This window comes from Cebus imitator, unplaced genomic scaffold (assembly GCF_001604975.1).
Source record: "Cebus imitator isolate Cc_AM_T3 unplaced genomic scaffold, Cebus_imitator-1.0 Scaffold253, whole genome shotgun sequence".
Classification (NCBI taxonomy): domain Eukaryota; kingdom Metazoa; phylum Chordata; class Mammalia; order Primates; family Cebidae; genus Cebus; species Cebus imitator.
This window is the reverse complement of record NW_016107568.1, coordinates 515,277-587,365: the sequence shown is the minus strand read 5'-3', so window position 1 is coordinate 587,365 and position 72,089 is coordinate 515,277. Positions and strand designations below refer to the sequence as shown.

The following is a 72,089-nucleotide window of genomic DNA, read 5'->3' as shown; positions in this document are numbered from 1 at the left end:
CTCTACAGAATGTGGATTTTTTTTTTCCACTAGAGACAGTTTTACAGGACCATGTCAAAATATGTAAAACCTGTTAAAGAAATATGTTTTGGGATAAGATACTTCAGTTTATTTCAGGGATTGCTGGCTTTTGTAAACCAAAGGTATCTGAGACAGGTCTCAATCAATTTAGAAGTTTATTTTGCCAAGATAAAGGATATGCCTCTAAGATTTCTACTTTATCTACTGTTACTATAAATCCTGCCTTTAAGCAGATTCACACAGTCCCAGGGGTTCCTGAGAACGGGGGTCCAAGGTGGTTGGCTACAGCTTGGTTTTATACATTTTAGGGAGACATAAGACATCAATCAATATATGTAAGATGTACATTGGTTTGGTCTAGAAAGGCGAGACAACTTGAAGCAGGGATGGGGATGAAAAAGAGAGAAGGAGGGGTGTTGGTGGGGAGTCTTCCAGGTCATAGGTGGATTCAATGATTTTCTGATTTTCAATTGCTTGAAAGAGTTTATCTAAAGACTTGGAATCAGCAGAAGGCAATGTCTGAGTTAAGATAAAGTGTTGTAGAGACCAAGGTTTTTATTATGTAGATGAGGCCTCCAGGTAGCAGGCTTCACAAAGAATAGATGTAAATGTTTTTTTCTTTTCTTTTTTTATTAGACTTTGAAAGGTGTCAGAATGTTCCTTGATTCTCTCTTACATAAGGAAAAAGAGCTGGAAAAAGAAAGAGATTCTCTACAGAATGTAGATTTTTCCCCACAAGAGACAGATCTGCAGGGCCATTTCAAGATGTATCAAGGAAATATATTTTGGGGTAAAATACTTTGATTTCTTTCAGGGCCTGCTATCTGTCATGTTGGTATCTTATTGCTACAAAGAGTTTGCTTTGCCAGTCTTAAGGTCACTGTTTTAATGTGAATATTGGTCAGTTGTGCCTGAATTCCAAAAGGAGGAGGGTATAATAAGGTGTATCCAACCAACCATTCCAATCATGGCCCAGATTTGTGTTTTAGGTTAACTTTGAAATGTCCTTGGCCAAGAGGAGTGGTTTATTCAGTTAGTTGGGGTGTGAGAGGGAAGCTGAGAATTTTATTTTTGGTTTATACTGACATGTGATTCTATACTAGAGAGAGTTGGAATTTAGTGTCTTATTCCTACAAAGAGTCTGTTTTGTCTGTCTTAAAGTCTCTGTATTAATGTATGAGCACCATTGTAGACAGATGGGAGGGAGACAAATTGAACTCAAAATAATACTGTTCTGTTGTGCTTGAATTCCAAAGGGAGGAGATTATAATGAGGCATGTCCTACCTTCCTTCCCATCATGGCCTGAACTAGATTTTCAGGTTTATTTTGGAATGTCCTTGGCCAAGAAGGGAGGTCCGTAAGTCAGTTGGGGAGCTTAGGATTTTATTTTTGGTTGACAGTCTGGATATTCTAGTTTGGATCTCCAACAGCTATAGGGCCTTTACTCGTTTGTAGTACAGGCCTTAATGGGGTGGGGCGTTTTTGTGTTAACAAGAAAGAAAAATGAGATAAGGCTCAGGATGGGGCTTCAACTCCACCTACAAAAATTTATTTATTTGTATTATGTAACATTGAAGCAAAAAAAAAAAAAAGGAAAAAGTTAAGTTTGTTGACTCTGTGCGGTAGGTAAAGAATATATCTGTTTTAGTATTGTCTGTATTTACAGCATCACTAAACAAAATTAAAGAGAAAACAATGGCAGAGAACAATTGCTATGTTGTCAAGAAAAGAAGTTTCTGCTTCACCCCATATCCTCACCCTTCCGGCTTGCCTCTGCTCCCAGCCCAAGAGTTTTGCATCTTCCCAGGCCAGACTCAAGCCCAGAGTCATGGCCAAATTCAACCAGAATGTCTAAAACTGAAAATGACAAGTGCCTACCTCGATGTCTATCCATAGCCCCTCAGGCTTTCTGTAGTGAACTGACCTTGTTTGCAGCCCTGTGTGTACATATCGTATGCAGAATCACCCTCATTCGAGAAAGGGTTGTCACTCTAGACCTCTTCATTTCTAACGTCAGGGTGGTCATAAGTGCAGTAGAGATACGTTAAAGCATCTGATATTATCAGCACTTAATGAAATACCTACAGTGCTCAGAAATACACATATCTTTTTTTTTTTTTTTTTTTGAGACGGAGTTTCGCTCTTGTTTGCCCAGGCTGGAGTGCAATGGCGTGATCTCGGCTCACCGCAACCTCCGCCTCCTGGGTTCAGGCAATTCTCCTGCCTCAGCCTCCTGAGTAGCTGGGATTACAGGCACGCACCACCATGCCCAGCTGATTTTTTGTATTTTTAGTAGAGACGGGGTTTCACTATGTTGACCAGGATGGTCTCGATCTCTTGACCTCGTGATCCACCCGTCTCGGCCTCCCAAAGTGCTGGGATTACAGGCATGAGCCACCGCGCCCAGCCAGAAATACACATATCTTAACAGATATCTGTATTCTTAGATAATGTCTGTAATCTAAGATGTCTGTATCTGTACAGATACCAGATACCAGTGCTTCTCTGATGATACTTATTTCACAGTATTTCTGTTTTCACTTCATTTTTTAATTTGAGCTGGAATTACTTAGAATTATAATTTTACGTAAGTTAATTCTAGTTATGTTCTTAAAGTATCACTATCAAAAAAGATAACTTCAAACCCTGGTCTCTTTACTAGATCAAACCGTCTTCTTTTTTTTTTTTTTTTTTTTTTTTTTCCCCAGAGGGTACACTTCTGCAGGGTGAAAATACTGTTTCTGTTCATGTATCTCCAACCAAATCTTAGGAGGAAAGCTGTATATGTAATGTTCTAAGTAATGAATGGTGCTCTGCTTCATCTTCCAGGCCTTACATGACCACTGATATACTTCTTATCTGTATTTTATACTTTTAAAAAATAGAGGTTGAGAATTGGTCCCAGATCACACAAACAGTAGTTAGTCAAACGAAGTCTGTCAAAATATAAATCAAAATATAATATCAATTTTTGTAATCACTAAGATCAATGCTGAAAACTGAAGTACTCAGTTCAAAAGCTCCTTTGGGAAGCTCTTTGGCCTGGAAACACATGATGAATCTCAATCTATGTTTAAAGTGCAAACATCACATGGGCCCACAACCAAGAAACTTCTGCATTCTGATATATGTATACAAAATAACCCAGCACACCTTTATAGAACTGGTGTCACCTATTTATTGAGCACTGATGTATTTTATGGGTTTTCCCAGATTCCTAGAATTGTCATTAAAGTAGCTGAAATCTAAGAATGCAGTTTTGAAAGATAGTTCCAGATAACAAGTAGATAGATGATAGATGCACTTAATAACCTGTTTAAAATGTTTAAGGACAAGATGGGCACAGTGGCATGTGCCTAGAGTCCTAGCTACTGGGTAGGCGAGGTGGGAGGATCTCTTGAGCCCAAGAGTTTGAGCCCAGAAGTTTAAGACCAGGCTGAGCAACACAGCAAGATCTCATCTCAAAAATAAAAAATAAAAGTGTTTAAAGGAAGAAAACAAGGAATTAAAACATAAGCATCAAGAATATGAGAGCAAAGTGATATGTAGTTTTGAAAAAAAGGAACAACATAGAACTCTTAGAAAAAAAATTGGAAGAAGATTACATAAATGAAAAATTAAAAGCCTGGCTTGAACATAAAAATATTTCTAGACATGAAGAATTATTTAAACCCAACACTAAGCTGAAGAAATAACTCATGGTGCAATGAAAGAAATGATAAATTTGAAAAAGAGAGGTATACAGCTAAAATTTTAGAACATCTAACACACACTGGAGTACTAGAAAGAGAATAGAAAGAACAGAGTGAATTTAAATACATATATATTTCACAAGATATGTGTTTAGATTCAAGAAACAAAATGAATATTAAACATGATTTGAGAGAATATAGGACAAGATATAGATGAAAAGAGAAAGAAGGAGAGAGAGAAAGAGAGAGTGGGAATTCACACCTGGACACATTAAAAGACAATAAAATTTTTTAAAGACAGCTGGAATATATACAGATGGCCAATAAGCACATGAGCTGTTGCTTAATTTCATTACGCATGAAGGAAAGTAAACTAAAACCCACAGTAAATGCCTTTTATACTCACTACAGTGGCTAAAAAACAAAACCCACTAGAAATAGCAAGAATTAGTGAGGATATTGAGCAGGTGAAGCTTTCTTGCATATCTGGTAGACATGCAAAATGATACAGAATGATTGGAAAACAGTCTGGCAATTGATTGCACAGTTAAATGTATTTACCTTGTGATATAATCTGATTCTATGTATCTACTCAAGAAATGAAAATAGATATCCACAAAGAGGTAGACATTAATATTTATAGTGACATTACTCATAATAGTCTAAAACAGCCCAAATGTCTATCATCAGATGAAGGGATAAACAGACTACGACATATTCATACTATGAAATATTCCTTAATAATAAAAAAGGAACAAATTACTGATAGATGCAGCAACCTAGAAAAACATAAAAATTATTTACTGAATATCAGAAATAAGAAACAAGAATAATTAGATCATAATAGGATCGATTTTGTTAAAGTCATTGATCTTTCTAAATGTTTATTTATTACTTGCTTATTTTTGTTTATTTTTTTTGAGACAGGGTCTCAGTCTGTTGCCCAGGCTGGAGTGCAGTGGCGCAATCTCTGCTCACTGCATCTTGACCTCCCAAGCTCAATCAATCCTCCCACCTTAGCTTCCTAAGTCGCTGGGACTACAGGCATGCACCACCACACTTGACTAATTTTTATATTTTTTGTAGAGACGGTGTCACCATGTTGTCCAGGCTTCTCTCAAACTCCTGGGCTCAAGTGATCCACCCACCTAGGCCTCCTAAAGTGCTGGAATTACAGGCATGAACCACTACACCTGGCCCATTCATTGATGGATATATGCCTGTGTTGCTGGGGTTGATTTCAGCAGGCATAAAATTTTTCCAAGCCTGCATGGCACTGATCTTTTCAAGTCACAAACATACAGATTAAGAGCATTGCTTTGTAACCATGGGTGTGTGGAGATTCTGAGTGGGTTGTACCAGCTTGTGAGCACCATTTATTGATAGCAGTGAGATTGGTGATTTGTATGTGGTCTCAATGACAGACATAGAATGGTCTGCAGTTAGGGCTGATTATGTAACAGGAAATGTGCCCACACAAGTCAAGTATGAGAAAGCTCAATTAGCATGATGTTTTGGAACTCCCAGGTTCTGAGGTGTTCCATTGGGGGTTACCTATAAAAACAGGACTTGCATCACAGAAAGGAAGAGGGGCCAATAGAAACTCAAGCCTGGCTTTTCTGGATTCCTTGCTGTGCCATCTTTAACTGGGATGCATATTTTAATTTTAATGTCGTTGCTATTTTGAATCCTATTCATGCAATAAACTGTAGATTTGTAAACATTGTCTTACTGAGTTCTGTCCACTGTTAGAGCACTTAGGGTCAGACGTGGCATTGCACTGAACAGCCAGACTCATCGTTAACTAAAAATGTTGCTAGGGATTTACTTGTACAAAGATGGCTTTGATAAAGAGAATAGAAACAAACTGTCATTACCAGGGTGGTAACAAGGCCACTTTGGCTCCAAGTAGCAAAGGCTTTGGACTCAGTTACTGATAATAAAACATTCCAGCGTAATATGGAAACAATAAAAAAAACTCAGGATCTAACAAAATGGATGAGTAAGGAAGTGCAAAAACAAATAAATAAATAAAGTGGCAGATCAGTTAAACATTTACTTTTAGCATTCCTGCTTAGTGAAAACAAAAGCGAACTTTGTCCTTTCTGGACAGCAGGTGACACTCCAATCAAAGGTACCTGGACAACTAGATGAATAGGCTATACAGGTACTTATTATAATGTTACAAATGATTTCTAAGGATTTATCAGAATGGTTAAAGGAGAAGTTAAACGCACACATCTAGAAAAGGGCAAATACCCTGCTGTTCCCCCTTTGTGATATAGATGGCCAAATCCCACTGAAGCCACATAAATGCTGCAGATGCTGGCAGTATCAAACTGCCTATATGAAGACAGACACAAAATTCCAAATGGAATGTCCCTCACTTAGGTTATGACTGACACTGTAATAGAAGAGGCACCAGCAGAATGAGCATCTTACACGACTCTACGGTTGTGACCTCAGGAGAATGTAAAATGCCAACTATGAGTCATATATTTTGTATAGCTTTCTTTTTTCTAATGTCTTTTTCTTTGATATGAAAATATTAGCCTCTAGAGCATTTCCTCCTCCTCTCCTTTGTGAACAACTTTGTAAATAATTAGAATTGTTTTAATTAAATATTTAATAAAATTCACCAGTGTAACTATCTAGGCCTGAGCTTTACTTGTTGGGAAGGTTTTTGAATACTCTTTTAAATTTTTTACTTGTTATAGAACTACTTTTATTTTCTAATTCTTCTTGGGTCATTTTTGGTGCATATCTTTCTATCTTTTAAGAAAATTCGTCTAATTGTGTGAATTATTGGCAAAAGTTTGTCCATTGTATTTCTCTATAACAATTTTAATTTCTTGGCTGGGCATGGTGGCTCACGCCTGTAATCCCAGCACTTTGGGAGGCTGAGGCAGGCAGATCACCTGAGGTTGGGAGTTTGAGACCAGTGTGACCAACATGGAGAAATCCTGTCTCTACTAAAAAAAAAAGATACGAAAACTATTTACCTGGATGTGGTGGTGCATGCTTATAATCCCAGCAACTTGGGAAATTGAGGCAGGAGAATTGCTTGAACCCGGGAGGCAGAGGTTGCGGTAAGCTGAGATCATGCCATTGCACTCCAGCCCGGGCAACAAGAGTGAAACTCCATCTCAAATAATAATAACAACAATAATAATAATGATTGTAATTTCTGTAAAGTTGATAGTGATGCCTCCTCTTCCATTCTGACAATGTGTGTCTTCTCTCTTGCATTTGCTTGGTCAATCCAAAGAAAGTTTATCAATTTTGTTGATCTTTTCGAACAACCAACTTTTGGTTTTATTTATTTTTCTACATTATTTTCCTGTTATTCATGTCTTTGGTTTCCACTAGAATCCTAATTACTTTTATATTTCTGCTTACTTTGGATTCAGTTTGCTCTTCCTTTTTTACTTTTTGAGGGAGGTGGCTTAGGCTATTAATTTGAGGCCATTTTTATTTCCAATATAGCCAACTTACAGCTTTAAAGTAATACATTTCCACTTAGGTCCTACATTAGCTGTATCCCATAAATTTAGGTATTTTTAAACAATTTAATTCAAAATATTTTCTAATTTTCCTTGTGATTTCCTTACCCATAGTTAATGGAAATATGAGTGATTTAAATTCCCCTTATTTGGGAAATTTTCAAATTCATTTTGGCTATTGATTTCTATTTTAATTCTGTTTTGTTCAGAGAATATATTTTATATCATTTAAATATTTTTAAATTGAGTCTGTCTTGTTTTAATAGCTGGTAAATTATCTGTATTAGTTTTTTTTATGCTATATGATAAATAAATTGCCACCAAGGCCGCAGCTTGATTTAATACAAATTTATGATTTCACAGTTTCCTGGGGTCTGGAGGTGAACATGTTGTGAATAGGTTCTCTGCTCATGATCTCACATGACTGAAATCATGTGATTTCATTGGCGATAGATGTAATATCATCTCGGGCGTAGGGCCCTCATTCAAGCTCATTCGAGGTGTTTGCAGCAGTCAGTCCTTTGCACTCTGGGATAATGCAGTTTCAATGTTTTGTCCATCAACTGGATGCCTCTTAAGGTCACCCACTAGTCCCTGTCACATAGCCCTTCCCACAATATGGTAATTGCCCTTTTGTGGCCAGCAAGAGAATATTTCTACTGCTTCTCTGACTTCCTCTGCCTCTGACCTCTAGGCCCAGCTATAAAGGGCTCATGAGCTTAGGTCAGGCTGCCCAGATACTCTCCCTTTGATTAACCCTAAGTCAATGTATTAGTAACCATAACTGTATCTTCAAAAGTCTCTTTGCCATATAGAATAACATAATATTGGAAGTGATATTTCTTGATATTCAGAGGTTTCATTCAAATTTTTGGAGGAAATGATTCAAGGGGAGGGTGAGGGTCATTAACATTTATCTTAAAATTCTGCCTATAGCATGGTCTGTGCTGAGTAATGTTCCATGGGCACATTTGGGTGATCTGCAGTTGGTGGGTAGAGTGATACGCAGCAGATATTTCAGTTAAGTTGATAGAGTTATACAAATCATTTATTTCCTTCTTGGATCTCTGTCTAGTTTTTCTATGAATAAATAAGAATAGAGTATTAAAATTCAACTATTATTGATGTTTTAAAAATTCTTTCAATTCTATAATTTTTGCTTCATATATTTTGGGACTCTGCTGTTAGGTTGCATTAATTTACAGTTGTATCCTTCTGCTACATCGACTATTTTTAAATGTCCCTCTTTGGCCTGTAAGCACTTTGGGAGCCTGAGGCAGGCAGATCACCCGAGGCTAGGAATTCATGACCAGCCTGGCAGTACGATGAAACCCTATTTCTACTAAAAATACAAAAATTAGCAAGGCGTGTCGGTGCCTGCCTGTAACCCCAGCTACCTTGGAGGCTGAGGCACCAGAATCACTGGGACCTGGAGGCAGAGGTTGCAATGAGCTGAGATCATGCTCCAACCTGGACAACAGAGTGAGAATCTGTCTCAAAAAATTAATAAAATAAAAATAAAAATTTAAAAAGTAAAATAAAAAAAAATTTAAAAAACTTGTTGTTCTTTTTCTTGCTAGTAATATTTCTTATCTTAAAGTATGTTTTCTTTGATGTAAATGTAGTTATACCAGCTCTCTTATGGTTTGTGTGGTAAATATTCCTTGCATATGTCTGTAATCGTCAGGTTCCAAACTGAGCTTGGGCCTGAGGGAAGCTGGTGGGATAGGTGGCGGGTACCTGAAAGAACACTTGAGGGGCAGTAAGCAGTTGGGACATGCCTTTATTCTCCCTTCTCTAACTTCTTAATAATCTCGGTTATCTCTGTATGCCCACCTGGCAAGTGGTATTGACAGGTGGAATGGAATGTTGGAGTTATGGCAGGACCTGGGGCCGGTGATACATATGTCCACGCAGTACCAGCTTAACCACACATACTCATTGTCTGAATTCTCCAGCTGTGGTTTGTAAAGCCAAACCATGTACAATATCCACCCCTAGAATGTATTCATGTATGGGAGGGACATCCACAGTGCATAAACATGGAGCCATCAGCTGATGCCAAGGTGAAAAGATTCAGGTTTCACTTTCACTGACTGGCCCCTTAGCTGTCTATATATGCAGCCTTGCCCAGAAACTTATCTGGGTTCCCATAGACGAGTCTACAATCTGCACTGGTGTCTACCAGTGCCAGCACCAGCTGTATGTTGGTGGGGGACCAGTGGATTACCAATTCCACATGTGGCCTCCTGGTCACCTGGTGTCCCCCTAAGTCAGGCACCTCAGCCAGTTCCCTAATTACACACAAAAGGTGTTATATCTTCACCCATCTGCAAACAGTCCTTGAGCCGGAGTGTCTGGGTGGGACTGGGTCAAGCAGCATCATCCTTCTCCCTCTTTGGCATGTTCCAGAATTGCTGCTCTGGGGACAATTGCCTCCACAAAGTTAATAGCACTTCACTGGGTTGCCTATCAATTTTCTTTTGGGCAACCCCAGCCAAAATCAAATCAATCTACATCTGTGTGCAGGTCATTCACTGGGGCCGCATTTTGTTCCAAGAGATGGTCCCCTGTAGAAGGGAAACCTTCCCCTTTTTAATGGCACAGACTCCCTGGTCCCGCCTACAGCCCTCTGCTTCCCTGAGAGCCACCATGGAAGTAGTCACCTCACATACAGAATGAGGACGGTGGCCAGGGAGCCAAAGGCACTCAGGAGCATAGAGCTCAACACAAGGTCCCTTATGTGGGAGGTAAAGCTTCATCATCTGGCCCTCAGATTGAACATAGCCTGCTGCATACACATCTCCCAGATTACTTGCACCAAATCTGGATACAACTGCCATTACTCACGGTTTCTGGTATTTCTCTGGCATTGTTTCATACCATTCAAATGGTCACCATCAGCCATTCAATTATGGTGTAGTCGCCTTGCCCTGTGCTAATAACCATCTGCTCACTGGCAATTACTGATGAGGAGGGATGAGTCGTAATGGAGGCCAACTTTTCCATTTCAGAGACAGAGTGGGTGATACTGTTGGCTTCCTCATCCCAAAGGCAAGGCATCCAGGCAGGTAGAGGTTTCACCGAGTGCTGCTAACACTGTTTAATTCCCACAGCTCGGTTGGAGTATAGGCACTGTATGACATGTGCTCTGTCATGGTAGGGGCTCCCTGAGCCCAGCCCTGTGGCCTCAATGGCTGTTCCTGCTCTATTTTCTGATGGACTGCTGGGCAAACCACAACAGATGTTCTTCCTCCTCAGTATCAGACTAAGCAGGGGCCTCTGAGATAGTGGGCCCAAGCCCACACTAATGGCAGCCTCTAATTCTCATTACAAGCTGTGTATCTGGGCCTCCAGGTGCTCTGCTTGTGCCTGGAGGTCCTCTACCTGTGCTGCATCCCACAGGGACTGAATGTGCACCTCCTGTAGTACCGTGAAAAATGCCCATCCAACTCTGCTGACACAGGCACACTCTTTCTCAGTGCTCTGTGCATCCAAGTGCTTCAGTGCCTCCTCCATGCTCACAGGGGACCTGTCCACCACCACCCATGTTTCCACTGGGGCCCATCCTAGCAGCACGACTGCCACCAGATACCACAACCCATGCTGGGGCCGCATGGCTGACCTGGGATCACTCAGGGAAGGGCTTGCTCACCTTGGGATCCTACTGACTATGCCAGTTGTTAGGTTCCAACCTGAGCTGGGTTCTGAGGGGAGCTGGTGGACAGGTGGTGGGTGGCTGAAAGAATACTGGAGGGATTGTAGGCAGTTGGGACATGGCTTTATTCTCTCTTCTGTCCTACAGAGTCAGCAGCGCAGTTATATTACTCACAGACATACTGGCTCAAAGCCAGGTATGAGCTCACACAAACAGGTTACATGAAATGGCTACATAATGCCTGGGATTGTGCACCTGCACTCCAAACCTGCTGTGTCATACCATACCAGATGTCTGCCTCGACCTACTCCTGACTGAAGCATAGCCATTTTCCTAACAATAATAATTTTTGAAAAATGCATAGTTTTCTCTCACTGATGACATGTGGAGACACTGTAAAGGACAAAGGTGGCAAGTGCAATTTCCTATGGTCAAGTTAGCTACCTCCAGGGAATTCTCCTGGAGGCACAATTAGCGCCTTGGTTTGCCTTTTTCTATTTTCTTGAGTGGAAAGTTGTTCCTCATAATCACCACAGGGGGTCAGTAGAGCCAATTGGGCAGAAATTAGAAAAGGCCAATTATTCTAAAATCTTTCTCCTGCAAAGGGAAGAGAAAACACGTTTCCTGCACAGTCTGAGACACCCTATTTAAAGCATTCTACAGACTTTCTTTCTCTCCCTCTTTTTTCTTCTCTTCCCTCTCTCCCTTCCTTTTTTTTTCTTTTTCTTTCTTTCTTCTTTTTCGTTCTTTCTTTCCTTTTTCTTTCTTTTTTCTCTTTCTTTCTTCTTTCTTTTTCTTTCTTCTTTCTCTCTGTTTCTTTCTTTCTCTTTCTTTCTTTTCTCTTTCTTTCTTCTTTCTCTTTCTTTCTTTCTTTTTCTTTCTTTCTCTTTCCTTCCTTCCTTCTTTCTCTTTCTTTTCTCTTTCTTTCTCTTTCTTTCTTTCCTTTCTTTCTCTCTTCCTTCCTTTCTTTTTTCAGGGTCTCACTCTGTCCACCAGGCTAGAGTACAGTGGCAGGATCATGACTCACTAAGCCTCAACCTCCCAGTCTCAGGTGATTTTCCCACCTCAGCCTCCTGAGTAGCTGGGACTACAGGCATGTGTTACCACATCTGGTTAATTAAAAAAAATTTTTTTTGGTAGTGATAGGGTTTTGTCATGTTCCCCAGGCTCATCCCAAATCCTGGACTCAAGCTATCTGCCCACCTCAGGCTCCCAAAGTGCTGGGGTTACAGGCGTGAGCCACTGTGCCTGACCCAGACTTTCTTGAAGAAATGAAAGATTTGATGAGTATAATCAGATTCCAAATCTCAGTGATGTATTGGGGTTGACATTAATTTTAGACATAAAGTATGGAAGTGAAAGGGGAAGGAAAGTTGGACTATGGAAGTGAAACCAAACGGAAGTAAACAGACAGTAAAACTCAAGTTCACTGAGCATCGTTCATGTGCCAGATATAATGGTAACTGCTTTGTAAATGTTGTCTCAATACAACTTCTATCTTAAGGCAGGCATCGTTCTCATTTGACTTGGGCTGGAGAGGCATTGCTACTTGAAAGAAGAGATATCACAATGACTGACGTGGCATTGAGGTTGAGCCTAGGATAAAAAGTGGCTTTGAGTGCTGCCTAAAGGTCTGGATGCCTTCTCTGATAAACAAGTCAAAGCTGAAGAGATACCCGTGGGAATTTCGAAGACAAAAGTGTGACTGGATAATCAGTAAAACTTCTGGTATCCAGAGTGCTGTGGTGGTGGTGAAGGTATGGTGGCAGGGGTGAGGAACAAAGCTGGAGTGTGAGTACAGTAGATGAATACACCAGTTGTGGGTCCTGGGTCACAATCCTCCCCTGTGGCAGAAGGTGGCACCGTGTGATTGTTAGAGGGGAGGTGGATTTTCAAAGAAAGGACTCTCTCTCTCTCTCTCTCTCTCTCTGTCTCACTCTCACTTGCTGTCTCTCCCCACCCGACACATGCACACAAACACATGTGTTTACCCCCTACATTCTTTTAGTCAGAAGGAGGTATGCTTTACTCTGTGTTCAAATAGTTATTGCCCCGTATACATCCCTAATTTCATTGTCATCTCTGTTTCCCTAATTTGACATAGTGTCTGGTATCCAATAAGTATCAATAAAAGTTGAATGCCCACAATAGGTAAATAAACAAAAGAAATGGTGTGTGGCAGTGTGGGGTAGGGGGGCGGGTGCAAAGGACAGGGAGAGGCCATAATGAAACAGATTTTGAAGATAAAGCTAAAATCAAAGAATCTGACAGTCCAGTTTTAGACTGGAAAAAAACAGCGGAGAAACGGTCTGGTTATCAAAATATCTGATACAGTGAGTATAGTGGTTCAGAGCAGAGAAACATGACCATATCTTTCAAAGAAATGGAGCTCATGTAAAATCGAAATACTTTCCTTTGTGTGTGTGTGTGTGTGTGTGTGCACGTGCACTTGTGTGCGTACACTAAGACTTAACATTTATACACAAACAATTGGTCTTTTCTGAAATAAGAAAATAAGAATGAACTGGTTGTTGCTTCATAACAGATAAATATTCCTGGTTAGCTTTTGTCCACTCATTAGTTTTGTTTGACTATTTGATGGGGAGAAAATGGAGTTCAAATTTGGGTTTATGTCTGTCATAATTGACTTATTCTGTATTTAAAGAAAAAAACAAAAAAATAAGAATTAAAATGAAATATGCACTCAAAGGTTTTATTTTGAAGCTAGCTACTTCCATACACCATGAGGCTTCATCACATGGGTCTTGCCTTTATACACTGACGAGTAAAATACATGCGATAAAACACTAGCACCCATGACAAAGGAGTCTAAACACCACAACGAATCAGTTAACTCCTGTTGACAATTCAGGGGTAAAAAAAAAGTTGCATCCTTTGCTTCACTGTGTTTTTGGAATCATCATCCTGCTTAGTTTTCTGGGAAATGTCTATGACTATTTGACTAGTCTAGTAAACGGTAATTTGCAGGCCTGTGCCTTTGCTGGGTCAATGTCAGGCAAATCAAGAGATCTCCAGTGAACACATACCTTAAATGATAGTGAAATAATGTTGTTGTTGTTTTTTTTTTTAATGTTCATTACTTTAAAAGCTTACATTTAGGAAACTTAAGTTTGCTTTTTGATAATGGTTAGGTTTTCTGTGTTATCATAAAAATCAACTTTCCGATGAATATTTATCCTTTTTTCCTAAGAATTCAATAGTTCTTCATATCCAGGGTCATGAGTCATCTTTGAGGATATGCCAGAATTATTGATGTAACTGTGAGGTAGGAAACGCACACTCTGGAAGAGACAAAGTATGTTAGGTCTTCAGACTTCATTCAGGTTCAAGATAGATGTACATATACCATTTTCTCCAACTGTATACATAGAATTCTTAGTTAATCCAAGGTAAGTAGAGCAGATCACTAGGTTCTTCAAATACTGCAATTTGTCACCCTGGTATTCATTCTATTCCTCTAATAAAATTTTGGAGAAACCAAGGCTTTTTAATTCAGTTAAATAAAGCCATGAGTCCATAGGGGTGGTATCCTATGAAATTTGATTCAACAATACATGTTTAATATATCTTTTAAGAGGAAAAAGAATTTTAAGATCACCAGGAGGAAAAGCAGAGCATAAGACATTCACTGGATCTAGTCACATGTGTAAATGCCCTTTACCGAGTCAATACTAATCAAGAGACTAGCGGTTGTGGCAGAAATTATTTCTGCTTAGGAGGGAGGCAAGCTGGGTTCTAGTGTCCTCAGCACAGGCACGAACTCATAGCATAATGCCAGGCAAGTCATTTGACCTCCCAGAGTCTCATTCCCTCCATTGACAAAATGGGAAGATGGAACCAGTTGATTTCTCATGTTTAACTTTTTTTATATCCAGTGAACTCTCAGCTTGTCAGCTACTCAACTGCCATCTGCTTTCCTTCTCTGCCTTCCATTACCAGGAAAATGACCTTCCATGTGTATTTCATGGATGGCTGATATTCCTTCTACTACTCTTTTTTTTCATACACATATATATATATATATATATATATATATATATATTATTGCATTTTAGATTCTGGGGTACATGTAAAGAACATGCAGGACTGTTGCATAGGTACATACATGGCGATGTGGTTTGCTGCTTCCATCTCCATCACCTATATCTGGCATTTCTCCTTATGCTATCCCTCCCCAACTCCCTATCCCCCACTGTCCCTTCCCTAGTTCACTCCTCACAGATCTCAGTGTGTGATGCTCCCCTCCCTGTGTCCATGTGTTCTCATTCTTCAACACCTGCTTATGAGTGAGAACATGTGTTGTTTGATTTTCTGTTCTTGTGACAGTTTGCTGAGGATGATGGTTTCCAGGTTCATCCATGTCCCTACAAAGGACATAAGCTCATCATTTTTTGTGGCTGCATAGTATTCCATGGTGTATATGTGCCATATTTTCCCTGTCCAGTCTATCATCGATGGGCATTTGGGTTGGTTCCAAGTCTTTGCTATTGTAAAAAGTGCTGCAATGAACATACATTTGCATATGTCCTTATAATGGAACGATTTATAATCCTTTGGATATATACCCAGTAATGGGGTTGCTGGGTCAAATGGATTTTCTATTTCTAGGTCCTTGAGGAATCACCACACTGTCTTCCACAACGGTTGAACCAATTTACACTCCCACCAACAGTGTAAAAGTGTTCCTATTTCTCCACATCCTCTCTAGCATCTGTTGTCTCCAGATTTTTTAATGATCACCATTCTAGCTGGCATGAGATGGTGTCTCAACGTAGTTTTGATTTGCATTTCTCTAATGACCAGTGATGATGAGCTTTTTTTCATATGTTTGTTGGCCTTTTCTATGTCTTCTTTTGAGAAGTGTCTGTTCATATTCTTTGCCCACTTTTGAATGGGTTTGTTTGTTTTTTTCTCGTAAATCTTTTTTAGTTCTTTGTAGATTTTGGATATAAGCCCTTTGTCAAACAATCCTTCCACTACTCTTGGTGACATAGCTAGCTCAACACAGTGTAGAGATAAGATACACTTAGACAAGATTACGTGAGTACAGCCAGCACACTCACCCCAGAGAAGTCAAAGTGAGCCTGTTTCCACCGCAGCACAGAAGTGAGCACAGCTAGGCAGAATTCTAGCACAGTGCAAATCAGCATCAGAGACAGAGTTCCCTGAAAGTCAAGAAATAAAAAAATTGGTGGCATCTGGGTCAGCCGAAGCCTTCATGCCTAGTTGAGAGGTGACCATAGAGATGAAGACCACCTCAACCATTAGAGAATGAAGTAAGGACACCATCAGGAAAACAAAACTGCTCCTCCCACACCTCACAATTGTCTAAATTCAACTCCTTCACTCATTCACTTCCCTGAGAGGAGAAAGGGAGATAAGTAGTAACTAAATCAACTAATCCACTTCATACACTTCTTTCTTACTTCTTTGAGACATCGATAGTTCTGATGACATTGTCCACTCAGTAAGAAAGCCACGTGGTGCCATAACTCCCAGGACTGAGAATCAGCAGCTCCAATTCTAGCCTCACCTTTACTGCTTAGTAGCTGTGTAAGCCTGGACGAGTCTCTCTCTTTCTCTAGCTCCTGTTTCCTTATGTACGAAATACGTAAACTAACATTTCTTTCTCAGAGATTTGTGAGGATCAAGGAGGTTTTGACTGTGCAAGTCCTTCATAAAATTCAGTATTGACATCCCCATCTATGTGTCTATGTGTCTAGGTATCTGAACCCCTTTGGATTTGTTCTTGGTTTTTGTTGTTTTTTTTTTTTTTTTTTTTTTTTTTTTTTTTGTGGTGGCTGGAAGCCTTAGAAAAAACAATGAAGGTAGTAAACTTTCAGAGTTGCTAATCACCAACACCAACTCAAAAGGATAGGTTATATCATTTCCATCCTGAGACATTCTTTGTGCAGAACTGGCCATCTGATAATAAAAGGAAATAATTTGACCACATGAACTTTTGTTTTGTGGCATTTTCACATAGTTAAAGAGAAGATACAACTTGTTTCCATTCCTTAGAAATAGTTCCAGCAAGCAAGATCAACAGAATCTCTCTTATTTCCAATGTAAAATTGTCTCATTGTGAATTTATACTTTGTCACTCCCAAATTTCTCCGAAATTTGTCTTCAGAATTTTTCCCAAGGAGAAATTGGCTGTACCAGGTGTTAATTTGTACTAATTACTGTCAGCCTCATTTACTTGTACTTTTTCTCATTATACCATTACCTTGAGAGCAAGGTCCACTTTATAATGAGTGCTGTACCAGCATGACTGTGACCAGACCTTTCTATCCATCCATCTTCTTGCTGAGTTCTTGTCTTATCTCATTTGTATGATTACAGGACAATAAATATTCTGCAACTGCTTTACTCTTATGTTGCCTGTTTTCCTCACAATGTGTTGCTGACCATGCACATGCTCCTTAATTTTTCAACTTCTGACATACTATTTCTATTAGCCAAATTTCCTTATTTTTCTTCTTCCAAAGAGATCGAATTCTCCTGCAATCATTCAGTTACACTCTCTGTCTCCCTCTATTTCTTATCTCCTTATTTAATATATCATACTTCTTTCAGCTATAACGAAAAGCAACAATAATGTCGCATTCTCATCTGATCAGTATTATTTGTTATTGTGATCATTAGGAGAAGCCCTTACCGTCTAACCCCATATTTCCTATTCTCTTTTTCTTAGTATTGAATCTGGTGTCTTCTCAAACCAAATAAACTCCTTACCACACACACATACTAGGTTTCCTTGTTGGCATATTCTGATCATCTAGGTCTTTCTGCTCTGTTTCCATTCTTAATACGCCATTCCGTGTACCAAGATTCTCAATTTGACAAACTCATATTTAACTTTCCAAAATTGGATTAGTTTGATAATTAAGAAACTCTACAAACAATAAGTTAAAAGTTTTTCATCATCAACCTTATTTAACATTTTCAATTCTACTCTATTAGTATGTAATCCTCTTAATCTCATCCATGTAGTCCCCTTAGATTAATATAACCTTGGCCTTCCCCCCATATGCCCAAACCAGAACAAACAGAGAGATTTTCAAAAGAAGGAATAACAAGAAATCAAGGCTTTTGACTACCTCATGAAATTAGAACGTCCCATCTAAAAATACTTACAGTCAGACTGGCTTTAGCTGTATAGCAGTAGGAGGTATCAAGTGGATCATAATGGTAATAATAACTGCTGGTTGGCATATTATTTTTGTCCAACTCACACTGCAATAAGGCAGGATTTAAGGCAGCCAGGTTGACAGACAGGAGAATGAAACCCATGAGAGCAGACAGAGCGCTCAGAATGCTTCCAGCCTGGCTGCCGTGTACCTGAAAGAGAAATGCTAATGAGCCAGAATCTCTCTTATACATCTTTGCCATTAAGTTGTAAGTTATTCCCTTATGTGTCTCCTCAGGAGGTCTGGGGTTGATCATTTGTTGCTATATGCCTCTCCAGTGCCCAGCAAAAATCTCGGATTCTCCGAGGTAAATCTTGGCTGAATGAATGAATATATGAACTGGTTCCCCTTAAGTGGGACCTAGGTGATGCAGTAGAGAATGTTACTCTTTTAAATTCTTTCTCTGGGACAGATAGTAGGGTCTGCATGAGGCTTTGCTTGCAACATTACCACGAGAGCATGACCCAAAGCAAAGGTGGCAATGTACCAGGTGCAGTTTCTCTCTTGCTCAACTCAGAAACCCTTGGTGGAAGCATCAGCCACACAGAAAAAGTAGATAATTTATTATCATGGTGCAAAAGTAATTGTGGTTTTGCCGTATGTGAAAAATCACAATTATGTTTGCATCAACCTAATAGTTCATGCTTGCATGCCCATTTCCTCTCTCAAAAGCACACCTCTCAAAGATGAGTGAGAGGGTGGTTCTAAGTCTCAGGCAGGCCCTGGAACCCGGGTGGGCATATGATTGGCCAAATAGAGGGCAGCATGGGATGGCTGTAGACAGAGGACTAGGTGCAGGCCCAAGGATGGTATAACGTGTGGAAGGCAGCAGAAGTAGAAAAAAAAGGTCTGGACTGCAGGTCAGAATATTGAGGTCACAGTACTAGACCTGTCTCAGCTTATTCCCTTGGATACTCAGTTCCTTGGTTTTATTTCTCACTCTGGTTCTCACTTCTACATTGATGAAGTGAAGGGAATAAATAAACATCTCAGAAGTGACTTCCTTTCTACTAAAACTCACACAGAAAAGAGAATTGAGCTAAGGGCATTCTGAAAGCTACAGTTATAGGTAGGCAGCCTCCAGGGCACACCCCACAGCTGTACAGTAGAGTGCTAGTTAATCCCACAAGGGCACTTCTTCTTTTAGGAACTCACCAGTTGATGCTTTGGGACCCTGATTTCCCAACATAATGACTAAAGCGTATACTCCTGGGGCTCCTAGTAGCCAGTGGTAGTCCTGATGCCCAGAGTATATATTTCTTAGAATAAGAATAGAATAAGCTAGATTTGCCTTGAGACGGCACTCTTCTGCAATCTCAGAAAGGGCTGGTACAATGTGTGACAAGAGGAGAACTCACTAAAGCCTGGATGTCTCTGGTGAGTCTGAGCCCATCCTGAGACCACATCCTGCATCCTTGAGCTTCCTGCCCATTTACTGTGGGATTGTTCTCAGGGGTAAGAGGCCCAGATAGTTCCTCCTAGAAGTTTGGAAACACTACCCTTGTGCCAGGCTATACTCAATATTGTTGCCAATAGTCACACTGACTATTTATATTTAAAGTAAAATTAAGTGAAATTTTTATTCAGTTGCACTATCTAGATTTCACACCATTGATAGCCACATGTGATGGCAATATTGTACTTACAACTGTGGTGCATTTTCATCATTATAGAAAGTTACATTTCATTTCCATCATCATAGAAACTTACATTGAACAGCACAGATCTAGTTAGTCGTGTGGAGTCTAACTGAGGGTTCCAAATAATGATATCTAAATACTGATGAGAAAAAGAAAGAATTGGCATTTTTTTTTTCTGAGCACTCTCTCTCACTTCCTTGCTTCCTTTGGGAGATTATTATAGTCAGAGACTTCAAATTGAGTTTCTGTGCAATTGCATTATATGACATTCTCTCACATAATCTCCAATATCAACCCCTTGAGGGATAACATTGATTGAAGACTTAATGAAACTTTAAAGACAAGAAATGCTCCCCATAATCCAGCCTTTCTCTCTCTGCCACTTCCAACTCTAGTTTTTGCTGGAATAAGGGATTAAAAACAGGTAAAGCTTTTTTTTTTTTTCTTAGCCAATACGAATGACTAAGGACAACTTTTTAGGGTGCTAGAATTTATACACAAACAAAATAACACTTCTGGTGAGATACATGAAAGAATACACTCAGCCAGCACTACCCAAAATTATTGAAGTCCTCAAGGAAAAGGAAAATCTGAGAAAGTCTAGAGGAGCCTGACGAGACCTCAGGACTAAATGTAATGTAGCGTAATGTAGCAGCCTCTGTGTACACCTCTGTATATAATGTAGTAGCCTACTTTGGATACTTCACAGGAACAACACTTCAACTCATTTTTTTTAAAGGTTGTAACACCTGGGCTTAAACAGTGAAACTCAACAAATAGACCTCTTTATAACATTGTCAGCTTCCTTGCCATTGAAAACCTGAATTTGAAGGCCAATTATCACAAAAGGACATCATAAACAAGCACAATTTTTCTGTGACACATCTTCGGCATGGGCAGACGGAATATTGTAATTCTCTGAATACAGACTTTGATGTACAATAATTGGAGAAATATGCTCTCAATAAGGATACAGAGGATCCAGGCCCAGCTCCTAATTCCAACAACAAACTGCTCTGCAACTGAGTTTTCAGCTTTTGAAAGTAGAAAGACTGGCCTTAATGAGTCCTGTCTAAGTTATATTTTGATCCGTTCGATTGTGAGTTATAGTTCTCAAACTCACCAAAGACATGGTTAACCGTTTCTCTGTGGTGATTGATAGAGAGCCAGCGATGATAAACTAAGATAAAAGAGAAAATAATCAGGTCAGTTTTTACGTGCAGAGTAACTGTGTTGTCACTATCACAATGTTCATAGAAAACTGTCGTGAGAAAGACTATCATGAATCAATAAGGTAAGAACCATTTAAAGACATAGATTTGTCTCTTTTTCCCATATAACATTCAGATAGTATCAGAAAAAAAAGATAGCAGAAATATACCCAATAAACAAAACGAAGACCTTAAAAGCCAGGAAATAATTTTGTTTTCTTAATAAAAATGAGGCAATTTTGGTGTAAGATGTTCTCTAGAAAAGAACATGAAAGCAATAGTATTAAAAGAGAAAAGAATTGGGGGAATCATGTGGGTATTGTCCTTCATTATATTGATGTGATATATCACATTTATTGATTTATATAGGTGTTGAGAAACATTAAGTTTACCCTGCCCCCATAGCTCCCTTGTGGAGAATACCTTTTAGTTTGCAATTAGTGGGAGGAGGGTAACAGCTGCCTACTTGGTATATTTTTGAGTTATGAGTAAATTCAGAACACCTGTTTATTAATAAGAATCACCTGTTCAAGAGAGAATAAATACATGGATGAGGATCTGCTCAGGGCCTTCAGCCTGGAATGCTGAGGCTTTCAGCTTGAGAGGCTGCTGGCCCCCCCGGTAGATCCACTGTGTTGTTCTATGTGGGTGTCTGCCTCTCATTACCTTCAATGCCACCTAGGTGGGGTCTCCCAACTAAGCTGGCACTTGGCATGTAGGTTGAACCATTCTTGCACCCCTGGAATAAATCTCACTTTATCATGGTGAATGATCCTTCTAATATGCGGTTGAATTCAGTTTGCTGGTATTTTGTTGAATATTTTTGCATCAATGTTCATTAGGGATATTGACCTATAGTTTTCTTGTAATGTTCTTGTCTGGCTTTGGTATTAGGGTAATGCTGGCCTTTATAAAGTGAGTTTGAAAGTATTCCTTCCTCCTCAATTTTTTGGAAGAGATAGAGAAGTGTTGCCATTAGGTTCTTTAAAAAGAAAGTAAAAGATGGGAGAAGTTAACAGATATGGGAGGTCAGAGACATGAATCTTACATTGCTGGCACCCTAGCTTAAGGTAAAATGGTCAATGAGAAGAGACGGAAAGACAAGAATGAATGGCAGAAATCCTTCAAGGCTGTGTTTAAAAAATCAGACATTGTTTTCATCCTTTAAAGTATTCGTGACCTAATGAATTTAGAGCCATTAAGAAACAGACAATTCTTTGACAGTTAAAAAAAAAAAGGAGGGGCAAAATGGCAAAATCCAAAGAAAAGTTATGATTTCTGTGACCCAGGCAGTTAGTTATGTGTCTTTATAAACAAATGGCATGTCTTTAAAAAAAAATGGACTAGATGCCTCTCCAGTGGTGGACTGTGCTTAGTGACTTGTTTTGAAAGAGTATAGAAAGAGGAGAAAAAACAGTAGTAATTTTACAGAGGAGAAACCTGGAAATGCTACCCTAACCACATGATTAAGGTTAATTGTGGCAGTGACATTATATTGGTAGCATGACCCTTGCTACGACTTGATGAAATGGTGATTTACCTAGTTCAAACATCAAAAAAATCAAACAAACCCAAATGTATAGGAACATTCTATACAAATCTCAGCCAGCACTACCCAAAACTATCAAAGTCCTCAAGGAAAAGGAAAATCTGAGAAAGCCTAGAGGAGCCCGAGAAATCATCATGATGAAATGTAACATAGTGTAATGTAGTAGCCTTGCATGGATGTTGGAACCGAAAAAGGTCATTTGGGGAAAGCTGGTGAAATCCAAATCCAAATGTAAGTTTAGTTAATAAGAGAAGAAAAATAGACAAGACACACAAAAAGGTGGACTTCTTGGTGCATCAAATAAGCAAATGTAAGAAAAACAAATAGCTACTGAACTATTTGTTTTTCTTACATTTGAAGGAAAAAACATCTATGAAAGAGAAGCTTAATTATGAGAAAGCATCAATCTAAGAGGAAGCAGTTCTCTGAGAAAAGGACTATGAAGTCCTTTTGAAACCCCAGACCTGCAGCTATTTCAGAGGAATTTCCAGGCCATCACTGAGGTGTAGATATCTACTCAGCCTTCCCTGGGAATCAGTCAGTGCAGTAAAAGTATTTTCAAAATGCTCAGCAATGTAAGTTCTCCTTCCTCCATGATCCCCATAAGCATGGGGGGATCACAGTGTGGTTTCTCTGTGAGTGTATGATGTCTTCCATTGACACTCTTTTTTTTTTTTTTTTAATAAAACGTTCTTTCCCAACTTAATCCTAATTCATGGATTTTTTCCCCCTAAATCTGGAGAGAAGTCACTAGCTTCATCATAGCTCAAGATGATAAGATGAAAAATAAGATGATTCTCAAGAGAAATGCTTATTTGAGTCTGACAAGAAATTGATCTGAAATCAGACAACTCCTGTCATTCTACCCTACTCAATCCTCCCAGAACTACACACACAGGAGAACAAGTTTCACCATTGACTCCTTGGTTCTGGCAGATCAAACCCAGCAATATGGCAGGTGGAAAGTCTAAGCTATTAGCATCTTCCTCCCATCTTTGCTCCATCCTGCCCTCCTCAGAAACTCTACTCACACACAAGGGTCCTATGAATGGGTAAGCAGACTTCAGCAGCGTAGAAATCACTTGATTAAAATTTGGAGAGAAAGACGCAGATGCCAAAATAATCCCCAAGCTCAACACCTTTATGCCACACAAGATCTGGATAGTCTGTGGGAAGAGAAAGGGAAATTGAGGATTAAAGCCAGCATTTGTAAAGACTGAGCCTTTTTGCCTCTCCCACAGTGCTAATATATTATCATTTTCTGCAAGATCCCAAGGATACAAACCCTGTGGAAACTCTGGAGTGAGAAATATAAAAAGACATCCTGGAGGGTGTGCTGCTCTGCCACAGAAGCCACATTCTCGGGTGTCTGGCAGGTGCTCAGCAAGGTTTCTGGCATTTCTGCCTCTCAGGCCCTGGTCTGCTCATGACCCCTGCTTCTAGCTCACAGCAGCTGCTGGGATCTTCTTTCCCAGCTCTCAGGACCTCTGAGTCCATGACTAGTGGATTGCCTTTCTACCTTTCTGGAAACAGGGGTGCCTGAAAACCCCACATTCTCTGCAGTATTGGCAGTGCAGAAGTCCCTCCCCTCATCCCCCAGACTTCACTGGACATGGAGCTTGGCCCTCTCTGGTCACCTTCTTGGAAACTGCAGTCCACAACCCTGTAACTGAAGTTCTGGAAGCTCTTTTTTTTTTTTTTTTTTAAACTTTTAAGTTCAAGGGTACAAGTGCAGATCTTTATATAGGTAAACTTGCCTCATGAGGGTTTGTTGTACAGATTATTTAATCACCCAGGTATTAAGCCTAGTACCCATTAGTTGCTTTTCCTGATCCTCTCCCTCCTCCTACCCTCCACCCTCCGAAAGGCCCCAGTGTGCATTGTTCCCTTCTATGTGTCCATGTGTTCTCATCATTTAGAGGCCATCACCCTTAGCAAACTAACACAGGAACAGAAACCAAATACTGCATGTTCTCATGTATAACTGAAGCTCTGTCTTAGGAGGCAGTTTCCTTCCTGGCATTCACCTCAGAGATTACAGCTCTATTATCATTTACCAAGAAGTTTTCTAGACCTTATGTAACATGAGCCTCATAGAAACCCACAATTGTACATGAGGCAAAGAAACCAGTCCCACCAGGTCCTGAAACCCAGTCAGACAGAGGGCCCCACCTCAGATCATATAAATGCAGAGGCAATTCTAGAAACTAAAACTCTGTATTTCCCTCCCAGTCCAATACAGATCCCTTCTTTCTCTCCTTCCTTCATGCAATACAGCTTCTTTCATAAATTCTGGATGAGAGGAAAGACAGACAAACCAAAGGTGAATATCATTTCCGTTCTCAAAAAGGTAAGGAGAAAAGAGGAAAATGAGGTGTATTTTTTCTGTAATTTGCAGTGAGGGGAAAATTCTTTGCAAAAATCAGTGTTAATTATTAAGCACACAATTGTGAAATACACATATATATATTATATAATTACATATTATAGATATGTATATATTTATGTGTATATATACACACACATTTATATAAAATACGTAATTATTTACCACCATTACTTTTGTAAAAGAAAATTAGAGAAGTACTGTGTTGTAAAAACACAAAAACAACAACAGAAAATCAATTCCCATATTCAGAATAAGGGAAAAAAACATTTTAAGACAACCTCTTATGGAAAAGTTCTGCAATGGTTTTCTCCAAGTGGTTTCTACCCTGGACTCGCTCTGGCAAAAATGAAGGGTCTAAGAGTCTCTACACTCACAACAGCTACCCAGTCCCACGATACACATCATCCCTTGGAACTTCCCCCAACCCACCTCCAACACGTCCTGAATTAAATTTACCCCAATAACTTTGACTTCTGCCTGTAGATATTTTTTCAGGCTATCCTGCCCCTGGTTGGTGGCTGCAGGTTTCTCTGCTTGGGAGAAGTTGATGACATTTGATGGGAGCACTATGATGGTCTTATTGGGAACAGGTTGTGATGTCATGATGGTGCTGCCAACTATGGAAGAAAAAATAGATTTAGCTCTTAAAAAGTACAGAGCTCCCTGGTTCTGGCTCCAAAAACTGTAAGTCAGTCTACCATTTAGTCCAGGCTTAGCCTGTCCATTAGAGAAAGAAACTGATAGTATAGAACAGTGAAAACCACACAACCTTGGTTTCATGAGGATTTTTCCATCATGTTTGACACAGTCCATTACAGATAATAAATACATCACAGGGTGGCAGCAACATCAATTTTGAGAGGCCCAATGTCCAGAATCAAATGGTCACACAAAATTTGCAAAATGCAACAATCTCCCTTTCCCCAGTCCTACTGACAATGACTGTATTGCCATATATTTGATGAATTTTGAGACTAATAAATGAACTCTGCTTATTTATTTTTTGTCTAATCATACTATTTATTAGCATTCATCTTAGATATGTTTATCATATTTTACTAGACATGTTTTTAGTTTATCCTGGAGTTCTTTTAATCCTTACAACAGCTTTGCATCTAAGTTAGTAAAAACATGTAATAAATAAGAAAATTCAAATAAAGTTTAAGCTATGAACACAAATAGTATACATGTTGTATAAATGCATGGCCTAAAATTAATGATGAAGAAATATTTGCAGTTACCCTTATTGTTCAACCCTGTTCACACAGCTGGGAAGCTCTAAAGCCAGTCTTGGATCCCAGCTTTCCTTGAGTGTGAAGCCTCTGCGTAAATCTCTACATCATTCTACCTCTTCCTGCTTTTCCACCTGGCAATGCCAGCCTGTTTACTCAGGCTGAAAAAGCAGCTGCATGCAGTGGTATGAAAACAAGTCTTGGAGTCATCTCACATAGGTTCGTGTCCTTGATCCTCCCCACTTTTTAGTATAAAGACCAATAGGCTGTGATATTTGTTGCTGAGCTCACTTGGATCCCTTTTCACGGCACCATTCTCAGCCCACAGATTGCCTGGTTTACAAATGGTCCAAAAACATTTGAAGAGACCAGAGCTCTTCTCCTGTTAATTACACAACCTTAGGTAAGTGACTCACTGAGTTCATGCAATAAGAATACAGCAGAAACAGAGTTAAAAACAGATGCTCCTTCCATTTGCCCACTCTATTTTCAAAATGCTCTAGTGTCTCTTAACTGCTGTCAAGGAGTTTCAAGTCAAGTTACTCCTCTAATGAGGTCACAGCAAGGAAATGGTGAGATGAGAAAAGTCTTTCAGCATTACTTACCTGTGCCGCTTGGTTCCAGCTGAGTCTTCAGAAGCTCCCAAGAGGTTTTAACTCTGGGTTCTCAGACCATCCCACCAATGGTTTCTACATACCTTCGTCTTCCGAAAGTCATCCACCCTTCCTTATTCCAGTGTTTGCAGCTATACAGGATGTGATACTTACAGATTGTAGATTTGTGAAATGTGCCTGCACTTCCTTTCTGTAAACTTCTAGCAACTTCACAAAAATCATTAAAAGAAACAACTTATGACTGGGAGAATTCATGAATCACGGAGATTTATGTGTGAACTGCCACTTAGAGATGTACAAGTTACCTGTTATTAGGCCAGTCTGGTCTTAGAGCCTCATTTTTCTAATCTGTTAAATAGAGGAGCAATACCAACGCTGGAGAATTGTCACAAAGATGAGCAAAAATATTTATAAAAAGCCTATGCTGCTTTGAGGCATTCAATAATATGTAACTAATAATAGCAATATTGCTAGTAATCATAATAAACACAAACAACAATATTCCATTGTATACAACTAACCATAATAATAATAACAGCAATAATGATTATATTTTTAAGGAACATTCAATAATATATAACTAATAATGATAATATAGAACATAAAAAATCTTTAAAAAATTTATATATATGCATATCTGTGTAGTTTGTTTGTTTTTTTCTAATTCCTCAAGCTCTTGGCAAGCTGAAAGCAGCCTTTCAACCCTCCTTCCCAACTGCTGCCCACCCTAAAGTCACCCTCCTCCTCTGGCTACTCTTTCTCTAACAACAGATCTTTGCCCCCCGGAAAGGCTGGGCCCTTCTAGGGATGTTTTGAAACAGAGAAGAACAAATGGGAATGACTCAGCAGTACCTAAATGAATTCAGCAAACTCATATGTGGGCTGGTTTTGTGAGGACAGAGCCACTGTGCCCCTTCAAACCGTTGGGTGGCGTTCTTTGGAAGCTGACTTTAATGTATCAGGCAAGGAAACCAGAGCCAGACAGGACAATGGCAAAGCCCCACCCTGCAAGATTCCCTTCCCCTTTTTTTTGGCGGGGGGGTAGAGCTGGCAGAATGAACCCAGAAACACAACCTGAACCCCATCACTGTCACTTCAGAGGGCCATGGGTTCTGAACTTAATTCCACACATAACTCTTCTGTTGAAGAAAGGAGTTACCAAGTACCATTTAGAAGGCTGGATTAGTTCCCAGGGTCTGAATGACCCAGACATTACAAAATATAATTGGCTTGTCTTAATTTCTAACAATAAATCTGAGAGGGGGAATGAATTTACCCAGAAAGCCTGGGGAGATGGGCAGAATCACTTCCAACCTCGCTCATCCGAGCTCCTGGTGCCCCTTCCTCCTTCGCAGAGTGCCAGCTATGTTTCCCATGGGTGCTCTGCATCTCTGTCACTGTCACAGCACTTATGAAATAGTGGAGTGCAGCTCTCCTCCTGAGCTTTGATTAAGAAGGAGCCCAGCCTCTTCAGGAGCGATCACACCCCATTTCCCTTCAGAGGAATGTGTTAATAAACCAGTTACAGTTATCTATCCAAGCAAAGACTCCCTCTCCACTCTGTTTTCCTCTCTGTGTTATTTAATTTAAAATGATTTCTGAGTTTTAAGGATTATGTGAGACAACACATGTAAGGTGCTTAGCTCAGAACCCTACAGAATTATGGCCTAAAAGTGGTCTGTTGACTGTCTTCCTCTCCCAGCCTCCTCCTTTTTTTCTGTTTTGGCTTCAGTGAGCTCCTAACAAAACTCCTCTCTTGTCTTTCAGCTTACATTCATTCCGCCTTTTACATTCTCAGTTTTTGCAGAGTCTGAACTCTGCCAACCTAACTAGAAGGGAAAACACTGATATATCGATAACACATTCTGATTAATAATCTAGGACATGTTACTCAAATAAGCTGCAATGCCTTTTCGGACTGGGTAATTGTTTGTGGTAGGCGGTTATCCTGGGCACTGTAGGATGCTCAGCCGACTCCCTGGCCTATGCCAGCACAACCCCACCCTGTGTGTAACAACCAGAAACATCATCAGATATTGTCAAATGTCTCTTGATGTTGGGAGAACAAAACCCCCTCACATCCATGTTGAGAACCACTGACCTAGGAGCAAAAGGTTTTTTGTGTGTTCTGTGTAAAGGCAGGTGTGTGAGAAACAAAACAATATTTTCTTTAAATCAATTTCTAAACTTTTGTTAAAATTTTAAATTGTGATATAAAACACATATAATTCATTATCTTAGCCACTTTTTAGCGTACAGATCACTAGTATTCATTATGTTCACATTGTGAACAACTACGCCCTGAACAACTACCCCTCTGCTTCCTGCTCCTAGTCCCTGGGAACCACCGTCCTACTTTCGGTTCCCTATTCGCTCTGTGTCTACTTTGGACTCCTCATATGAGAGGAATCATAGAGTATTTGTCTTTTTGTGATGGCTTATTTTACTAGCATGAAATCTCCAAGTTTCATCCGTGTTGTAGTACATGATAGGATTTCCTTCTTTTGTAAGGCTGATGAATGTTTCATTGTAGATCTATACTACGTTTTCTTTATTTAACCATTGATGGACATTTGGGTTGCTTCCACCTCTGGCTATTATGAATAATGCCACAATAAATATGAGTGTACAAATATCTTTACAAGATCATGCAACTCATAGATATTTCTTTCTTTCTTTTCCTTCCTGCCTTCTTTCTTTTCTTTTTTTTTTTTTTTTTCAGACGGAGTCTTGCTCTGTCGCCCAGGCTGGAGTGCAGTGGCACAATCTAAGTTCACTGCAACCTCTGCCTCCTGGATTCAAGCAATTCTGCCTCAGCCTCCCAAGTAGTTGGGATTACAATTACAGGCGCCTGCCACCACACCCAGCTAATTTTTGTATTTTTAGTAGAGATGGGGTTTCACTATGTTGGCCAGGCTTGTCCTGAACTCCTGACCTGATGATCTGCTTGCCTCCGTCCCCTAAAGTGCTGGGATTACAGGTGTGAGCCACAGCGCCTAGCCAATATTTTAATACTTTAAAGTTAGTTTCTGGAGATTTATTGTGTTCCTTTTGTTGGGCCATGTTTTCTTGCTTCTCTGCATGTCTTGTGCTCTTTCACTGTGAATTGGGTATTTGAAAAAAAATCACCGACCTTCTCCAGTCATTACAAACTGACTTCATGTAGTAGAAGACCTTTACTGATTAGCATAGCTAGAGATTCTAGAGGGCCCTTCAAACTTTTTCTGGGTGTGTGTGTGTAATTTTCTAGTAAAAGAATTTTGCCTGCTTCTTCCTCTTTCTTCCCCTGGTGTCTGCCTGCAATACTGCAATCTCCCTAGTGCTGAAACAGGGTGCTTGCCTTTGTTCTCAGAGGCTCACAACATGGCATTCAAATCTGCACTCGGCAAGACAGAAACCAGTGTCTTGGACAACCCCCCTGCCTCACCTCCTACAACCCAAAACACCCCCAGAATCCTGAACTCACGGTCTACTCCTCTTGCTTCTCTAAAGGAGAATCTGGGACTTTAATGTTTTCTGTAGATCAAGTCGCCTTGTGCCAGGGTGAGACAGTGGCTGGGATGAGTAAACTGCAACAACATTTTCTGCTCATTTTGACGCATCTTTTCCCGGCTTTGCACTCACCTGAGGTGCTGCAACTTCCTAACTAGTTTCTGGAGTTCTCACAAAGGCAATGTAGTTCATTCATTGTTGTCAAGTCAGTCTCTCTATGGGGAAATGAAGGCCTGAGGCTCCTATTCCACTACTTGCTGATGACACTCAAGTTAATTTCCTATTACTAGGTCCTATCGTGCTGAAAGGTCATCTAGTTATCCCAAGTTCCCATGGCAGAGCTCAAAAACAGATGTTCATGTTTGACAACAAGGGCATTGTAGAGAAATTCTGGTGTTCTTCTAAGTATACATACAACTCTCTGTGCACATTCTCCACAAAATACCTCTTGTTCCTGCAGGTCTGTGGGCAAGTCTGTCTCTCTGGCCTTTCTAGTTCCAAGGATCTCTCCTTACAGAATAAGAAGGCCTTAACTCTTTGGACCCAAAACAATTATTTGGGCTTTTGTTTCCTAGCTAGCTCCATTTCCTAGGTCCCATCTGCATCTCAGTTTTCATTTCCCACTCTCCAACTCTCTCCTTCAGGACCAGGGGCATCTTCTATTACCTAAGGACATCTGTGCTTCTCTTAATTATCATGTTATCTCCCCCATTCCATGACACCTCTCATACCCCACACACTAGGAACTCTTCTCTTTTGATACATCTTTCTGAAGCACTTACCATAAAATCTGTAGTGAGATGTTATTCTTTGGATTGCTAGAAAACAAAAACTAGAAGTTAGTAAATAACATCTCCTTTTCCCTTCTCCCTTAGTATATTCCTCTATCTCCTTCACTTATCTCTCCCTTTTCATATATTATCTTAAGAAAAGAACTAAGAAAGTCCTAAATGGTTGGGATTGAGAAGAAAAAATTATGTGCTTGTAAGAATTTTAATTTTCCTTGTAATCTCCAGTGAATAAATTAGTATTGGGCAACAGGAGTCTTCAGCTGAAAACACAGCTTGGCAACTATTTCACCATTTAAGGGATTTGGAGAAGGAAGGACTAATATCAGCATAAGCTACTTCATGAAAGTGACTGTAACTTATACATACATACATGAGAAGTTTCTTCCTATAATGGAGGAAAAGAAGGATGTATGAAAGAAAGAAAGGAGGGAATGCTGTCCTCAGACTGACAATTAAGTAGAAGTGAAGTGTGCAGGTTCTTTGTGAGGAGGAGAAAACAACAGCTAAAAAGAGTCCTCTGGCTCTGATTGATCTCTGCAGGCATGTCCGTGTTTCTAACAAGATAAAACCTTATTTGTTATATGAAGAATAGACTCAGATCCATTCCTTTCTATTTGTGTCTCATACATTATTTGGTATATTTAATAGTTTATATCTGAAAGTGTCTTGAAACATCTCTGTCCAAATTGTTATTTTGGGTCAACTAATAAAGAGATTGCAGGTTTGTGGTTTTGACAAGGTTTATGGTGCTCTGAATAGGTTAATACCTACATTAGCACCTCAGCTACATGGGGAAACACTGAGTTACCTAGGCTATATAGATGGCTCAAATTATGCCATGAACTGACATAAGATCAAGGCTAACTTCCTCATGAATAATGAACAATGACACATAATTAGGATCAATTTATCTAAGAGTTTGCTACAATTATGTGTTCCCAGGAAATGCAGAATATTTATAGCTTGATATCCGAGTTTCTGTCCTTCAGTTGTAACTTGAGTAATAAAATAGACTAAGACATTTAGGCTGAGAAGAGAGGATGAAATGACAAATTTAATGCATGTGAAAACCGTCAAGTGAAAACACATTTGGAAACATAATATTCACATGGTCTTAAAAGTATCAGCCTACTGATTACTTCTTAGTTATGAAGTTAAACATATACCTTTAAAATGAAGATAGCATGTGAATATCACCTATCTTCGTTCAGACTGTTATAACAAAAATACCATCAACTAGGTAGCTGAAACAACAAATATTTATTTCTCACTATTCTGCAGGCAGAGGCATCTGACATCTAAATACTGGCATATCCTCATGTCTGATGAGGGCCAACTTTCTGATTCAAGGATGGCTGTATGCTCGCTGTGTCTTCACATGGTAGAAAGGAATGAGAGAGCTCTCTGGGTTTTTTTTTGGTTTCGTTTTGATTGTTTGTTTTTTGAGACAGAGTTTCACTCTTGTTGTCCAGGCTGGAGAGCGATGGTGTGATCTCAGCTCAACGCAACCTCTGCCTCCAGGTTCAAGCAATTATCCTGCCTCAGGCTACTGAGTAGCTGAGATTCCAGTCACTCACTACAGCACCTGGCTAATTTTTTGTATTTTTAGTAGAAACAGGGTTCATGTTGACTAGGCTGGTCTCGAACTCCTGACCTCAGGTGATCCACCCACCTCAGCCTCCCAAAGTGCTGGGATTACAGATGTGAGCCACTGCACCTAGCGTGGGGGTCTCTTTAAGAAGAGCACCAATTTCACTCATCAGGACTCCACCTTTGTTACCTAATCACCTCCCAAAGGCCCCACTTTTTAATATCATCACCCTAGGGGTTAGAATTTTAACATATGAATTTGGGGAAAACATAAACATTCAGTAGGTAGCATCACCTTAATTAACTGATCAAAGAAATCATTGCCAAAATTGGAATAAACTGTTATCATGTGCCTCCTTGTGTGATGCAAGGGAAAGTTGGTAAGTAAGCCACATCTTGTACGTTGTGTTCTTATTAAAATAGTTAACGTGAGCTCATGGAAAAACAAGATAAAATGCCCAATATATGGAATATCTTTTTTTCTGTTTGATGTAGTCATCTGTCAAAGTTCTAACATATTTTTTATTTAATTCATTGAATTCTTTAGCTTCATGATTTCTGTTTAATTATTTTCAATGATTCAATGATCTCTATTTTTCAATCTCATTCATATAATTTTTTTTCTGATTTTGTTAAATTGTCTAAATGTATTCTCACATCTTACTGAGCTTGCTTCAGATTATTATTTTGAATTTGTTTTCAGGCAATGTGTATATTTCCATTTCTTTGAGGCCAGTTGCTTGAGAATTATTGTGTTCCTTTAGTGGGTTTATATTTTCTTGCTTTTGTACATTTCTTGGATGTCTGTGGTAATGTTGATACATCGGATGGAGCAGTCACCTCTTTCAAACTTTACAGAGTGAATTTCTATAGGAGAACCTCACTGCAAATGGGTCCAAGGGTGCCAGTTGGGCAGGGTGTGGTGGCTCTGGTTCCAGTTGTGCACAGGGATGCAGCTTCTTCATCTGTGATTCACATCAGTGATGACTGAAGGTGTCAAAGTGGCTTTGGCTTCAAAAGTTTGTGGTGGCTGTGGTGACACCATTGGTTATTTGCATCCTCAATGACAGGGCTTTTTGTTTCCACTTTTAATCATTTTCCCCACACTAGAGAGTCTTATCTGAGGGATCCCTTTTTGATATTTGGTCTAACAGCCCACAGGCAGCCACAACAGTATTGAAATAGAAGATACAGTCTCTTAGGGAAGCTGTGGAGCCAGGATTCTGGACCCACAGTCTATGAAACAACTTCCATCTAAGACTTGGTGCACAGTTTTACTCAGTGCACTGTTTCACTCTCCAGGTCATGGTGAATGTAGATTACAAAGCTAGGGTCTATGATTCCAAGGTACCCCAGCAGCTCAGGCCCAAGAGGAAGGGATAGAGCTGTGACTCTGACTAGGTAGAGTGAAGTATCATCATATTTCTGGAGAAAAAATAGGTAGTTTAGATGCTCAGGCCCTGGGAAACTGGGTGCTTCTGCAATTCAGGTCCTGGAGTCAACAAGGCACAGTGGCAACTCAGACCTCAAGGGATAAGGCACATTTAATTATGACTCTGTTCCTTGGATTGATGGAACATGGCAGCAGTCCAGGCTCTGAAAAGGGAAGTGCAGTGGCAACAAAGATACAAGAATGGTGAGATGCAACTGTGACTTGGGCCCTGGGAGGCAGGGGGTAGTGCAGCAATGATTCCACTCTCTAGGAGACAGCATACCTCAGCAGCCCAGATTCCAGGTGGCTAGTCTCATTCCAAGGAGGCAGAGAGCTCTAGACATTTAGTCCTTAGTGTGGGGTGGCAAAGCTCATTAAAGACTTTGGTTCCCCAGGAGGTGAGGCACCATGTCTGCTCAGGCCCTTGCAAGCATGGCTGCTTGACTTGACCAATATTCTATTTCTTCAGAAGGCAGGGCACTGCATTAGCTCAGGTGTGAGGAGGCATGACTGTTTGGTTGGGCCAAGACTCTAATAGCAGTGAAATGGGACATTGCATTAGCTCAGGCTCTGGAATATAGGACTGCTTGAATCAACTAAGATTTTATCTCCCAGGAAGGTTGTGCACTGTGTCAGCTCAAGCACTGGGTTCACTAGAAAACAAAGCCTAAGACAGGGATTTAATGACAATGTTTTAGTTGGAAGAGCACATAAAGTATGTAAATCAGAAATGTGCAGCTCAATGAATTATCAAAAAGTGAAGACATGTGTGTTCCTACCTCCCAATTAAAAATTAGAAAATAGCTAGTACTAAGAAGGTATAGAGCCCTTTTGCTCCCTTCCTGCCACTATACCCCAAGAGTAACCAACATCTCAACCTCTAATACCTGTGATTAGTTTTGTTGCTTTTGGTCTTTTACTTAATAAAATCATATGGCATGTATTTTTTGGAAGTTTGACTTATCTTCAGTTTTATTATTTTGCTGGGTAACAACCAAAAACTCTGGGATTAAATTAAATCTGTATTTTTTCTCCCAAGTTTGTATGTCAGTAAGGTTTCAGTATGATGAAAAGAGGCTAATTATAAGAAAAAAATAAAGTTTAGAAATTATGCCAGGTTTTCATTTTCACTTTTAACTAAGAACATGCACTGAATGTGCTAAAACTGCTTCCTGAAGGACAACTGTAGAGTGAAACCAGACTGTCAGCTCCATAAGTTCATAGATGGCTGAGTTAGTTCACTTATATTCCCAGTAGTGCCTGGAATGTAGTAGATGCTCAATAAATATTTGTTGAATAAAGATATTTTGAGATAGAGTTAATTTACAGACTTATTTAAGAGCTCTGTCTTCATTCCTGAAGATGCCTGAATGTATTGATTTTGACTCCTTATCAAGCTAAGAACATTGGCATTTATAAAGTGAAGTTTAGAATGATTTAAACTCTCTTGGCAAGCCCCAAGGTCGGTTTCTTTGCTAATGACTTGCAACTAGCCTAACGGGTGTGACAAGCCTGTCTTGACTACTATTCAATGAGCTACAGAGTGTTTCTTGCATAGATCTGGGCAGTTCAAGTCAGAAACTGGCCTGGTTCATGTGTCTGGTTAGGCCTGTGGGGAGTTTATACTGCGGAATGTCTCCAGTGCTTACCTACTCTCTCTCTTGCTGCATTGCACTGTCTGCCTTTAGGTAAAAGCCTTCTGTGAATACATTCTGTGGTGGTTGTTGAGTCCTTTCAAATATCCGCCTGGGGAAAATAATAGACTCTGACTTGGGCAATATAATTGGAAATAGAGAATATATCATATCTACAAAGACTTTGAACAGATTTTCTTCTTGAATCAAATATCTTTTAGATATAAAAATAAAAAGTGACTGAAATATGAAACTGCCTCTTTCTAGGTCAGCTAAAACAAATATATGCATATGATACATTTATAAGGAAGATTTTTGCAGTATTTGCAGGCTCATTTCTAGTTCCAGAATAAATTAAATTAAAATTTTGAAACAATACAACCAAGTGCTAAATAACCAAATTTTCTAATCATGATTCTGGAAAAGGTGATCTTTCCCCACAAGGAAATAAGGAATCTTATCTTACATGAGATGTTGCCAATTTTTTATAACTTAAGAAAAAACAGTGTATGCATATATGTATATGGAAAATAGATAAATTTATTAAGTAATATACAAGTTTTATATATATATATACTTAGATATATTTTCAAATAACATACATTTATATGTAATATACAAATTATTTATATATTTAAATGTATTTTCAAATAACATAATTTTGTGTGTCATATACAAATTATTTGTGTATTTAAATATATTTTCAAATAACTTACAAATTTGTATATATTCCATATATAGGTATGTGAATGTGTATATATGTAATTTAGGCCATTTGGTGACCCTGTTAGGGGCACAGCATCTGTGGCTTCAGTGTGGGAGGTAAAATGGAAATGTTTTCATTTTGTTCCAAATATGAGAGAATAATAAGTAGAAAAAAATTTAAGATAATAAATTACTGGAAGTAATCAGCAAGGGTTGAGGCACTTTGCTGCTGGTGTAAGGGGAAAAGAACCACCTTAGATGATAGCTAATACAGCAGTATGAGGTTTTTGAGCCCCATTCAGACTGTGGGTTTCCTCCTCTTGATGTCCAGCCCCTCCTGGCCAAACTGAAACCACCCTTTTAAGAGATGGGAGAAAGTTGCCTACTGTATCTGGTGAAGCTGTACCTAGAGTCTGAGAAGGATTAAAACAAGTTTCTTGATCTTTTACTGTAGTAGATGCTCAATAAATATTTGTTGAGCATCTACTACATTCCAGGCACTACTGGGAATATAGAGTGAACTAACTGAGCCTCTATGACCTCATGGGGCTGACATTCTGGTTTCACTCTATAGTTATCCTTCAGGAGGCAGAAATATCACCCTTTGCTAAAATTGATGATGAAAAGATCCAGAGGGGGAACCACAAGGAACTTTATGAACTGCTTCTTCTGCTAGAAAGAGTGTACTTATTGAAGACGATTCTTTTTCTTAATCTAGTATTATTAGCCTCACACAGTTATTCACAAGAAGTTAAGTTCCTGGGAATCACATGTGTGCTAGCAATCCCAACAAACCTTAGTCAGTAAAAAAATAAACTGCTGACTTTGAAGAGATTCAAACAGGAAGGCAAAAGCCTCATCAGCTTTGTTCAAACTGTATCTCAAATGTAGTTGTTTTTTTCCTTTGTCCATCCACCAGGCAATCAAAAGGATGTTGCTTTATACATCTTTTCTCTGTTTTTCATACAGTAAACTCAGCATTTAAACAAAGGGACATATTTTCATTAATTAAAATATTTAAATATTTTCCCCGGAATTTGTGTAATTTTGTCTTATTATATTTCTTGTATTTTTTGTTGTGTGAAGACAAAGACCTTTGAGCATGTATTAAAACTGGATATTACTGCATAAAACATTGGAAAATATCACAAATTAATTTAAACATAAAATAACTGGAATGTGCTAGTGTCTTTTAATAGTTTCTTCATGAAACCTAAATAAGGTGACTAAAAATAACAGCATATAAAAATGACAATACTTCAATATTCTGTTTGGATATTTCAAATTAGAAGTATGAATTTAATTAAGTTACATATGTTTGACATGTGTAAGTAAATTTTAAATATAAAGAAATAAAAATGCTAACGTTTATATTCATGAGCATCTTTTTAAAGCTGAAGCTCAGATCTTCCAATTATGATAGACTCAGACTTAATCTTCCACTCTGTACAGTTAAAATACTGGGTTGGACACAGTGGTTCATGCTTCTAATCTCAGCACCTTGGGAGGCTGAAGTGGGAGGATCCCTTGAGCCCAGGATTTCAAGGCTGCAGTGACCTATGATTGCACCACTGCACTCAATCCTGGATGACGGAGTTAGTCCTTGTCTCAATGAAATTTTTAAAATCATATTAAGAAAACTGGAAAAAAAAATAAGCGCAACTGTTTCCAGACATTGATCAAAGTTAGTGCAGGACTTTTGACAGATGGTTTCCTGGTGGTTTATTGCAATACTTTTTTTTCTCTTCTTCTAAGGCCACTAAAAAAAAAATGAAAAAGAAAGTGAATATAATAATTGCTCTGGTTTTCTGCATGAAGAAACTTTCCAGACCATGGTCAGGGAGAGAGAATTATTCTGATATTGCTGAATTCAGAAGACAAAAAACAGAGTTTGAGGGCACCGAGACAGATAGAATTAGTGAGAAGAGAATCATAAAAGGGGTAGCTCTATAGAGACAAGAGTTCCAGAAATTTACAAGGAAGTGTCCTAAATTTGTTGTCCAATACTAAGCTATATGTTTATAGGTTAAAATTTTTAAAGTAAAGTCAAAGACTAGCCAGGTAATTGTAAGCTGTCTGATTACCAGGGCTCACACAACGCTGAGAGATATTCAAGTTCTAATCAGCTAGAATGCAGGGACTTCCATGAATACTTGGGGGATAGAATAGAGACCTCCAGAAAGGTTATACATTAAAAATAAGTCAATTATTATTAATCATTTAATAATTAATCTGTTAATAAAAAGCCAATTAGTAGTAAAGAATACTTCCAATTAATAACAACTATAATTCTTCTGATAACATTTGGCTCTGTGCCCCACTCAAATCTCATGTTGAATTGTAATCCCTAATGTTGGGGGAAGGACCTGGTAGGAGGTAATTGGATCGTGAGAGTGAACTCTCCCTTTGCTGTTCACGTAATAGTGAGATCTCATGAGATCTGGTTGTTTGAAAGTGTGTAGCACTTCCCCTTTATTCTCTCTTCCTAGGCTACATAAGACATGCTGGCTTCCTCCCCTTCACCTTCTGCCATGATGGTAAGTTTCCTGAGGCTTCCCCAACTGTGCTTTGAGTAGAGCCTGTGAAACTGAGTCAATTAAATCTCTTTTCTTCATAAACTACTCAGTGTCAGGTAGTTCTTTATAGCAATGTAAAAATGGAAAAATACACCCTCCCTATCATGTCTTTTACAAAGCCTCAAAAGAATTGGTCTTCAAGTTTAATTTCCTGCAAGAAATAAAGTGTAATACTTGTGAAAAAATAAAAATTTGAGCACTCAATCAAATAAAAATCATAATATCCAGCATTTAATCCAAAATTCTTATATATGCCAATAAGCAAAAAATAAATAAATAAATAAATAAATAAATAAATAAATAAATAAAATAAATCACAGTAACAAATAGCCAGGAGAAAAAATTAATCAACAAAAACAGACCTTCAAATGACAGAGATTACAACAAAAGAGAAATGATTTAGAATATGCATTATAAATGTGCATAAGAATTTCAAGAAATACATGGACATAAAGAGTATAAAAATAAAAAGAACCAAATAAAACTTCTAGAGATAAAAGCTACAACATATGAAATGAATAAGTCACTGCCTATGAGTAACAACACATCACGTTTTCCGGAAGAAAATGTTAGTGAACTGGAAGATGGAAATAGAATCTCTATAATCTGAAGCAAAGAGAAGGAAAAAAGTATGGGAAGATTAATAAAGCATTGATGGGACAGCATGAAGCAATCTAACATGTAAGCTGAGTCCCAGAAAAGGAAGGGAGCATGAATTAAAAACTTATTTGTATAAATTATTGGAATTTCCAAATTTGATAAAAGTATAAACCCACAGATCTAAACAGCCTAGCTAACCACAAGCTGGATAAAGAAAAATCAAACTACACCAAAGCATAACTTAATTCAATTGCTAAAACTGAGTAAGAAAGAGAACATTTTAATAGCAGGGGGGAAAAGATACATTATCACAAAGATAAGAATAGTTTCAGACTTCTCATAAGACATTATGTAAGCCAGAAGATAGTCATAAGACATCATTAGAGTACTTGAAGGCAAAAACTGTAAACATGGGATCCATATCCTTAGAAAATATTAATCAAAACTTAAGTTAAAATAGAGATATATTCAGACAACAGACAAAAAGATCTGAGGTTTAGAACCATAAAAAAATCAATACGATGAATGTTAAAGGAAGCTCTACAGGTTAACAGAAAATCACAAAATCTTGCTGAGACATATTAATGAAGACAGAAGGTATGTTCTGTTAATGGATTAGAATACTCAGTATTGTTAAAGTGGCATTTTTTCCCTTGTAGATGTACAGATTCAATACCCTCCTAACCAAAATTCAAGAAAGTCCTTTTTGATTTGATATGTTGACAAGCCAATTCTAAAATTTACATGAAATAAAGACTTAGAAGGGCCAAATCAATTTTAGTAATGAAGGAAAATAATATGAGACAAATGCTACCATAAAGCTATTATATATTTTAAAAATGAATACAATTAATAGCAAGATACAAACTGAAGAAACAGGAAATTTCTAGTCAAGTATTAAGATAAAATGCATCAATTATTTTAGTAGCCATAGCAGTGGCCTTCAACTCTTTATTTCCTTCTTCCTGGTTTAATTTATTTATTTATTTTTCAATTTTTAAAATCAGAAGAAAATGTTAGTTTTTTAAAAAATCTTTTTTAAATTTTTTATTGCATTTTAGGTTTTGGGGTACGTGTGAAGAACATGCAAGATTGTTGCATAGGTACACACATGGCAGTATGATGTGCTGCCTTTCTCCCCATCACCTATATCTGGCATTTCTCCCCATGCTGTCTCTCTCCAACTCCCCACCCCACGCTGTCCCTCCCCTATTTCCCCCCTACAGACCCTAGTGCCCACGATAATTTATTTTTTATTAGAGATAAAAGTATATCTCCCTTGAAATCCTTTCCACAGAGTATTGCAAGTTTACAGGATCAAGACTCAGAATCAGAAAACACGAGCTGTGGAAAATGGCAAATTTTAAAAACAGTTAATTTAAACTAAGATAAACTGTAGATTTTTAATGGTCACTGTGAACACCTGAGGTCATTCTTCGTAGTCTGTTTCATGCTCTATGATCCAATTTACTGCATAATGTAAGGGTTACACATCACTGTTAGAACTCTTGATGCCCTGACTTTGCGTATCATATTCAGTATTATCATTTTACAACCTAAAATATAGAAATGCCTATTATAACTGTTATAACAGTGATCAAAGCCCTTTGAAGCCCTTTGAAGCCCTTTGAGGCCTCTCTTACATTTATAAGTGGGTTTAATTTGATTTTATAAATATAAATTACTTATAATAGTTGAATGCATGTTTTCTCAATAGGTAACATTTTTTGCAGCAATGCTGATTATAGTACACTTACAAATTGCTTATTATTGATTACCCATTTCTTTATCATTGAAAGAATCACATGTCTGAATATTCTTTAATCTTTAATTATTACTTTTCTTGTCTTTGATATATAGGATGAGTGAAGAGAAATTAGATTTTAGAGGAGGAAGGGGACAGAAATATACAACACAAATTTAACTTAGCGTGAAGCCTTCATGTTGCTTCAGAGAGTCTAAAGAAAAAAATACTGGATCAATACTTTTTAAAAAAATAAATCATTTTTAGTCCCAAATATCTTGCACCTACCTGAAGAGCTTGGACTACTTACAGTTAGAAGTTATCAATAATATCACCATATATACTCAAGACCTTATAATTTGTTTTTATTCTTGCTATTCACAGGGCAAATTGATGGTTAACCACTGTTGTTAATTGCCAGAGCCCTAGAACTCAGACATGTACATAGCAGCCACCACAAAGGCAGTTCTTGGCCTACTTCAACCCAACAAAGCAGCCACTTACAATCATTAAGCAAAGTGAATCAAATTGCCTCTATGTCTCATTAATACAAGTTGAGATGATCTAAAGGAAAGGAATTGGTGTAGATAAGGACCTAAACTGAAGATTTGAAGGACAATATTTATGGTGTGTACTGTTGGTAAATTGTTGCTATATTTTTAAAACAAAGCTATCCTTTGGTGCTATGAATGCGTTTACAATGAAGATTAATGACAGAGTGGCATATTTTTAAATAACTTTTTGATGTTTTGTATATAGAATGCATGGGAGCTTGCCATTCAATCTGGTCAGTGGCATTCTAAAATTATCTGATTGCATGCACTTGTGTTACACTACATTGGCTTAGATTATAGTATTTTTCTTGTTCCCTACTACGTTTCTTCTGTCCTAAAAATCTTCTCAGATAGCCATCGGAGAGCTATCACCAAAACTGAAAACAGTCCTGGTTTCCAAATATACATCAAAGCCACTAAGTGACCCTCACTGAGTTTTTCCTAAACACAAAATTGATTTATATCACATGGGTGCACTGCTGATTACTTGCAGGATGATTATCCTTCCAACCGGACTCCAGATGCCCTGTTCTGCCCCATGTCATTCTCAACATGACAGCTGTAGAAGTTAAATACTCCTCTCTTAGAGAAAAAGATTCACTACTTTACCCCAACTGCATATCACTATTGACAGTGGAAAACTGTGTCCTATAGTTGGAACCTCATTTTGCATAACTCACAATGACTCCATGGAAAATAGGCTTGTGGGAAGATGACTCCATTTTTAGAGCATCTTAGATTATTCTGATATTAAATTTGAAACTGTAATATTGTAAATTGCCACTTCTAAAACTTCACTAAAGTTAATAAACATTGCCGATTTTCAGGATAGTACAGTTTCTTTGTGTCCCATGTGGACATTATTCTTATACTTAGTACACTTATTTAAAATTCAGAATTCTGTGGACACCCCATCTGTTTCTTTTCCTGCATATTTAAAAGAATGACTGCTTATGTGCTCATATTAAGACTTATCTTAATCTTTAGCGTCTTTAATTACTTTTACTTTGTTATTTGTTTCCATTTTACTTGTTTAATAATTGTTTATATATCACCTATTCATAAGAACCTACAAGGTGGGTACTATTGTAATTTTCATAGATGAAGAAACTGAGGCAACACAATGATAAGCTGCCCACAGCTAGTAAGTTGTGGGGAATTCAATCATGTATACGAAGAATAATTATTTTGGCCAGGTGCATTGGCTCACGCCTATAATCCCAGTATTTTGGGAGTCCAAGGTGAGTGGATTGCCTGAGCTCAGGAGTTCGAGACCAACCTGAGCAACGTAATGAAACCTCGTCTCTACAAAAATTACAAAAAGGGTAAGCCAGGTGGTGAACACCCGTAGGCCCAGCTACTTGGGAGACTGAGGTGGGAGGATGAATTAAGTCAAGGAGGTAGAGGTTGCATTGAGCCAGAATCACACCCTTGCACTACAGCCTGGGTGACAGAGCCATGCCCTATCTCAAAAATAAATAAATAAATAAATAAAAAGAATAACTATTTTTATCGTAAATGTAGCAAAAGAAGGCAAAGTGCTCATGGACATTTTCCTACTGCTTTACCTCCTAATCACATATAGATAGAACCTAGAATAACCAAATGGAGAAAACATTTTAAATCGCATGATATGAAACAAATGATATAGTCTCTACAAGTTGAAATCATAGTATCTTGCATGAATAGCCTAAGATATTTGCATTAACTTTTTACAACTAAAAATGCACTAATGTTAGGTTGCTTATGTAAGTGTTAACCTTAAAAAGTTTATATATGTTCTAATTTAAACCAAGAGAAGGCATTATCATGCCATTTAAAATAATCTCAAAGCAATGTATCAGTATATAAGTTAGGATATTTTACAAAATCCAAGAGAGAACAAGAATCAGGCGATGTAAGGGCTTGTAGGATTTAGTATGAGTTCTGGCTTTTATTCTGAATTAGAGACTAAGTCACTGAAGGATTTTCCCCAGTTATTGCAGTTAGTTCTCTTTTCTTGCCTTTATATATTTAAAACACCAGGGATTGACCCAACTTGAGGTAAACTTTGACTTGGACATGCAAAGGATATGATAGCAGCAAACTTACCTCCTCACAGCTTCAAGTCCAACAGGAAAGAGGAAGGAGGGGAAGATCATTTCCTGGACAGTGAAGTGAACGTGATGAGATTAGTTTTGATTGGAAATGTGTCAGTCATTCACACGATTGGCTTTTCCTACATCACAAGGCTACCACAGAACTTCACTCTAGCTGAGTTGATGTAATTTTTGCCATTTCCCAGATGTAGGACACAGGTCAACTCCTGGAGCTGGGAGTTGAGTGAGCTCCACCCTTGTACATAAATTAAGAATTAGATAATGGTGATTTTTTGGAGGAAATTAGGCCATAATTGTCAGAACAAATTGGAATAAATGCTGGGTATCAAAATCTGTGAAATATTAATAAAATATTGAAGAAATAAAACAAGTGAAATATCAGCACATAGACAATAATTAAAAGATTGTAATTAGATATAGGAATAGACCAATATTTCTTTATGATATGGTAAAATATTAACAGCTAAGGTCAGTTAGGTGATGATAGGCTCTGTATTAAGTACTAATGGCATACTTGTCAACAATACAAAAAACATATTCAATTTATAATAATAAACAATACTAACAAAAATAAATGCCAGAGACAAAATAATTAAGCAAGGAAGAAAATGCAAAATAATATATTTTAGGTCCATCATGGTAGACAGGAGGCAGGCCTGATTGCAGCTCTGACTCAGACAGACAAAGCAGTGTGTGGAGGCCTGCATCGTAAATTTTAGATCCAGAATGACTACAGAAATAAATCAGGAAACCAGAGAGAACCCACAGATCCTTTGAAGGAAGAGGATGTCTCCTGCAAGACAGGGAGACATCCCAAATACCATGCTGATATCCATGCCTGAGAGACCCATAGATGGTTCACATTACAGGACTCTTTACAGGCAACCCCCAATGCCAGTCCAAAGACTGGTAGACTTGTGGAGTGGCTAGATCAAGAAAAGGGACAACAATCACTGTAGCTTGACTCTCAGGAAGTCACATCTCTAGGAAAAGGGGGAGAGTACTACATCAAGGGAATACCCCATGGCACAAAAGAATCTGAACAAGAGCCTTCAGCCTCAGACTTTCTCTCTGTCAGAGCCTACGCAAATGAGAAGGGACCAGAAAACCAACTCCTGTAATATGGCAAAACAAGGTTTTTTAACATCCCCCCAAAATCACAGTAACTCACCAAACAATGGATCCAAACCAATAAGAAGTTCCTGATTTACCTGGAAAATAATTTATGAGGTTAATTATTAAGCTAATCAGGGAGGCGCCAGAGAAAGGCAAAGCCTTTCTGTAACATTTCCAAAAAATGTTACAAGAAGTGAAGGGAGAAATATTTAATGAAATAGATAGCATAAATAAAAACCAATAAAAACTTCAGTAAACACTAAATGCACTTAAAGAAATGCAAAATGTTCTGGAAAATCTCAGCAATAAAATTGAACAAGTAGAAGAAAGAAATTCAGAGCTTGAAGACAAGGTCTTCGAATTAACCCAATCAAACAAAGACCATAAAAAGAGAAAGACTAAGAAAATATTAACAAGCTTCCAAGAAGTCTGGGATTCTGTTAAATTACCAAACTAAGAATAATTAGCATTCCTGAGAAAGAAGAGAAATATAAAAGTTTGAAACATATATTTGGGGAAATAATTGAGGAAAACATCCCTGGCCTTGCTAGAGACCTATCTTCCAGATACAAGAAGCACAAAAAACACCTGGGAAATTCATCACTGGGAAATTAGGTACCTTGTCATCAGATTATCTAAAGTTAAGATGAAGGGAAAAATCTTAAGAGCTGTGAGAGAGAACCACCAGGTAACCTATAAAGGAAAACCTATCAGATTAACAGCAGATTTCTCAGCAGAAACCTAAAGCTAGCATGGATTGGGGCTCGATTTTCAGCCTCCTCAAACAAAACAATTATGAGCCAAGATTTTTGTATCCAGTGAAACTAACCAGCATATCAGAAAGAGACATGTAGTCTTTTTCAGACAAACAAACCAACCAATGCTGAGAAAATTCACCATTACCAAACCCCAGCTACAAGAACTTCTAAAAGGAGCTCTAAATCTTAAAACACATCCTGGAAACATGTCAAAACAGAACCTCTTTAAAGCATAAATCTCACAGGACCTATAAAATAAAAATACAATTTAAAAAACAAAAAACCAAGGTACACAGGCAACAAATACTGTTGCCTGTACCTCACATCACAATACTAACATTGAATGCAACTGGCCTTATAGGATGTTCCACTTAAAAAATACAGAACTGTAGAATGGATAAGAATTCACCAACTAACTATCCACTGCCTTGACGAGACTTACCTAATACATAAGGACTCATATAAACTTAAGTAAAGATATGGAAAAGGGCATTTCATGTATATGGACACCAAAAGTGAGCAGAAGTAATTATCCTTATATCAGATGTAACCAACTTTAAAGCAACAGCAGTTAAAAAAGACAAAGAGGGACATTATATGTTTGTAAAAGGCCCTGTCCAACAGGAAACTATCACAATCTTAAACATGTGCACCTAAAACTGGAACTCCCAAATATATAAAACAATTACTAATAGACTTAAGAAATGAGATAGACAGCAACACAATAATAGTTGGGAACTTCAATACTCCACTAACAGCACTAAACAGGTCATCAAGACAGAAAACCAACAAAGAAACAATGGATTTTAAACCATACCTTGGAACAAATGAACTTAACAGATACATACAGAACATTTCATCCAGCAACTGCAAAATATACACTGTATTCAACAGTGCATGAAACTTTCTCCAAGATCGACTGTTTGGTCCCCAAATATGACAGAAAAAAAATCAAATAAGTGGGAGAAATATTATACAGGGGAGCAGAAGTATGTGTTTTGCATGGAGGCCTCATTTTAGCAATACCTTTTTGCCCTTCTGCTTCCAAATCTTATTTGCCAATTTAATGCCTTTATATAAAGTCCTGATGATGAATGAAAACTGTCAAATACTGTTGCCTCATTAAATGCATTATTTATTTATTTTAGTTCTAGTACTCTCAATAAATAGTCAGTGAAATGAGTTGTTGAATACCAGGAGAAAAAATGAGAACATAATTTTGAATTGATATACATATATGCATACACACAGAGTTCATAATTGGATTACATATAATAATGATATCAATATATCTATCAGTATCGGAGTTGGATTCTGGTACTTTCTCCTGTGGGGTTCTTGAGTTACAGTCAGCACAGATTTCTGCAGCATTCTTCTGTTGGTCTTTTGGTGGCATCAAACTGTCTTAAGTAGCTCGGGAGATGCTGTTTCTGCCATGTGAGAATTTGGTGGCAGAATTAACACAAGCTGTGAAACAATCAGAATGCCATACGCGAGTCACCCAAATAACCTCGGGGGGCTCATTTACTGCCCACATAAATTCATCATTACCAGAGTTTACTCTTTTCTTCTCTGATTCATTCTCAAGATCAAGCTTGTGGGCTTCTCAGTCATTCTCTAGATCAGGCCAGATTTAGGTCATAACATTCAGTGATAGCTCTTGACCTGAGGTGCTAATGACCACTGCCCTGGTCTTGAAGTGAATCAATCTTACATGTAGATGATAGTGCAAAATACATTTGGCAAACCAAGGTGTCATGAAAAATGTGGGGCTCTTCTTCCAAACCAAGTTGTTCATGCTGATGTTATCAATATACCCAAATCATGAGTTGCTGGTTATGAATAAAGCATTTGCAAAAACCACACTGGCCCAGAATAGCAGGGATCATCATGAAATTAAGAAAAGTTCAGTTATTCTTCCACAAACTCAGTGCAACATTGGGTTGGTAGGGCATGGTGGGGGAACCAGGAAGAAATAGAGATTTAGCTAAGATATGCCCCAAAGCCATTGTTTCTCTGGACTCACACCAGATTAGGGAAACAACATTCCACAGCTTCTATGCTAAGAGCCAAAGGGAACACAGGCTTAAATATTACAACATGAAAGTTACTTCACTTGATGAAATCACTGAGAATCTCTCACTTCCAGGGTTTTGCAATGCAAAACCCCACTACTAGAGTTAATGTGCTATAGTCAATCTCTCTTCTGTGAGGAAGAGCTGTGGGGGAGTGGGATGTGGTGTTACCTGGGAATCCCAAAAGAAGACAGAGTGGTACAAAATGATGGAAAAGGACACCAGAGGAACAATCTCATCAAACTAAGATTATTTTTTTGCTGTTGGTTTTGCCTGCCTGTCAACCTTTGGGTAATGAAGCTAATGAGTAGCTGCTGGGGTTTTACTATCGATGTCCTCATTCTGGAACCCTCAATTCTTGGAGGATATCCCTCCCCATTCTTCCTAGAGCCTCTTTCTTGATCTCTTCTCTCCTTCCATTCTCCACTTTCCTCTTTGTGTGATGTTCTTTTGGCTTAGCTGCCAGGAGCATCTGAGGCAGGTCTCAGGGTAAGAGAGTGGGCAGGTGGGAACAGACTGAGAGCGAAGTCTGAGATCCTGACATTTCTTTGGCATTCCAGGAAAAATATTGCAATAGGATAATGGAATAAAATCAAGTACTTTTTGGGGACCTCTTCCTTGTGAAATATCTTCTTATCTGGATTCAGAGGTTATGTTCTTTGAGGTAGAAAGGAAGGGGAAAAAGAGCTTTTATATAGCTATTGTTGTAGGCAGAGTTCTAAGGTGACACTCTCTGACCCCTGATGATTCCCTCCCCTCCAGGGTGGATGGAACCTGTGTATAAGATGGGATACAAGTCCTGTTTGTAGGTACTGACTAGTTGACTTTCAGTTTATCAAAAAAGGCATTATTCTGGATGGACCTCACCTGTTCATGTGAACACTTTATGAGAGGATTAAAGCATTAGCAACTGACTTTCCTGTTGGTCTCAAACAAAAAGTGCATTGTCATGAATTCTCCAACGGAGAGGAAATGAATTCCGCCACATTAGCATGGAAGAAAATCATAAGCTTCAGACAAGGCCACAGCCCCAGCCAACTTCCTGATGACAGCCTTGTAAGATCCTGAGTTGAGGACCCACTTCAGCTGGGCCCAGACTCTTGACCCATGGAAACTGAGAGATAATGAATGTGTTCTGTGTTAAGATTCTGAGCTTGTTTAATTGATTATGCAGCAATAGAAAACTAATGCAGACATCTTCAAATGAAGGCCAATACTCACCCCACCAGGGCTACAACAGATCACTTTACATCCAAAGGCAGAGAGGGACACAGCAATGCAGAATTCCAGCACACTTAAGAGGCACACCAAGCCATCCATACCCTAGGAGAAAACTCAGACCAAAGAAATGTGAGAAACGGAGATGACAAGTGAAAACATTTACTGGTAACCACAATGTCACAAGAGGAAAAGCACTGGCCGGGAGTCAGGAAACCTGCCTCCCAATTGCAGCCATACCCTTGACCGATTCTTGATCTGCTGAAGTAACTTCTCACTTTTTTCACTGACAAAATAATCACAGACATTTACTCCCTAGTTCAGTACTCCCCAGTGCTATTATGCGTAAGAAAGATGAAAGTGATTTAAAAAGTCAGGAAGGCAGTATAAAGACAATTATCATCTTAGTCCTTTTGAGTACTAGAAATTCATATCATTGACAAAATATTATGATTCCATATCTTAGTGATTGAAAGCAGAGTAATGGTCCTGCAGGGAGGTCTGCATCCTAGTCCTCTAATCCTCAGGTTCTGGGGATTAGAATGCAGACCTTCCTGGGGGACCACTGTTCTTTTTGCATAGCAAAAGGCATTAAATTTGCAGATGAAATTAAGATTGTTTATTAGCTAGAATTAGAGAATTTTTCTGGATTATTCAGGTGGGTTCAAAGTAATGACAGAATCTTTTTAAGTGGAAGCAAGAGGCAGGATAGAGTTCAAGAGAGATTTGAAGATGCTGCATTGCTTGATTTGAAGGTAGAGGATGCGATGATAAACCAAGAAACATAGGCAGCCTACAGAAGCCAGAAAAGGCAATAAAACTTACCATAGCCTAGTCTTCGGAAAGGGGTACAGCCTTGCCAATGCCCTGATTTTAGCCTAGTGAGACCCGTTTTGAACTTCTGATCTCCAGAAATGTAACCAAACTGTGTTGTCTTGAGACACTAAATTCATAGTAATTTGTTATAGTAACAATAAGAAGCTAATACAACAATGAACATCAAGTAGGTCAGTCTTTATTCCATGTCCTGAGAGCACTGACTTTAGGTCTAGTCCTCAGCCAAGAAATATATTCAAAATTTGGAGAACATTGGGCAGTATACTGATTTCTATTAATTTTACCCTGGATTGACACAGGGATTATCTGGTTTAAATATTCTCTCTTTTTCTCTCCTTTGTTAGGGATAGTCCCTGTGTCACTGAAGAGCTCAGGATATGAGTGATGTAGACTTAAGGAGACCTTGAGAATATGTGCATTCATTGATCATTTGTTTTCTGGTGCCTTCAACAGACGTAGTGGCCTTGGTGTTTCAAACATTGTTGTAGGCACAGAACATAGAGCATCAAATGAAACAGACAATTCCCCTGTCTTCAAGGATTTTAGTATCTAGAAGGGTAGACTAAAAGATAGCAACCTTTCTGTAAAAGCCAGATAATGTGCATTTTAGGTTTTGAAAACCATAAGGTCTCTCTTACACATATTCAAACCTGCTGTTATCACACAAAAGCAGCACTACACAGAATGTAAACAAATGGGCTTCATTATATTTCAATTAAACTTTATTTATGAAATTTATTTACAAAAACAAATATAGGGCTGGGCTTCCAAAAAAAGTATCATATATATATATATATATATATACCTGTGGACTGATTGTACAGATGCTCTGGCAAGAATAGACCCATTGCTTCAAATCCCAGAAAGCCCTTATGGAGGTCCTCTGCTATAAGAACAGGCATAAAAATGTTCACACAATTAACAGGAATTTATGAAACTGCTGCCCTTCTAGGTTAAGTATAGTTGATCATTGGCAGTTTCTTCTGGTTCTGCCTAATGATTCTGGGTAGCAGACTCTAACTACTTTTTTCTAGAGCTTAACTTTTTCTAGGCTCTTTAATAATTACATGCTTTCCAGCATTTCTTTTTCTTCCAGGAGAACTGAAGCTTCTTTATGGTAGGGAACTATTTTCCTTCTTATGTCTACTGGAGTGACAACCCTGTGATGGGGCAAACACTATTAGCTTATAGACCTGTGGTTTGATTGTGCAGGTGCCCAGGCAAGAATAGACCCATTGTTTCAAATCCCAGAAAACCCTTATGGAAGTCCTCTGCTATAAGAACAGGCATATAAAATGTTCACATGATTAACAGGAATTCAGGATGGCCTCTGGGAAAAAGCGATTGAGATGAATGCAGAAACAGCTATGCAACTTACAGAGTCTCTTGTTTAAAATTTCTAAGAATAATTTCAAGATAGCAACAGCAGAACATTAGATCAAGCACAGGGCTCTTATAACTGTGAAGTCCTGAGTAACTGCATAGGCCCCATGCCCAGGAAATCAGCCCTATGATGCTGGGTAATTCCAGATTTTGTCTCCATCCTTGTGCTATTAAAGTCTATGAATGAAGAGATCTTTATAAACTGACAGTAAGGTTCTTCTTCAAGATAACAATAGCAAATAAGAAGGGAGTTAGAGACAAGAAGTTGTACAATCTAATCTTGCTTTTGTCAATTTCTAACTGTGTGACTTTGGAAAAATTTGTCAAATTCTCAAAAGAAGCTTTCTTTTCTTATTTTGAGTGAGTGGCAAGAAACAAAATTGCTTACTATAAAAATCATTAGATATCTCAAGGGCAGTAAATTAGTTTAGCAAAGACACCTTAAGCGGTTATTTTGGTGTGACCATATAGCCCTCAAGACTATGTGGGATTAGCTAGGAATGAAGTGAACAGAATGCAATTTATTCTGTCTAGTAAGTTAGGAAGAATGCTGAGTTTCCACATACATGTGAGGGAAGGGCACAGTGAGGAACAGAACTAAGTAGCAAAGTGAAAGCTGAAAGCTCTTATGGGGGAAAGTAAAAGAAAATTTGGTGGTGTTAAAAATGACCAATAGGAGTTTTTTTTTTTTTTTTTGAGAAGGAGTCTCACTCTGACACCCAGACTGGAGTGAAGTGGCGTGATCAAGGCTCACTTCAACCTCTGCCTCCCAGGTTCAAGTGGTTCTCCTGCCTCAGCCTCCCAGTAGTTGGGACTACATGTACACACCACCACATCTGGCTAATTTTTGTATTTTTAGTAGAAATGGGATTTCACCATGTTGGCTAGGCTGCTCTCGAACTCCTGACCACAGGTGATCCACCTGCCTCTGTCTACCAAAGTGCTGGGATCACACGCATGAGCCACTGTGCCCGGCCAATAGGCCTTTTAATAATAAAGATTTAATTGTGCATTTTAGTCTGCTGTGATGTGCTGCAAAAACTCTTCCTCCTTACACTTACCCAATGGCCAAAAAAAAAAAAAATCAAGAAATTTTATTATCTACAAAATATTGTATAAGTGACAATTTTCTGAATAAAGCAATTAAGATGGCATTGAAATAAGCACAACTGGTACAAAAAAGGTAGTAAAATTTAGAATGGAGATTGGGAATTTTTCGGGTGCCACATGTTGAGGAAGTGGTTAATCTTGCAAGAACATCCAAAGATGTCGGAAAGGATACTGAGTTACTCACCACTTGTAACATGCTGTTCAAGACAATTTTACTTTATTATTAGAGAATCGGGACCGACATCTGGGTCCCATTTTTATAGAAGATAACAGTATACATTACATCAATGTTTTAAAATTAAACAGAAAAGTTTATGCAAAATACCCAACACAGTAACTATTAAGGACTAGGTGTTCAATAACCATAAGCTTTCCTCCCATTTTGTCTCACCACATATAGAGGAAGAATAAAGACAGAGATGAGATGTGTACCTAACTCCTAAATAAAAGATTAGTATTCTATTTCTCAATCATTTCCAACTTCCAAAGTCAGTCAGCAATTAGGGAATGTTAATTATTGTCATTGCCAGAGCTAGCACTCCCCCAAACTTGCTTCTATAATAGTATCTCATGAAAAGATGAAGCACTCACCATTAAAATGGACAGTCATGTAACAATTATTTGACAACTGATTGTAGCCACAGAAGTGGTAATGGAATAGATAAGACGTCAAGCTTATTGCATTGATTATGATCCCTGAGATAGCCAAGACTGAGCTGATGATACTCGTTCCTAGACTACCTCTGACCTAGAAAGAAATGAAAATTAATTAAGCAATCTGACAGCCACTCAGATATATCTCCATGAATCACTTTACACCCACCATTTCTTACTGCCATCTATCTTTAGCTTGATTATTTCAATAGTCTTCTATGTTGTCTCCTTATAGTGGTTTCAACTCTAATCTCTTGCCCGAACACAAATATGATCCTATTATTCTCCAGCTTGAATTCTTCAGATGATTCCTGTGGGCACATGAGATAATCTCCAGATCATGTAGCAGGATTTTCAGTGATTTTTACATGTTAGCTGGACCGTCCTGTCTGTGTCCTTCCCTGCCATTCCTTGCTTCTGGTGCCAGATCTCTTATTATTGTTCTAAATGCTGCTTGCCTCTTGTAACTCTCTAACTTTTAAATTATTTTTCTAGGTTGTGTTTTCCTTTCTGTACATTCTCTTCTCATGGGTAAAGGTAAGGAGGCTTTTTATATGAACTAAAATTGCACAGGAATGTGTGAGGTGTATAGTATGGCTGCAGGTCCCTGCAGATATCGGGAAGTTGGGTTAGGCCAGATTTGGAAAACCCATGTTGATCATGCTCCAGAGTTTGATATTTATCTTTTGAACAAAGAAAACTCAAATATGGTGTTCAGCCAGAAAAACTCTCATTGAGATCTTGGCTTTTACACTTTATTGGCTTTTTGAAAGGCATCTTGACATAAGAGTTATATTTTAAATTTGATTATTCTTATGTAACAATTTTATTGTGAATTTCTTATCTTGAAAACTCAAAACCTTTTTGGATACAGTTGGAATCTATTTTTGTTTGTTTGTTTTCTTTTTCAGATGGAGTCTTGCTCTGTCGCCAGGCTGGAGTGCAGTGGTGAAATCTTGGCCCACTGCAACCTCCACCTATTGGGTTCAAGTAATTCTCCTGCCTCAGCCTCCTGAGTAGCTGGGATTACGGGCACCTGCCACCAAGCCCAGCTAACTTTTTTTGTATTTTTAGTAGAAACGGGGTTTCACCATATTGTCCAGGCTAGTTTCGAACTCCTGATTTCAAGTGATCCACCCGCCTGAGCCTCCCAAAGTGTTAGGATTACAGGCGTGAGCCACAAAGCCTGGCCGGAATCTACCTTTTAATCTATCAGTCAATCAACATTATGCCACACAAATACTTGTGACTCTCATGGGCTGAACCCCAGGCTGCAGAGTTTTTTTGAGTTATCCCACTTGATATTTGTTCTCAATAATTCTCTATATCTTCATAAAGATTTCCTCAGCAACTACCTTGACAAAATATCCATTATTATGTCAGTAATTCTATCATTAGCCTGATTACAATTTTTTTGAAAGACAGATTCTGCTAAACAAAATGCACAATCACCCCTGATTTTTTAAAAACAAACAAACAAAAACTGTTTCTACCCTGGCAGAATACATTTTTTATTAATCCTTTCTTTTTGACACCTCCCAACAAAATATTACTCACCAGACCTTTTGTAGTTCTAATTCCTGCTGCAACTGACAAGGATCCTGAAATAATAAACTCGGAATGAGAGGAAAAAAATGAAGATAAAAAACTTTAAACAGGTATTGGAAATCACCATGTACTAGACTTAATTCCAAATTAGATAGATATGTATAAACAGGTCAATTATCTTAGAAAACAAGAGATTGCACGTAATTTTCTCTTTTTCCATAAAGAACAGACAAATTCTGCCAGATGAGTCTAACAGATAATTTACCAAGCTTTTCAAATAATAGCTAACTGGAATGGCATTAAAACTGTTTGAGGGCACTAAAAGATAAACCTTACAAATTCTTGATAAGAAGTAATTCTTATATGATATCAATATTAAATATAATAAAAAATACACTAAAATCATTCTCATTAAAATATGTTTAAAAATTTATAAAATAAAATATTAGCACATAAAATTTAATTCCCAATAATTTGATGACTATATTACTTCATTTGAATCCAACAATAGGGCAATTATTTTTCATTTAGCCGAAATAGCTAGTCAAATTGGTTTAGACTCTCTACCTTATAATATTCCATTGTTTGAGGTTTTTAAAATTCCCTTTGCAAATTTGATCCCAGATTATTCAAAAACTAAATCTTAATACAGAGAAACTGAACTAATAAAATAGTTCAATAAGTTTCTTTAGTTTTCAAATACTCAGACATAGAAATGATTCATGTCATCTAAATCACCATTGGAAAACAAAAGTAGAACAAATCATCCATCATAGGATATGAAATACATCATAAACATTTGGGATGTTCCTTCAACTCTACAAAGATTTTTAATATTGAAATATTATAATGTATATAATAAATCAGTTTAAGAAAAATATTACATGCGAATTCCTTTTCATGTTTATAGTGTTGATACGATGGATGTTTAATACAATTCAATATTATTAGTGACTTAAATATTATTGGTTTAATATAAAGAACCATACTTTCTATAGCATGATAAAACATCTTTCTCAGTCTACAAGTCTTTATCATGTTTAATGATAAAGAAGTAGGACCATCTTATTAAAGTCAAAATCAAGATAAAGATGTAGACTATTATGTATTACTATTTGAGTATATTAACCAAAATAATTATATAAGAAAAATAGTTGAAAAAAATGGCTAAAACTACTGTTATTTAAGTATGAATAATATATATTGCAAACATCCAAGAAGATGAACTAAAAAGTACCATAAACTAAAAATTTCAGTAAAGAACCTTGGAAAAACATTATATACAGAAATTACATATATGTATTAGAAGTGTGTATGTATGCTTGTATCTTTGAAGATGGGATTGAATAAAAGGACTTCATTTACCACAGGAAAAAATATGCATATAGTATCTCAGAGAAAAAAACCTTAACAAAGGATGTGAAACATAAATAGGAACAGAACTGAAGAGGCCAAAGATAATAGAGACTTTCAGCTGGTTGTTGGTATTGGTACTTACACTGTAAAAGGGAGAAAAGAGAGGCACTTTACAGATGATGTTTGGAAAAAAGAGGTTGAAAGAATAATGTAAGGTAGTAGCAAAAAAAAAAAAAGGTTTGCTAATTAAGTAAAGGCTCATCTAGTTCAATGCCTACAAGAGTCTGAGTGATGTCTCAGTGGACAAACACAGCTCCTGCAGTTCTTGGTAATCTACTGAACATGCGTGGAAGGCTAAAACCATGTAAGATGGTTTTCAATGTAATCCTGAAAAGAAAATGGACATAAAAGCAGAAAACTAGGTAGTTAGATGTATGTGATTCTGATAATAGAATGACCCTATTCTAACCCTGATTCCTGTACCAAATAGTTGTGATCTTGGGCAAGTTACCTGACCTCTCTTCATTCATAAAATAAGGATAAAGAGAAACCCTCCCAGCTGGGATAAGTGGGTCTAAAGTGACTAATCTGCTCCCCTATCCCAATCTCTCTAAGCCTTTGAATCCCCTCTTCTACATTAAACCAAGGAGATCAGGCATTTCTAGCTCACTCACAGTGGGCCATCTTTTAATCCAGTTTCAGCTAACTAAGCAAATAAGCTAGAACCTTGTTTTAACTCTCCAAACTGCAACATTAAATGCAGAATTTCTGCTTAGAGGGCCCAAATCAATAAATTCAGCCTGATTCAACTCTAGGTTCCTTCCACCATTATACCACACCCTTAATATTCTTTCCCATGCCTATTTTCCAGATTTCTGCTTGTATAAATTGGAAAACTCAGGCAGTTCTTGAGTTAGAAGAAGCATGATGGGAAAATTGTGACAAAGAAATTTTGGGAAGAGGTATGTGAATGAACCACTCTGAGTGGTCAAAAACTGTGAAGATATTTGTGTTTAACGTGAGTGCTTACCAAAGGGTGACCTCAGCAGAGGAGGATTTTAATAATCAAGTGAATAGGATGATTTGTTCTGTGGACACCAGTCAGCCTCTTTTTCTAGCCACTCCTGTCATTACCCAATGGGTCCATGAACAAAGTGGATGGTATGGGATGAAGGGTATGCATGGGCTCAGCAACACAGACTTCTATTCACTGACCTGGCTACAGCCACTGCTGAGTGCCTAATTTGCCAGCAGCAAAGACCAGCACTGAGCCCTCGATATGGCACCATTCCTCGGTGTGATCAGTCAGCTACTTGGTGGCATGTTGATTATACCGGACCTCTTCCATCATGAAAAGGGAAGTAGTTTGTCCTCACCAGAACACTTTGGATATGGGTTTGCCTATCCAGGACGCAATGCTCTGCCAAGACTACCATTGATGGACTCAAGGAATGCCTCATCCACCATCATGGTATTCTACATAGCATTGCCTCTGACCAAGGCACTCACTTGATGGCTAAAGAAATGTGGCAGTGGGCTCGTATTCATGGAATTAGCTGCTCTTACCATGTTTACCATCATCCTGAAGCAGCTGGGTTGATAGAATGGTGGAATGTCCTTTTGAAGTGACAATTACAACACCGACTAGGTGACAATAGTTTTCTTTCTTTTTTTTTGAGATGGAGTCTTGCTCTGTCACCAGGCTGGAGTGCAGTGGCGCAATCTCGACTCACTGCAACCTCTGCCTCCTGGGTTCAAGCGATTCTTCCACCTCAGCCTCCTGAGTAGCTGGGACCACAGGCATGTGCCTCCATGCCCGGCTAATTTTTTTGTAATTTTAGTAGAGACGAGGTTTCACCGTGTTGGCCAGGATTGTCTTCATCTCTTGACCCTGTGATCCACCCACCTCTTCCTCCCAAAGTTCTGGGATTACAGGTTTGAGCCACCATGCCCGGCAGTGACAATACTTTTCAGGGTTGGGGAAAAGCCTTCTCCAGAAGGCTGTGTATGCTCTGAATCAGCATCTAATATAAGGTACTGTTTCTCCTATAGCCAAGATTCATGGGTCCAGAAATCAAGGGGTATAAGTGGAAGAGGCACCACTCACCATCACCCCTAGTGACCTACTGGCAAAATATTTGCTTCCTGTTCCCATGACACCATGTTCTGCTGGACTATGGGTCTTATTTCCAGAGGAAGGAATGCTGCCACTAGGAGACACAACAACGATCCTATTAAACTGGAAGTTAAGATTGCCATCTGAACACTTTGGTTTCCGCTTATCTCTAAGTCAACTGGCTAAGAAGGGAGTGACAGTGTTGGCTAGGGTGACTGATCTGGACTATCAGGAAAAATTAGTCTATTACTCCACAATGCAGGTAAGAAAGAGTATGTGTGGAATACACGAGATCCCTTAGGATATCTCTTAGTATTACCATGTCCTATGATTAAGATCAATGGGAAACTACAACAACCCAATCTGGGCAGGACTATAAATGGCACAAACCTTAAAGGAATGAAGGTTTTGGTCACTCTAACAGAAAACATACACACACACACACACACACACACACACACACATACACACAGCCTGCTGAGGTGCTTACTGAAGGCAAAGGGAATAGAGAATGGGTAGTAGAAGAAGTTTGTCATCAATACCAGCTATGACCATGTGATCAGTTGCAGAAATGAAGATCATAATTGTCATGACTATTTCCTCCTTTTGTTAAGAACATGTGTGTGCACGTATACACTTGTACTAAGAAAATATCTTCATTTTCTTTCCTTTCTTTTTCCTTTATCATGTGACATAAGATTTATTAACTTTATATCAGCATTTACGTATTGTTAACTTTATGAAATAGCATTTGAGTTTGGGATTGGGGCATTTTGGGTCGTACAAAAAATAACTGTATTATGTTAGGCATAATTTTGACCTTATTGTTGGCTTTATTTTATTTGAAAATTATGTATGATTTCAGGAGATGTGTACAGGTTCAGGTTGACAAGGGGTAGACTTTTGATGGTTAATATTGAATGCCAATTTGATTGGATTGAAGGATGCAGAGTATCATTCCTGGGTGTGACTCTGAAGTGGTTGCCAAGGGAGATTAACATTTGAGTCAGCCGACTGGGAAAGGCAGACCCACCCTCAATCTGGGTGGGCATAATCTAATCAGCTACCAGGGAGGCCATATTAAAAGTAGGCAGAAGAACTAAACTGGTGTAGTTTAGTTCTTCTGGGTAAACTGGTATAGTCTTTAAGACCAAACTGGTATAGTCTTCTGGCTTACATCTTTCTCCTGTGCTGAATCTTTCCTGCCCTTGAATATCAGATTTCAAGTTCTTCAGCTCTGGGTCTCAGACTGGCTTCCTTGCTCCTCAGCTTGCAGATGGCCTGTTGTGGGACCTCACCTTGTGATTGTGTGAGTCAATACTCCTTAATAAACTTTCCTTTATATATACATCTATCCTATTAGTTATTTCTCTCTAGAGAACCCTGACTGATATAATCTCCTTCAGATCTTGCATTTCTGCTGTACACAGGTGAAGATGAACAAAAAGTAAGCTCTATTATAAAATTCTAAACTATCTCATTCTCAGTTTTAGAAATAAATGGAAACCCTATAATGCTAGAATAGATTTCCTGATTCTAACATAAACCTGCCTTATAAATTTTATTTTTCTCTTGTCAATAGATAAAACTCGGTCTTTTATTCTCAATTTTCTTTTCAATTTGCATCAAAACTCTCTTGTGGTTTCTCTTGGGAGAAGGTTTTTTTTTAACTTAAATTTCATTCTAGTTTTAATTTAATATTAGTTATAGTTACTGCTATTAAACTTATAAAACAAACTATTTCAAATAACAATTTAATTTTTAAAGTAAAAATTTCCTGAGATTTGATACCCTATAGACTATATATGAGAAACTGCCTGTGTACCAGCAACATTTCCACATCTCCTCTTTTTCCTTGCTAACTAAACCATGATTTTCTTCAGTTTGTCCTGAGTTATAAGGTAGTGTAGACTCTTCCCAGCTATAGAGGTAAATCTTAATTAGCCCAAGCCAGTAGTGGCAAATTTTTTATCTTTACTGATGGTTGATTTGGGCATATATACATAAAATATTTATCAGAAATGAGACATGGCTACCATCTCCCATCTGATATGGTTGGCTAGCAGTCCTTGTTGAAATCCTTACACCACTGAATTAAGCAGTACTGGAAATGACAAGCCTCTAATCTTGTTGGGAAACAATCAGTTCTTTCAATGTTTAGCCATTCCGGTGTGGGTCTTTGACAATTTGCAGCTGTAATATATTCTAGCTGACATACATAAAGTATTTAATCTGCCTAGCTTTAAGTTTTATATTATTATTACTGTTTTAAATATGGGAAAATTGAGTTTAAAAAGGTTAGATACCATTCTCAAATTTACAGAATTACAAGATAGAGTTAGAATAAAACTGCAAAGGTCAGGGTATTAACACCTATATTATGTTATCTTCAATTATATCAAAAGATACCCTACTCACCATCACTGACCCCCAAATTGTGTACCCAGCATAGAAGGAAATGGAACGTTGTCCATAAGACCTAAATTCAACACACATCATTATTATTCCCATGCTAAGGTTCATCAGGGCAATCAGAATCTGCACAACCTAGAAATAATGAAGAAAGTAAAAACTGATTATCCACCACAAAAATGGTGCTTATGCCACCCCCTTTCCAAACGCTAAGCTATACTTATTCTTCTTCATTGAAATATTCATATAACCCTGATATTCTGTTGTCACTCTTTTTTTTTCCACATACAGAACCATGAATATTATCTTACCAATATTATCTCTCAGGATCTCTACCACTGTCAATAATTTCAAGGTTAAAAGGAGTATGCCAGATCCAGCCCAGAGGTGCTTTTCTGATACCTGGGATACTACTATTACCACAACTGTTTCCTTTTGTCACACACTCAGAGAGAAGTGCCCAAGGAAATATAAAGTAATTATTCTAGCAAAGGGAAGTAATCTGAAGAAAAAAGAGTGTATACAGGGGAAGAAAAAAAGAAGAGCAAATACGATATTTTCTTGAAGTCTGGGGCCTGAGGACATGAGTATGAGTAAAGAGAGTTCTTAAAATAGGAGAGTTGGAGTACAATTCTCTCATGGCATTAAAACGGATCAAAAAAATTAAAACAACTTATCAAAATGTATGGGATGCAGCAAAAGCAGTGCTTAGAAAAAAATTATAACACTGAAAGAATGTATTAGAAAATAACAATCTTGCTATTAAAAGTAATGGCAAATTACTTTTGAAACAACCTAATATTTTTATATGTTTAAAATTCACTTTTGTTTCTAAATCATATTTTCATAGGTTACAACATTCTATATTGATGATGTTTTCTTTCAGCACTTCAAAGATTTTTCATTGTCTTCTGGCTCATAGGTTTTCTAAAAAGAAGCCTGATTCATTTCTTCTTATTTCTCACTCACATGTAACATATCTTTTTTGCTAGTTGATGTGCCAATATATCTGCACTATGGGAAATATTGTAAAACAATTTTCCAAGAGAAGAAAATGGCAACAGGTGAAAATTTTAATTTGCAAAATAGAATTATTAGCAAATTGAATTCAGAAATCAATAAAAAGGATATTACAGTAGGCTTAAAAAAAAAAAAAACGAAAAGAAAATAANTTAAAAAAAAAAAAAACGAAAAGAAAATAACGATCTACAATCAATCACCTAAGAGCCTACCTTAAGAAACTAGAAAAAGAAGAACAAATTCAACTCCGAATAAGCAGAAGAAAAAAAAGTAATAGAAATTAGAGCAGAAATGATAAAATTAAAAACAGAAAATAAATAGACAAACTCAACAAAATCCAAAGGTATTATTTTAAAAAGAAAAAATACATAAATAAAATCAATAAGCCTTTAGCCAGGCTAAGGGAAAGAGAGAGAGGACACAAATTACTCATAAGTGAAAGAGGAAACATCACTACAGTTCCCACAGAAATTAAAAGGATAATAAAATAATGCTACAAACAATTCTATACACACAATTTGATAACCTTGATACAATGAATTGCTTCTTAAAGACAATTTGTCAAAACTCACACAAGAAGAAATAGATACTCTGAATAAGTCTATAATTATTAAATAAATTGAAACAATAATTAATAAATTTTCAAAACATAAAGCACCAGGCCTGGAAAGGTTCATCAGTGACTTCTACCAAACACTTAGAAAAGCAATTATACTCATTCTTTACAGAAAATAGAAAAAGAGGAAATACTCCCTAATGCATTCTAATGAGCTGGCAGTACCATCTACTAAAAAAAAAAAAAAAGTAAAAACTGTTACAAGAAAAGAAAACTGCAGACCAACACACCTGGTGAACAAAGATGCGAAAATTTTCAACAAAACATATGCAAACTAAATCTAACAGTGCATTAAAAGAATTATATACCATGACCATATGGGATTTATCCCAGATACGCAAGGCTGACTAGCCATATAAAAATTAATGAATATAATTCATCACATCAACAGGCTAAAGAAGAAAAATCACATGATTATATCAACAGGTGCAGAAAAAATAATGAACAAAATCCAGTGTCTGTTTATTATAAAAACTTTTGAAAAACTATTAATAGTGGAGAACTTCTTCAGGTTGATAAAGAATATTTATAAAAAATTCACAGCTAACTTCATACTTAATGTAGAAACTCACAGCTTTCTCACTAAGATTAAGAACAAAGCAGGGCCAAGCCCTGTCACTACTACTTTCAACATTGTACTGGAAGTCATAGCTGAAACAATAAGACAAAAAAGGAAATAAAGGTATACAATTGGTAATGAAAAAATAAAACTGCTTTTATTCACAGATGACATGATTGTCCGCATAGAAATCTGAAAGAATCAACTGAAAACTCTTGGAACTAACAAATGAGTATATAAAGTTTTAGGATACAAGGGTAATACACAAGGGTCAATTACTTTCTTATGTACGTAGAATAAGTGAAATTTGAAATTAAAAATGTAATACCACTTAAATTAGCACCTCTAAAAATGAAATATTTAGGTATTGGTATTTGGTATTTGTTAGGCATAAATCTAACAAATTATGTACAAAATTTATAAGAAAAAGTTTAAAAAAATAAATCAAATAACTAAATAAATGGAGAGATATTCCATGTCCATGGATAGGTAGGCTCAACATTGTCAAGATGTCAGTTCTTCCCAATTTAATCTGTAGATTTAATGCAATCTCCCTCAAAATCTTAGCAAGTTATTTGTGTATATTGATAAGTTGACTCCACAATTTATTGGGAAAGGCAAAAGACTTAGAATAGCAAAAAAATAATCTTGAAAAAGAAGAAGGAGTTATAGGAATAACACTACCCAACTTTAGGATGTACTATAAAGAGATAGTAATCAGGACTGTGGTATTAGCAAAAAAATAGACAAATAGATCAATGGAATATAATAGAAAGCCTAGAAATAGACACATAAGTACAGTCAAGTAATCTTTGATAAAGAGATAAGGTAATATGATTAAAAGAATAGTCTTTCCAAAAAAAATACTACTTAAAAAGCTGGACCTCCATGAGCAAAAATTGAACTTAGACATATACATTATATTCTTCACAAAAGTTAACTCAAAATAGATCACAGACCCAAACGTTAAACTCAAAACTATGAAACTCTTAACAGATAACATAGGCCAAAATCTAGATGACGTTGATTTTGGTGATGAATTTGTCAATACAATACCAAAGGCACAATCTATGAAAAACAGAATTTATCACCTTTATTTTATTAAAATTTAAAAATTCTGCTCTGCAGAAGGCACTGTCAGAAGATGAAAAGACAAACCACAAACTGACAAAAGATAGTCACAAAAGACATACCTGACAAAGGATTTTTATCCAAAATATACAACAAACTTAAAACAACATTAAGAATACTAACATTAAGACATTAACTAACATTAATAACATTAAGAATACTAATTCCAGTTAAAAAAAATGTGCCAAAGCAATAAGATACCTCAAGAAAGAATATATAGAGATGATAAATAAACATATAAAAAGATGCCCCATATCTTATGTCACCAGGGAAATGCAAAAATAAAATGGCAATGAGATTGTACTACTCAACTATTAAAATGGTAAAAATCCAGAACACTGAGGACACCAAATGCTGGCAATTAGTTAGAACAGCAGGAACTTTTGTTCACTGCTAGCTGAAATCTTCAATATTACAAAGTAACATGGAAGACAGTTTGGCAGTTTCTTCTTTTTTTTTCCCATTTATTTATTTTATTGCATTTTAGGTTTTGGGGTACATGTGAAGAACATGCAAGATTGGTGCATAGGTACACATGTGGCAGTGTGATTTGCTGCCTTCCTCCCCATCACCTACATCTGGCATCTCTCCCCTTGCTATCTCTCCCCAGCTCCCCACCCCTCACCGTCTCTCCCCTATTTCCCCCCAACTGACCCCAGTGTGTAGTGCTCCCCTCCCTGTGTCCATGTGTTCTCATTGTTCAACACCCACCTATGAGTGAGCACATGCAGTGTTTGATCTTCTGTTCTTCTGTTTGCTGAGAATGATGGTTTCCAGGTTCATCCATGTCCCTACAAAGGACACAAACTCATCGTTTTTGATGGCTGCATAATATTCCATGGTGTATATATGCCACATTTTCCCTGTCCAGTCTATCATCCATGGGCATTTGGGTTGGTTCCAGGTCTTTGCTATTGTAAACAGTGCTGCAATGAACATTCGTGTGCACGTGTCCTTATAGTAGAACGATTTGTAATCCTTTGGATATATGCCCAGTAATGGGATTGCTGGGTCAAATGGAATTTCTATTTCTAGGTCCTTGAGGAATTGCCACACTGTCTTCCACAATGGTTGAACTATTTTACACTCCCACCAACAGTGTAAAAGTGTTCCTATTTCTCCACATCCTCTCCAGCATCTGTTGTCTCCAGATTTTTTAATGATCGCCATTCTAACTGGCATGAGATGGTGTCTCAATGTTGTTTTGATTTGCATTTCTCTGATGACCAGTGATGATGAGCATTTTTTCATATGTTTGTTGGCCTCACGTATGTCTTCTTTTGAGAAGTGTCTGTTCATATCCTTTGCCCACTTTTGAATGGGCTTGTTAGTTTTTTTCTTGTAAATCTGTTTTAGTTCTTTGTAAATTCTGGATATCAGCCCTTTGTCAGATGGGTAAACTGCAAAATTTTTTTCCCATTCTGTTGGTTGCTGATTCACTCTAATGACTGTTTCTTTTGCTGTGCAGAAGCTGTGGAGTTTGATTAGGTCCCATCTGCCTATTTTGGCTTTTGTTGTCAATGCTTTTGGTGTTTTGGTCATGAAGTCCTTGCCTACACCTATGTCCTGAATGGTTTTGCCTAGATTTTCTTCTAGGGTTTTTATGGCGTTAGGTCTTATGGTTAAGTCTTTAATCCATCTGGAGTTAATTTTAGTGTAAGGTGTCAGGAAGGGGTCCAGCTTCTGCTTTCTGCACATGGCTAGCCAGTTTTCCCAACACCATTTATTAAACAGGGAATCCTTTCCCCATTGCTTGTTTTTGTCTGGTTTGTCAAAGATCAGATGGTTGTAGATATGTTGCATTGCACCTAAACATGTTCTTACCATACAATATAGGAATCATACTTACCCAAATGAATTGAAAACTTATGTCCACATATAACCAGCACACAGATATTTATAGCAACGTTACTCCTAATTGCTAATGTTTGAAAGCAATCAAGATGTCCTTCAGTAGGTGAATGCATAAACAAACTGTGGTACCTCTCAACAATGAAATATTACTCAGCACTAAAAATAAATGAGCTATCAAGCCATAAGAAAAGATGGAGGAAAAGTCAATGCAAGTTATTAGGTGAAAGAGAGCAATCTTAAAAAACTACCTACTTTAAAATTTTAACTTTATGACTTTCTGGAAAAGGCAAACCATGAAGAAAATAGAAGATTGGTGGTTGCCAGGGACTGGTGGGAGGAAAGGATGAATAGGCAGGACACAGAGAATGTTTAGGGTAGTAAAACTACCTCGTATGATACTATAAAGGTAGATATATATCACTATACTCTTGTTAAAACCCATAGAACACACAACACAGAGAATGAACCCCATTGTGATTCAGGTACTTTGAGGGATGATGTGTCAGAGTAGGTTCTTCAATTGGAACAAATGTACCACTCTGGTGGGTGAAGCTGATAATTAAAAAGCTATGTATGTGTGAGGGCAAGGGGCATATGGAATATACCTATACTTTGCTCTCAATTATTCTTTAAGACTAAAACTCCTCTAAAACATACAGTTGTGTTTTTTTTTGTTTGTTTGTTTTGTTTTTGAGACAGAGACTCTGTTGCCCAGGCTGGAGTGCAGTGGTGTGATCTTGGCTCACTGAAACCTCCGCCTACTGGGTTCAAGTGATTCTTCTGCCTCAGCCTCCCAAGTAGCTAGGACTAGGTTTGCACCACCATACCTGGCTAACTTTTGCATTTTTAGTAGAGATGGGGTGTCACTATATTGGCCAGACTGGTCTCAAACTCCTGATGTCATGATTCGCCTACCTCTGCCTCCCAAAGTGGTGGGATTACAGGCATGAGCCACCTCGCCCATCCCAGCATGTCTTTAAATGATTATTCATACATTAAAAAATTGAACCTAGTATGTACCAACATAAATAACATATTTTATGAGAAATAACTATATTCCAACCACCCCCCCCCAAAAAAAAAAACAATGAATATGGTAAAAAAAAGAAGGAATCCAAGAATCCACAATGACATTTTTCCATTGGTTTGAAGCTTGGGCTAGTGATAAACATATATTTAATGTTCTTTCACCTGCCTTAACCTGTCATTCTTTTAATCCTACATTGTTTTAAACACATTCACCTGAGACTCCAGATGGACATGCTCAAAGAATAGAAGATTTTTCATCCTCTGAGCAGTGGGCTAAGAAAAGGTACCAGAAAGAAAGAGTAGCAATATGCATCTATCAGCTATCTGGAATGCCTGTGGAGGGGACATCAGCTAAGGCACAGGTGGCCTTTTCTTTTGCTGTTCTTCTATGCTGAATTTAAATATTATTCTCATGGCTGACCTGCAACCCTAGAATAGATATGAATTCAATATATTTTAAATATAACTAATTTGGAAACATCATGTGATAGAGTATTATATAGCTTTTCAAATAAAGTGCCTGAAATTAAGATGCTGCTAGGGCTGGTTGATATATTATGAGGTGAGAGGGACTGTGTATTTGGCATTAGACCTGATTAAACATGAATTTACAACACTACTGGTCTTATTCCAGATTTGCCACTGACTTACCCCAAGGACTTTGGGCTCCCCCTTCAAGAACTTCTCTTGCAACCTTTTCCACAGATGTGAATGTAAGACAACCATGTTTCCGAGCTGGGGCACACCAGGGCCAGCCCCTGACATGGCCTGTTCCATTCCTTGCATGGTTGTTCTGGCAGCAGAAAACGTGCTACAGTAAGAAATTTAATTTAGGTTGATATCCTGGAAACGACAAAAGAAAGACATGACACTTTGGGGCTGATTACTCCCTAAGGACAAAATCTGGTTTACCTTCACCTCCTATATTATAACTGTTAGAGCTAGGGAAGTAGAAGAGGCAACACATTAAGGGGAAAGAGAGATTTAAATCTTATATGATATCAAGATGCCAGAAGAGAGCACATGTTGACAGAAGTGAGGTAAACTAGAGAAATTTTTTCTTCTTCAAATCTCAAGTTTGTTCAGATTTTATTTCTATCCCTTTTAATGCCTAGTCCCTTGATTAGAGACACTTCCTCACGAGGGGTTACTTTTATAATATTAATAAGCTACACAAACTCATCTGCCTTCCAATTTATTGTATAGCATTGTATAGTTCCTCCTTTTATAACCAGAGCATAGTTAAATTCTCAGGACTGAAAATCCTCCCATGTAACCTTATATTTTGCCCCACAAATTCTGAACTGTTGGAATGAAACTTATGGCTCTGGTCATATTCTTGGCACCACAAATTTAAATCTCTTGTCCTATTACAGTGCTTTAAATCTTAACTTGCTGGTGCATAGCAAGGATACATAGTCATTTTTTGAGATTCTAAGCACAAACATATTACTCTTATGCCTCTTTCTCTCCTCAGTATAATGACTACAACCAAGTAATGTGCAGATAGGCTAAAGCCACATGGTAATTTTAATTTATTGTATTTCAATTTATATTTAGATGTTTCATGGTCCACTTCCACAAAATTTTAGGGATATGAAGCTTGCTAATATCCTTCAAAAGCAATTAGTCTCTGAATAAGTCTTATATTAGAGTCCATAAAGAAAGAAGCAGATATCCTTGATATAAGCCTCCAAGAAGTCCCACAGATTAGGAACATCTGGATATATATCAAATATAGAATATGTAAAAAGTATGGATAATATGTAAAAAGGTATGGAAAATGAAAATGAAATCACAAAAATGAAAAGTCAAAGATAAAGTGTAAAAAGTGACAACATATTTGCAACATGGTCTCAAACTAATTTTAAATATAAAATAATGTTCACTGAAAAAATTAGCCAATGTGTTAAATAACAAGTAACAGGTGAAAATAGAATTAGTCAACTGGAAAAAAAATTGAAGAAATCACCCCAAGGTTTGAAAGGTCTAGAATATGTCTGATTAGAATTCTAGAAAATGTCAGCAAGATGGCCAAATAGAAGTTACTAACCCTCATCACCATCAACACACACACACAAACACACACACACACACACACACACACACACACACACACACCCCAAAAATGAATAAACAACTACATTCCAACCAAAATAAATAAAGAAGAGCACCAGAAAACAGCAAAGGAGTAGCAGAAATCTTGTAGAGCATAGAAACCCAGGATGGCTGCATGAACAAGGAGAGAAAGCATCTTTCTTCCACCACCCCTGACCCCAGTTAGAACCAGCTCTGAATTAGGAGGGCCTTCTTCCAGCAGGGAAAAGGTAAGTGAGAGCACCCCAGCAGCTCCCATCATCACCACGGACACCTGCAGTCTTACTACCGGAGACATTCAGAGTCTTCACAGGCTCTGTGGTCAGCTGACAGAGCTACCTGAAGTCTACAGGTCTATTCTATGCCAGAGGAGGTGCTGACACTGTGCCCTGACCTCCATGGCCTGAGCTGTTACTGTGCTGCCACTTCTTGGAACCAAATCTCTGCTAGAGTGGATTCTGCTCCAGGAGTGAGTAGCCATTACACCCCTCCATCCCTGAGGCTTACCCACCACTGCACCACACACAGCTGGTAGCCATGCCTGAATCAAGCTGCTACCATCTACTGCTCTCCCTGAGGCCAGGCTGCCATGGAGCTGCTCCATGCCCCATCTGAGTCACTGGTGCATCCTGCTCCTCCAAACTCAAGTTGAAACTATGCCCCACTCTCTGGGCACCCATAACTTTGATTAAGCTATGTCACCCCACCAACCAGGCAAAATACCTGCAGTGCCCCACCTCCCTGGAACTGACTAGTGCCCTGGAGCCCAAGCTTCTGAGTCCAAGCTTCTTCATTTCTGCACTGCTTCAAGAAACCCAAGGAAAAAGCTACAGACAGACCTAGCCATTCCTGAGGACTTGCTGCTGCTATATCCAGCCTTACAGAGCTTGGGATATTGCCATGCTCTACCATTCCAGGGTCTAGAATTACCACTATGTGGCACTCCATCCCCCAGGGTTGGAGTTGCTGCTGTGTCCTATTGGCTCTGAAATCCAAATTTTAACTGTAACTTGTGCTCCAGAGCTCAAGCCTCCAGAGAACCCCTCCTTCCCTGGAGCCATGATGATGTTATGCACTGACCCCAGAATCAGTCACAATTCCATCCCTACCCATAGGCTTGAGTTACTGAGATGTGCTCTAGTAATAGCCTCAGCTTTGTGGGTAATCTTCATCCAGCCATGACTGGGTGAGTGAACCTGTGCCTCAAGTCCCAGATGCCATAGTAGTTTTGCAAGCCCTTGAGCCTAAGACCTCAGCTCACACCGCTACTATGTCTGGAATACCTGTGCCTAGAAGGTACAAGCTATAAGCCTTAGTGGCATCCATGTGGTGTTAACTCTACAGGCTCACAGACTGCGAGAGCTGTAGGGGCTTGGCTTTCTCCACCTAGGATCAAAGAATGTCACATATAGCTACGGGACTGGAGCCACTTCTAAGAGCCTCTATCAGGCAAAGCTGAGTGGGAATGTGGGGTCAGAGCTAACACAGAGGATCCCAATTAGGGATATGCCTAGTGGAGCCATGGGAATGGGGCTACCTTTGAGATCTCAGAACTATAGGGCCACTAGCATGCAACTCCAACCTAATGGAGCTGAAGCAATGGACAGAGTCCAGCAAACATGAGGTAATGTGGTCATGTCTGAGGGCCCATCAGCATTTCCAGAATTCAGGACATGGAGTCAAAGGAAATTATTCTCCAAATTTAAAACATAATTATGTTTTCCCTGTTGGGTTTTGGACTCACTTGAAACCAGTTATGCCATTTTCTTGCCTGGCTCTCCCCTTTGAACTGAGAAAGTCCATTCTATACCTGTCTCACCATTATATTTTGGAAGCAAATCACTTGTTTTAATTTCACAGGCTCACAGCTGGAAACACTTGCCTCCAGGTAAGTCATACCTCGAGTATCATCTATTTCTGCTTCTAATGACTCTGGACTTAGAACTTAAGAGTTGATGCTGGAATTAGTAAAAACTTTTGAGGGTATTAAGATAGAATTATTGTATTTTGTATGTGAGAAGAACATGAGTTTTGGAGGGTTGTGTATGAAATACTATGGTCTTAATGTCCCCTCTAAAACTCATGTGAAAACTTATTTGCCATTGTAACAATATTAAGATGTGGGACCTTCCAGACATACTTACATCCAGCGACCCCCATCCTCATGAATGGATAAATGTCATTATCAGGGGAGAAGGTTAGTTATGGCAGGAGTGGACTTCTGATAAAGAAATAAATTTGGCCCCATCTCTCTCTCTCTGCTTTGCACACTCACTTCCACCTTCCTCCATGGGATTTCCCTCACCAGAGGTTTACACCATGCATGCCCTTAGACTTCTCAGCCTCTAGAGCTATAAGAATTATAATAAGTACAGCAGATCCATGAATAATAAAAATTTAAAAGCTTAGCATTTCATAAAATCACCAAATCACAAAGGGAGATAAGAGATGAAGAAAGAAACAACGATCTACAAAAACAGCTCCCAAAATAACAAAATGGCACTAGTAAATAGTTACATATTAATAATAACCTTAAATATAAAGGAATTAAATTCTTCAGTTATAGAGTGGCTAAAATTTTTTTTTTTTAAAAAAAACAAGATCTAACTATATGCTATAAGAGACTCACATTAGCTTTAAGAAAAAACATAGGCTCAAAGTGAAAGGATGAAATATTCCACGGAAATAGTAGTCAAAAGAGAAGGATTGTGGCTCACACCTGTAATCCCAACACTTTGGGAGGCCAAGGCAGGCGGACCACAAGGTCAGGAGTTCAAGGTCAGCCTGGCTAATATAGTGAAACCCCGTCTCTACTGAAAATACAAAAAATTACCTGGGCATGGTGGTGGGTACCTGTAATCCCAGCTACTTGGGAGGCTGAGGCAGGAGAATCACTTGAACCCGAGAAGTGGAGGTTGCAGTGAGCCGAGATCATGCCATTGCACTCCAGCCCAGGCAGCAGTGCGAGACTCCATCTCAAAGAAAAAAAAAATAGAAGGATTGCCTATACTTAGATCAGAAAAATCAAACTTCAAGTCAAAAGCTGTCAAAAGAGGGAAAGAGGGTGGTCATTGAATGAGCAATTGAGCATACAGTGTAGGTAACAGAAGGCATTAATGACAAACTACCAAAATTTTTTGAGACAGGGTCTTACTATGTCACCCAAGCTGGAGTGCAGTGGTGTTATGACTCACTGCGACCTCAGCCCCTGCCTCCAAAGTAGCTGGGATCACAGGTGCACACCAGCCCACCCAACTAA

At 38.1% G+C, this 72,089-nt stretch overlaps 2 protein-coding genes across 3 annotated transcripts; both read right to left on the bottom strand.

Moving 5' to 3' along the window:
- Positions 1 to 13,561: 13,561 nt before the first annotated feature.
- On the bottom strand, positions 13,562 to 26,946 carry LOC108282847 (membrane-spanning 4-domains subfamily A member 6A). The gene is given in 8 exon segments (XM_037727989.1): positions 13,562 to 14,177; positions 15,960 to 16,061; positions 18,037 to 18,240; positions 20,853 to 20,909; positions 23,521 to 23,655; positions 25,335 to 25,495; positions 26,878 to 26,916; positions 26,919 to 26,946. Coding segments are annotated over 8 exon segments (822 nt in total). The 3' UTR covers positions 13,562 to 14,081.
- A 25,292-nt stretch (positions 26,947 to 52,238) lies between these two features.
- On the bottom strand, positions 52,239 to 61,206 carry LOC108282922 (membrane-spanning 4-domains subfamily A member 4A-like). 2 transcript variants are annotated; one of them, XM_017498979.2, is made up of 3 exons: positions 60,531 to 61,206; positions 54,650 to 54,706; positions 52,239 to 53,186 (listed from the first exon to the last, which is right to left on the bottom strand). In XM_017498979.2, the coding sequence occupies exons 1-3, from the start codon at positions 60,633 to 60,635 to the stop codon at positions 53,007 to 53,009; spliced, it is 342 nt and encodes a 113-aa protein (XP_017354468.2). In that variant the 5' UTR covers positions 60,636 to 61,206; the 3' UTR covers positions 52,239 to 53,006. The 2 variants fall into 2 exon arrangements, 1 of the variants encoding a protein (XP_017354468.2); XR_005195524.1 differs by lacking the exon at positions 60,531 to 61,206 and having other exon boundaries at positions 52,239 to 53,403; positions 54,650 to 55,799.
- Between the last annotated feature and the right edge of the window lie 10,883 nt (positions 61,207 to 72,089).

Coding starts and splice junctions, on each gene's coding strand:
- LOC108282922 (XM_017498979.2), bottom strand. CDS start 60,635: ATGAACCTTAGCATGGGAATAATAATGATGTGTGTTGAATTTAGGTCT. Junction 54,707..60,530: donor CAATTTGGGGGTCAGTGATG/GTGAGTAGGGTA, acceptor TCTCATTCCGAG/TTTATTATTTCAGGATCCTT. Junction 53,187..54,649: donor TTAGAACTACAAAAGGTCTG/GTGAGTAATATT, acceptor ATTTCTTTCTAG/GTCAGAGGTAGTCTAGGAAC.